The sequence below is a fragment of the Passer montanus genome, unplaced genomic scaffold (assembly GCF_014805655.1).
Source record: "Passer montanus isolate IOZ18808 unplaced genomic scaffold, ASM1480565v1 scaffold5, whole genome shotgun sequence".
Classification (NCBI taxonomy): Eukaryota; Metazoa; Chordata; class Aves; order Passeriformes; family Passeridae; genus Passer; species Passer montanus.
Genome location: NW_024369929.1, coordinates 17,256,396 through 17,324,919, shown reverse-complemented (window position 1 = coordinate 17,324,919; position 68,524 = coordinate 17,256,396). Strand labels below are relative to the sequence as shown.

Below are 68,524 nucleotides of genomic sequence, written 5' to 3'. Positions count from 1 at the left end.
ACTCCGCTCTCTGAGCGAGGCCCCGCAGCCAAAGAAGCCAGGCTAATAAAAGTAATAACAAGGAATTAAACGGGAGGGGGGAAAAAAAAAAAAAAGGAGAGAAAAAAAAGAGGCAGAAAGCGCTGAAATCAGATTTAACTTTCCCTTTTGCTCCCCGGCGGTTTGGGGTGGGTAAGGCTGTGCCAGGGAGGGCGGGCGGGTTTCGGGCGCCCTTTGGGAGGGCAGGGGTGAGTCAGGGCGCCGGCTGCTCCCTGCTGCTCCTTCCTTCCCCAGCCCTGGGTGCAGACGCGGATTTACAAACCCCGTTTCATCTCCGCAGAGCCCCGAGGGCGGCAGCCGCAGCCGCAGCCTTCGCCACCATCGCCTCCTCCTCCTCCTTCCCCAAGCTCCGGGCTCGTCTGGCACGTCGGGGCGGCACCCGCAGCCAGAACAGGTTTGGGTTGATGGTTTCCAGCTGCTCATTACCGCTCCTTGGCTGCATTTGGGGTTTTTTCCATGCGTGCCAGCTCGTCCTGTGCGGTGCTTGCAGAGCCCTGGCAGGGCCTGAGGGGCTCCGGGAGAGCTGGAGAGGGGCTGGGGACAAGGGATGGAGGGACAGGACACAGGGAATGGCCTCAGACTGGCACAGGGAATGTTGGGAAGGAGTTCCTGTGAGGGTGGGCAGCTCTGGCACAGGTGCCAGAGCAGCTGTGGCTGCCCCTGGATCCCTGCAGTGCCCAAGGCCAGGCTGGACAAGGCTTGGAACACCTGGGACAGTGGCAGTGTCCCTGCCATGGGATGTTCTCTAAGGTCCCTGCCATCCTGAGCAGGCCAAGCTGCTGCAATCCCGGGATCAGCCCATCCTGCTCGGCTCTGGCTCCTCTGGGTCCCCAGCAGGGACACTGGGGCAGAATGGGGGTGGAGAAGGGGCTGGGGGCTCCGGGGCCGCTCCCGACCCTTCACGGGCTCCTGCCATGCCCCGGATCTGATCAGTGATTCACCAGATCGGTGATTCACACTGCTCCCTGCACAGCTCCCGGGGCGGGCCATTCCCTGGAGAAACAGGAATTCCAGTGGGGATGGAGCACACTGGGGTTTCCAGTAACTCCCAGTACTGGGGTCCCAGTAACTCCCAGTACTGGGGTCCCAGTAACTCCCAGTAACTCCCAGTTACACCAGCGCTGCTGGCGCTGCAGGGATGGAGGAGGCTGAGCACTGGGAAGAAGCTGAAGATGTCCCATGCCCTGACCCCATCCTTCCCATCCTTTCCCATCCCTCCCCTCCCTCCCGTCTCTCCCCCAGCCACACCGGGCACAGCGCTCCCACTGCAGGGCAGGGAGCATCCATGAGAACCCATCAGGAACTCGGGTTAGCGTGGCTGTGCCGGGTCACGAGCACACGCTGTTCCTGGAATTCTCTGAATCAGGGAGTGGCTGAACAGGTCTGGGTAGAGCCCGGGCTAAAATCCCTCTGGATCTGGGCACAGGCCCGGGCTAAAATCCCTCTGGATCTGGGCACAGGCCCGGGCTAAAATCCCTCTGGATCTGGGCACAGGCCTGGGCTAAAATCTCTCTGGATTTGGGCACAGGCCCGGGCTAAAATCCCTCTGGATTTGGGCACAGGCCCGGGCTAACATCCCTCTGGATTTAGGCCCGGGCTAACATCTCTCTGGATTTGGGCACAGGTTGGGCACCATCCCGGCTCCCTCCCCCACCACCCCCACTCCCCCACAGCCAGACCCAAGCGAAACGCTGTAATTTTTCTATTTTTTACCTTTCCTTCCCCAGCAAAGCCCAGAACTCGCTGTGGATGGGTTGGGGGCCCGGCAGTTTGGACGGGTCCCGTTTGCCGGCTGCTCCTGCCCGGTGTCCATGGCTGGAGCTTCCATCATCCCATTACACAGCTGCCACAGGCTGCAGGAGCAAATTATCCCGTAAATCAGCTCCTGCCAGGACAGGGACAGAGCCATGGGGCTGCTCCGAGAGGGATGGCACGGGAGGGATGGAGACGGGATGGGGAGGGACGGGCTGCACACGGAGCTGTGCGCTGGGCCAGGATAGCCCATGGGTTGGGTTGGGATAGCCCAAGGATTGGGTTGGGATAGAGCATGGGTTGTGTTGGGATAGCCCATTGCCCGGGCTGGGATAGCCCATGGACTGGGCTGGGATAGGCCATGGATTGGGCTGGGATAGAGCATGGATTGGGTTGGGATAGCCCATGGACTGGGCTGGGATAGCCCATGGATTGGGCTGGGATAGAGCATGGATTGGGCTGGGATAGCCCATGGACTGGGCTGGGATAGGCCATGGATTGGGCTGGGATAGAGGATGGATTGGGTTGGGATAGCCCATGGATTGGGCTGGGATAGCCCATGGACTGGGCTGGGATAGCCCATGGATTGGGTTGGGATAGCCCATGGATTGGGCTGGGATAGCCCATGGATTGGGTTGGGATAGCCCATGGACTGGGCTGGGATAGCCCATGGACTGGGCTGGGATAGGCCATAGACTGGGCTGGGATAGTCCATCGATTGGGCTGGGATAGGCCATGGATTGGGCTGGGATAGCCCAAGGATCGGGTTGGGATAGGGCATGGATTGGGTTGGGAAAGAGCATGGATTGGGTTGGGATAGGCCATGGGTTGGGCTGGGATAGCCCATGGACTGGGCTGGGATAGCCCATGGATTGTGCCTGGATGTTCCTTGGGCCAACTTTGCCTGGACACTCCATCACTTTGCATGGACGTTCCATGGATTGTGCCTGCACACTCCATGGCTGTGCCTGGATATTCCATGTGTTCTCCACCATCTCCATAACTGATCCCACCAGAAGCTCCGTGGATCAATCCCTGGGCACTGGGCTGGGAGGAACTCGACGGAGTTGGGGTTTTTCCTCCTCTCCCTTTCCCTGAACCTTCCCCGTGAGCTCTCCTGGCTTCCCCGAGGAATTCCGAGGGTTCAGGGCTGAGCCTGCTCCAAACCCTCAGCTCCTTGCGGCCGTCCCTGCCCGGCCCTGATCTCATTGTGGGATTATAATTAGCGACTACAATGCCGTAATTACGCACCACTTAACTCCTTGGCTTTAATATCTGCGGGAGGCAGCAGGAAAGCCGGGGAGCAGATCCCGGCGCTCGGGGTGGGGGATTGGAGAGGGAGGAAGGCCTTTCCAAGGGGTGTCATCCTGGCCTGAGGCTCCTCCTGGCCTCTCCCGGAGCCGTTCCCATTGTTCCCGCTGGGAAGGAGCGAGCCCCGGCCCGGGGCCCATGGGCAGAGGAACAAAAGGGGGCTGCAGGAAGGAAATGCTTCCCAGTCTTCTGAAGGCTCCTCTCGGCGGCAGAAAAGCTTTTGATTTTTATCACTTTTGTTCTTTGAAATAACCTCCCCTTCACCTCCTGGTGTTTCCCTTGCTGGGACGGTGAGATAGGGCTGGGAATTCTGGGCTCAGGGGGCTGCTGGAAAAGCCTTGGATCTCTTTCTGACATCCCCAGCCTTGTGGCCCATCCGTGTCCTCACCTAGAGCAGGAATATCCAAACATTCCGAGGATTTGCCTGGGATCCTGCAGGGCTGGGACCATCCCAAGAGCCCCCCGTGGTCCCCTGTCCTTCCCAGCCTCTGGAATAACCCGGTTTGTGGGCTTCTCCTCTGAGTCCACCCCAGCCTGCACCCCCTGTGTCACTTAACTCACGGAGAGCTGCCCCGCCGCTCGTTAGCCTGGATGAATTAAATTGTTTGTAATTGATAAATTATGCACGAGCGCCTGCCAGCTCGGAGCTGATACCAACCCACCCGGGGGGACTGGCTCTGGTTTTATCTGAGCCCTGCATTGTGCTGGGCCTGCCTGACGTGTGTTGTATTGATTTAACAAGGCTCCTGGGAATGGGGCTGATTTGCTAATTTTATCCCTGGGTGAGATGAATCAGATTTCCTCACAATGAGGGCATTGTGCACCGGGGGCAGCCGTGACCCTGGCCTGGGGGGGCTGCGGTCACCAAGGGGATCTCAGGGGTCCCAGCCCACCCCGGGGTCATCCCCGTCCCTTTCCCAAGGCTCAGCCCCACCCGGTGTCCCCCGAGCTGCTGTCCCTGCGCTGTCACCGCTCCGGCAGGAGATGCTCCCAGGGCTTTTCCTGCCCACATCCCTCAGCCCGCTCCGAGCAGGAAATGGCAGGTTTGGCCTCAAAATAGAATCAGAGAGTCCTGGAATGGTTCCTCCCCATGGCAGGGACACCTCCCGCTGTCCCAGGCTGCTCCAAGCCCCGTCCAACCTGGCCTTGGGGGCTGGCAGGGATCCAGGGCAGCCACAGCTGCTCTGGGCACCCTCAGGGCCTCACCTCCTCCACAGGGAGGAATTCATTCCCAAATCCCACCTAAATCCACCTTGCTGTGGTTTGAACAGGCCTGGTTTGGTACCAGGGAGCGCTGCTGGGACGGCACTGGCGGGAGCAGCAATGTCAGGATGGGGAGGAAGCTCAGGAGGGGATTTAAAAATCTATGTTCTTTCCATTCTTGTTCAATTCCACACGGAAATAGTCCAGAGAGGGGATAATGGAAGAACCTGAGCTGTGGATCTGGTTCATCTTTGCAGTCTCTGCCTCAGAAATTCTCATTGTGGTGAATCCAGGGGTGTTCCTGATTCCCTGGAGCCTGCTGGGTCTCATCTCCCCTGGGAAGAATTCCCAAAATCATCAGCTGATGCCGGGCACAGCCGTGCCCTGCCAAGAATTCCCTGTCCTGCCCTTTCCCCCCTCACTTATCAGATAACCGGGACAATTAGGAGCTCATGACCATAAATAATGGAGATTATGCAAGGAAAAGCAGGGTTGGGATCACACATCCCCATGTGCTGGATCCGAGAGGCTGGGAGACACCTTTGGCTTCTGGAAGAGGCTCAAACCCACGGGTTTGGAGGCTGAAGCACCAGCTGGGGCTCCGCTTTATCCCTGGTTTCCTGCTGTGGTTGTGGTTGGATCTCTCCAGGGCCGGATTTTTGTGGGTATTTACCAGAATTGGTGGAAAATCACGGGATTTCTGGGTGTGGGGTTTCCATCTGTGCTGGGCCCGGCATCCCCCTGGTGTGGGACCATTCCCTGAATGTGGGACCATTCCCAGACATTCCCCGGTGTGGGACCATTCCCACACATCCCCCTGGGTGTGGGACCATTCCCAGACATTCCCTGGTGTGGGACCATTCCCAGACATCCCCCTGGATATGGGACCATCCCTCTGGGTGTGGGACCATTCCCACACATCCCCCTGGGTGTGGGACCATTCCCAGACATTCCCCTGGTGTGGGACCATTCCCAGACATTCCCTGGGTGTGGGACCATTCCCCTGGTGTGGGACCATTCCCAGACATCCCCCTGGATATGGGACCATCCCTCTGGGTGTGGGACCATTCCCAGACATCCCCTGGGTGCAGCCTGGAACCCCTCTGGAATTCCTGGCTGGGAGCTGCCATCCAAGAGGAGCACTGGGAACCACAGAGCCCAGGACTGGCCTGGGTTGGAGGGGACATTCCAAGGACATGGCAGGGACATTTTCCACCAGCCCAGGCTGCTCCAAGCGCTGTCCAGCCTGGCCTGGAGGATTTCCAGGGATGTGGCACCTGCCAGTGCAGGAGTGTCCGGAATTCCCAGTCAGGAGCACCAGGAGGGAAGGGCCTGGCATGGGGACCTGACCCAGGGGCCAGCAGGGCTCTGCTCCCTCCCTGTCACCTCTGGGAGCGGTGACCCTGCAGGGAGGGGAGAGCCCTGCAGATTGTTCTGGATGAGATGATAAACCCAGCGGAGCCAGCCAGCCCATTTCCATGCAGGAATTCTGCATAACTTGTCTGTGCATATGTTCCAGAGGCCCCCAGGCAGCCAAAAGAAAATTAAAATTTATATATATATATATAATATTTTTTTAGCTCCTGTTTGAAATGAATGCGCCTGCTTTGCTTACAGCCCTTCCCCCTCCTGCCCTCCACACCTTCAGGGCTTGGAGCTGGCCTGGTGCTCACGATGGATTTCCAGAATATGGGAATATGTTAAAGCCAAATGCATATTTGGGAGCTGATTTGCCTGTTGGGAAAGGGGCTGGCAGTGGGAGGAAAACGGGTTTGATGCCTGGGTGGGGAGGTCTCTGCTGGAGCTGCTGCTGGAGCTCGGGAGGGTTTGATCCAGAGGGAATCCTGGCTCCCCTTCCCCGTGGCAATGTTTGCTGAGTGAGGGGCTGGTCCCTGGGATCTGGAGAGGGCTCGGGGCTCCGTGTGCCCTGGGATTCCCAAAATTGTACTGGGATCCCTTCACCCCCAGCTCTGGATCCCTTCTCCCCCATTTCTGGGGCCCTTCCTTCTCCCAGTTCTGGAGCCTCTCACCCCCAGTTTTGGGGTCCTTTCTTGGTTCTGAATCCCTTCTCCCCCACTTTTGGGTGCCTTCTCCCCCCAGTTGTGGAGTCCCTCTCCCCCCAGTTCTGGATCCTTTCTCACCAATTTCTGGGGGTCTTTGTTCCCCCATTTCTGGGGCCCTTCCTTCCCCCAGTTATGGAGCTCCTCACCCCCAGTTTTGGGGTCCTTCCTCCTCCTGGTTCTGGATCCCTTCTCCCCCAGTTCTGGAGCCCCTCTCCCCCAGTTTTGGGTCCCCTCTCCCTGCCCCTGCAGGACCAGGGATGCACCAGGGGATGCTCTTCCCTCCCCCAGTCCATTCCCCAATTCCCACCACGGAGCTCATTGGGAAAACAAAAGTGCTTTTCCCACTCGCTGGCTGCCCTTTTATTTTTGGAAGCCACACATGCAATCAGAGGCACACGGCCTCAGCAATTAGGGAGAAAAGCACTTTTCTTCTGCAGGCCCAATTACCCATCCTCTAATTGACATAATTATTATCTTGCGCTTTTCTAATAATATTTATTGAACGCCACAAATCCTCGTTGGCAGCGGGGCCGCGCTGGGAGCTCAGCAATTTTCCCTCCTAACAGGAAGGGGGGATCAATACGATGAGAAACAGGGAAGGAATTCCTCCCCGTGGAGGCGGGGAGGTCCTGGCACAGGTTTTCCATGGAATTGGCTGCCCTTGGATTCCTTGGACGGGGCTGGAAGGAACCTGGGGTGGGGAAAGGTGTCCCTGCCACGGCAGCGGTGGAGCTGGGTGGGCTTTAAGCTCCTTTCCCACCCAGGCACACCTGGCTCCATGGGCTGGGCAGGATGCTCCCAGTGATCCCAGCTCAGGGTGGGGAAAGGTGTCCCTGGCACGGCAGAGGTGGAGCTGGGTGGACCTTAAGCTCCTTTCCCACCCAGGCATGCCCTGGCTCCATGGGCTGGGCAGGATGCTCCAAGTGATCCCAGCTCCCGGTGATGCTCATTCCCGGTGATCCCTCTCCCGGTGATGCTCATTCCCGGTGATCCCTCTCCCGGTGATGCTCATTCCCGGTGATCCCTCTCCCGGTGATGCTCATTCCCGGTGATCCCGCTCCCGGTGATCCCGGCGGTGCCAGCCGGGGTGGCCCCTGGCTGTCCCCCGGCGCTGCGGGGCTTTGCTTTCGCCGGGCGGTGATGAAAGCGCTGCGATCCCGCCCGGAGGAGCCCGGCGCTGGGGAGGGAAGGGGGGGAGCGCTGCTGATTTATTCGCTCCCCGCCGGGCGCCGGAGCCGCCGCTGGGGCTCGGGTTGAACCCGAGCGCTCCGAGCCCTCCCGGAGCCCCGCGGGCCTGGAGCTCAGCCCGGCTCCACGGCCAGGACTCCATCCTGCTGGGAGCCGAGAGCGGGGAGGGCTGGCTCTGGGGGCTCTGCTGACCCCCGGGTGCCGCTCGGGTTTTCCCCGAGGGATGGAGGCACCGGGAGGAGCTGGGAGTGCTCAGCCCGGGGGCTGGGGATCCCTCCCGAGGGCTGGGGACCCTTCCCGAGGGCTGGGGATCCCTCCCGAGGGCTGCCAGCTGCCCCCGAGCAGGGGGCGAGGGAGATGTCGCCCATCCAGGGTGTCCCGGACCTCCAGGATGTGGATTCAGGGTACCCCAGACCTCCAGAATGAGGATTCAGGGTGTCCCAGACCTCGGGGATGTGGATCCAGGGTACCCCGACCTCCAGGGTGTGGATTCGGGGTGCCCAGACCTCCAGGATGTGGATCCGGGGTGCCCAGACCTCGAGGACACCCCGCTATCCTCCCTGGGAGCTCTCAGGCCTGCTGAGCCCCCCCGGGCTGCCAGCTGCCCCGAGCAGGGGGTGGCAGAGGTGCCCCGGGCTGAGGGAGCCCCGGAGCTGGGGACACCTCCCGAACCCCCCGGGATCTCCCCATCCCGGCTGCCTTCCCGCATCCCCGGGGCTGCCCAGGGGGCACAGGCAGGCTCGGGGGCTGCAGGGGTGGCCCCGAGGGCACGGCGTGCCCCGAGGTGCCCGGCCCGGCCGCCCTCCTGGCAGGAGCCATCCCCGGGAGCGGCTCCCGGGACGTGCCCGGCTCCGTCCCTCCCGCGGCTCCCAAGAGCCCGGCTGCCGCCCAGCCCATCTGTTTGCTGCACAAGGCGAGGTTTATTTTCTTCCCCCTGAACTATAAATAGACATTTCAGCGCCGCTCCTGCTGCCAGCTCTCCGTCTGCACATCCCCATTTCCATAATTACCGCCGCGAATCCCTAATCCCGGCAGGAGCTCGCGCAGGTTCGAGCAGCGGAGCCGGCTCCTAAACGGGCGTAATTTGGGTCTTTAGCGAAGTGACAAATCTGCAGGCGAATCGCAGCCGGGAACCTCCCGGAATTCTCACCCCGATGGCTGCGGAGCGCGGCGGTGACAAGCGAGGTGGGAAGGATGAATTATCCCCGGGGAGGGGCTGCCGGGGGGCCGGCCATCAATCCTTCATCCTGCCTGCTTTGTTTGCAAATGGCCCTGGAGGACGGCGCTGGAGCCGGGCCAGGACTGGCACTGCGGCTTTTCCGGAGCCTTTTCCAGCTGAGCACTTTCCGAGGAGCTGCTTCGGAGCGTGGCACGTCCTGGAGGCGATGCCCGGCCCGCTCGTGGCCCCAGGACGCGCCGAGGAGGGCTTGGCACGGCTCGGCACGGCTCGGCCTGTCCCCGTGTCACCCTCCTTGGGCAGGAGGTGCCAGGGCACAGAGAGCTGCACCTCTGCCCTGCCAGCCACGGATCCATGGAATGCCGGGGCTGGAAAAGCCCTCGGAAGGTCCCTGAGCCCGGCACTGCCGTGGTCACCCCAGACCGTGTCCCCAAGCGCCACATCCCCGCGCTTCTGGGAATGTGGCACTTCCCGGAGATCCAGGTCCCCTTTCCCAGGGATGGGATGTGCTGGGGGCTGGCAGGGGCTGCCAAGGGGGAATTGCCCCCGTGATGCCCCCGGGGCAGGGAGAACCTCGGGGCAGGAGAATCCTGCTGGTTCTGCTGGGCTGGATCCCAGCATCCCTGTCACTGCATGGGGACAGGAGTGTCCCTGTCACACTGTGCCTGGGGACAGGAGCTCCCAGCAGGATCCCAGCATCCCTGTCACACTGTGCATGGGGACAGGAGTGTCCCTGTCACACTGTGCCTGGGGACAGGAGCTCCTGAGTGTCCCTGTCACACACCCATGGGGACAGGAGCTCCTGAGTGTCCCTGTACACACCCATGGGGACAGGAGCTCCTGAGTGTCCCTGTCCCCCCTGGGGGTCACTCACACCCTCAGCTCCAGTGGCCCCAGGTCCCACAGCCCCTTCCCCCTGCGTTCCAGCTGTATCCCGGTGCTGGGACGTGCCCCCCAGCTGTGCTGCCCGTGCTCCCTCTGCCCGTGGGGCTGGCAGGAGCAGCAGGGGCCTCATCTCCTGTCCCCAGCCCCCCAGTCCCGGTGGGAGGGAGCTGGAGCCGCGTTTCCCTCACCTTTCCCAGCGCTGGGGGGGATGCCTGGGAGAAACCTGCTCACATCATCGTCACTTTGATTCCCGACAAAAGAAAGGAGCCGGCTGAGTTAAATGCCTTCCCTCTGATGTGCTGTTTAGTTATTTTGCTTTCAAGAAAAATAAATCCCCCCTCGGCGTGTTTACAGAGCTGATTTGGTGCTGCAAACACATTGGAGGCCAAGGCATCGGCAGGAAAACAGGAGGACAACCCTGGAGCAGGGTCTGGGTGCTGGAACGGCCCTGCCGGGGCAGGAGGGGCCCGGGGGGCTGCTCCGGGGGGGAGGAAACCCAGCTGGGCTTGGAGAGCTTCTCCCAGCCCCGCTCCCTGCCCTGCTGGGGGATTCCTGAACCGTGACCCCGTGTGATTCCCTTTTCCATCCTGCACCCAGCTCCTTTCCTGCTGCCTGGGCTGTGGGGCTGGGGACCCCCCCTTCGTCCCCTGTGTCCCCCCTGTGCCCCCTGTGTCCTCCTGTGTCCCCTGTGTCCCCCTGTGTCCCCCTTTTACAGAGCTGGGGGTGTTCATCAGGCTCCAGGGAGAGCCCAGAGCCCTGGCAGGGCCTGAGGGGCTCCAGGAGAGCTGGAGAGGACAAGGGACAAGGCCTGGAGGGACAGGACACAGGGAATGGCCTCAGGCTGACACACGGAATGTTGGGAAGGAATTCCTGGCTGGGAGGGTGGGCAGCCCTGGCACAGGGTGCCCCTGGATCCCTGCAGTGCCCAAGGCCAGGCCGGAACACCCTGGGACAGTGGGAGGTGTCCCTGCCATGGCAGGGGTGGCACTGGGTGGGCTTTAGTGTCCCTTCCAAGCAGAGCATTCCATGATTCTGTGAATTCCCAACCCTGGGCCCATTCCGTGGGCAGGGAGCTGGGATGTGGGGCAGGGATGGGGCAGGGATGGGGATGGGATGGAGCAGGGATGGGGCAGGGATGGAGCAGGGCCCCTGTGTCCCCCTTTTACAGAGCTGGGGGTGTTCATCAGGCTCCAGGGAGAGCCCAGAGCCCTGGCAGGGCCTGAGGGGCTCCAGGAGAGCTGGAGAGGACAAGGGACAAGGCCTGGAGGGACAGGACACAGGGGATGGCCTCAGGCTGACACAGGGAATTTTGGGAAGGAATTCCTGGCTGGGAGGGTGGGCAGCCCTGGCACAGGGTGCCCCTGGATCCCTGCAGTGCCCAAGGCCAGGCCGGAACACCATGGGACAGTGGGAGGTGTCCCTGCCATGGCAGAGGTGGCACTGGGTGGGCTTTAGTGTCCCTTCCAAGCAGAGCATTCCATGATTCTGTGAATTCCCAACCCTGGGCCCATTCCCTGGGCAGGGAGCTGGGCTGTGGGGCAGGGATGGAGCAGGGATGGGGCAGGGATGGGGCAGGGATGGAGCAGGGATGGGGCAGGGATGGAGCAGGGATGGGGCAGGGATGGAGCAGGGCTGACAATCACTCCCGGAGGAGCACTCCGGGCTGTGAGAGTTGTTTTTCCTTCCCCAGGGCCCCCGTGGCTGCTCCGGCAGCTCTGGCAGCGAAACCTCCCGCCTGGTGTCATCACCACGGGAAGGAGCTGTAAATCTTCCCTCGGAGCTCCGGGATGCTTCGGGAGCCGCCGGCGCTGGGGAGCGGGGGAGAACACCGGGACTGACAGGCTGCCAGCCCTCATTTCGGGAAGGGGCTGCCTGGGCCGGGGCTGCTGCTCCCCGCGGCCCCCGGCCCCGCACCGTCACCTCCTGTGAGGCAGCGGGACAAGGAGCCGGCCAGGCCGGGATGCTGTTCCCGGGAAAAGGCGCTCTTTGGGGATTTTCTCACCCGCAGACGCCTTTGCTGGCCGCAGCTCGCAGACCTGTCCCCTTCCCACCCCGTTCAATCCTGCTCGGGGGGAGCGCCCCTCGCCCTCCTCCGGCAGCCCTTTCATCTCGGCCAGGGGGGGACCCTTCCTTTCCCTCCGACATCCCTGCCTCTCCTGTGACATGCAAATTAATTAGATTCTAATTGCTCGCCGCGCGCTGGAGCTGTTTCCCTCCCGTGTTGGGTTTAGCGGAACATCTTTGCTGTCAGCTGCGCCTTGCGGGTACCGAGCCTGAGAAAGCCGAGCCTGAGAAAGCCGAGCCTGTGAAAGCCCAGCCTGAGAAAGCCCAGCCTGAGAAAGCCGAGCCTGTGAAAGCCCAGCCTCGCAAGGCACAGCGAGGAGCGCTCCCCTCCCGCTGCCAGCCCGGCCCGGCAGCCCGGCCGAGGAAAACCCCGCTGCTACCGCTCGCTTCTCCTCCTGGTGCTGGAAAACATCGAGGGAACACGGAGGGAACCCGGCCGTCTGTGGGGCCCGTGGGCTCCTGGGCACAGGGAAAGCTCAGGGAGCCCAAACTGAGACGGGGAGGTCCTGCCTGTGGACAGGGACCCCTACCAGGGCCTGGGACCCTGTCCAGGAACAGGGACCCCTGACAGGGAATCTTGTTCGGGCCTGGGACCCCTGCCTGGGACCTGGGACCCCAGTCCAGAACCTGGGATCCCTGACAGGGAACACTACTCAGGACCCGGGACTCCTGCCTGGGACCTGGAATCCCTCTCCAGAACCTGGAATTCCTGCCCAGAACCTGGGATCTCTGACAGGAACCCCTATCCAGGACCCAGGAGCCCTGACAGGGATCCCTATTCAGGATTTGGGACCCCAGTCCAGAATCTGGGATCTCTGACAGGGAACACTACTTAGGACCTGGGACTCCTGCCTGGGACCTGGGATCCCTGTCCAGGACCTGGAATCTGTACCTGGGATCCTGTCCAGGACCTGGCACCTCTCCATGTCCCCCATCCCGTGCCCGGCCCCCTGAGGGTGTGGGGGAGAGGAGGGGAATGGCACGGGGAAGGGGAGCAGGGGGAGAGCTCCAGGGACAGCCCAGAGCCGTGTCCCTGCTGCCGCCCCATCCCGGCCTCACACCCTGCCAGGAGCGCTGCTGTGGGGAGTGAGGCTGGAGTTGAGGAACAGTCTCAGGTTTTGGGGGTGGTGCTGGTGTTTAGGAATAATCTCAGTGTTTAGGGGTGATGCTGCTGTTTGGGGTGATGCTGGTATTAGGGATGACGCTGATATTCCAGGGTGTTGGTGGTTTTGGAGGATGTTGCAGATATTTCGGGATGATGACAGTGTTTGAGGGGGATGATGCTGATGTTCATGGATGATGCTGATATTTAGGCATGATGCTGATATTTGGGGGTGATGCTGATATTTGGAAGTGATGCTGATGTTTGGGGATTGTGCTGGTATTTGGGAATGATGCTGATATTTAGGGATGATGGTGGTGTTCAGGGGTGATGCAGGTGTTTGGGAATGATGCTGACATTTGGGAATGATGCTGATATTTGGGAGTGATGCTGATTTTGGGGGTGATGCTGATATTTGGGTGTGATGCTGATGTTTGGGGATGATACAGACGTTTGGGAATGATGCTGACGTTTGGGGATGATGCTGATATTTGGGGATTATGCTGATATTTGGTAATAATGCTGACATTTGGGGTGATGCTGACATTTGGGGGTGATGCTGACTTTTAGGGGCGATGCAGATGTCTGGGGGTGATGCAGATGTCTGGGGGTGACATGGCTGAGGCCACAGCTCCCTGGCAGTGCCCATGGCATCCACCATCCACGGGGGAATTTGGGAACCATGCCAGTCAGTGAGACCTCTGTGGGAAGCTGGGGTTTGGGGATGATGCTGATGTTTGGGAATGATGCTGATATTTGGGGATTATGCTGATATTTGGTAATAATGCTGATATTTGGGAGTGATGCTGACTTTTGGGGGTGATGCTGATGTCTGGGGGTGACACGGCTGAGGCCACAGCTCCCTGGCAGTGCCCATGGCATCCACCATCCACGGGGGAATTTGGGAACCATCCCAGTCAGTGAGACCTCTGTGGGAAGCTGGGATGGGCACCCAGGCCCGGGATCTGTCCCCAATCCTGGGATCCCTCCGGGGAGGCTGGGGACACAGAAGTGCCTCCTGCCCGTGCCTGGCAGCCCGTACCCCGCTGTTCCCACGGCTCTGGGCTCCTTCCTTCCCCTGGGACGTGGTGTGGGGCAGGGAGCGCTCCGGTTCCGCAGCTCCTCCCTGCCCGCCGCGGTGGGAAGCAGCCCCGGCATTTGCATGGGGCCGTCATGAGGCTGCGAGTCTCATTTAAGGCAATAAAGGTGCTTAATTTCACAGGGAAATCCTAATGGGGCCCTCGGTTCCCAGGCGCTGCTTCCCCGACATTTCACAGCCTTTGGAGTTGTCGCGTAATGACGGCCACAGTCCCCAATCCCTCCTTCTCCTGACCCTCAGGAAACAAAATAAAGCTGCTTGGAGAGAAAAAAAAACTACCCAACAACAACAAGCAACGGAGCAGGTGCTGTGGAAAAGTCGGGAGATGCAAATCCTGGCTGTCATTAATGATTGCATTTATTGCACGGTTCCACCTGTCCGGGTGACGTCTCTGCCTCCCGGAGCCTTCTCACAGCAGATTAAAGTGCACTTTTATCACCATCCTGAAAGGCATTTCAGGAGGGAACATTAGTTCTCCTACATTATTCCCGCATGTTAGAAAAAGTGTCTTTTTAAAATATTAGACAGCAATCGAGGTTAATTTAAACCACATCAAACACGCTCGGCTGCTCTGCCGGAATCCTCCCCCACCGCCGGCAGCTCCGGGATGCTCCGGCCCCAGGCAGGGCTTGGGAGCCCTCCCAGCACGGGGGAGAGGCAGGACAGGGCTGGGGGAACCCGAAATCCGCACGGGGGGGCACGGAGAGGTCCTGGGGCATCGGGGAAAATCCATCGAGTGCAAAATCCATCGAGTGCAGAGCACATGGAGTGCAAAATCCATCGGGGCTGCAGCGCCTTGGTGGGTCATCCAGGCATTCCCTTAGCCAGGCATTTCCTCATCCAGGTGTCCTCTCATCCAGGTGTCCCCTCAGCCAGGCATTCCCTCATCCAGGTGTGCCCTCATCCAGGTGTGCCCTCATCCAGGCATTCCCCCATCCAGGCGTGCCCTCATCCAGGGAGCAGGCATGGATGGGATATTGGGACATCCAGGTGTCCTCTCATCCAGGTTTCCTCTCATCCAGGTGTGCCCTCATCCAGGCGTGCCCTCATCCAGGCATTCCCCCATCCAGGTGTGCCCTCATCCAGGTGTCCCCTCATCCAGGTTTCCTCTCATCCAGGTGTCCCCTCATCCAGGTTTCCTCTCATCCAGGTTTCCTCTCATCCAGGTGTGCCCTCATCCAGGCGTGCCCTCATCCAGGGAGCAGGCATGGATGGGATATTGGGAAGGAGTTCCTGGCTGGCAGGGTGGGCAGGGCTGGACTGGAATTCCCAGAGCAGCCGTGGCAGCCCCTGGATCCCGGGCAGTCCCAGGCCAGGCTGGAGCAGCCCGGGACAGTGGGAGGTGTCCTTTCCATGGAACAGGACAAGATTTGATGTCCCATTCCAGCAGAGGCACGGCCCACCTCTCCCATCCCATCCACGAGGATGCGAAGCTGCTCCGCCACCGAAGTTTTCAGGGCAGCACTTTCATCTGGTAAATAATTCCTGATGTCCCATTCCAGCAGAATGGCCCACCTCTCCCATCCCATCCACGAGGATGCGAAGCTGCTCCGCCACCGAAGCTTTCAGGGCAGCCCTTTCATCTGGTAAATAATTCATTGGGGATTTGCATGGGGGTTGAACTCCTGCGCTGGGCCTGCTTCAAAGGGCTGTGCCCAGCAGACTCCGGAGTGGGAACTGTGCATCCTTGGAGCAGCCCGTAACCAGTCTGCCCTGTTTGGGAATGCCAGCAGTATCCCAGCTGCTTATTTAAAGCTTTAAAAAGCACCCGACTTCCTTGAAGTCATTAAAGCCTAACCTTTAAACTCCAGGAGTCTAATGGTTCAAGCCAAGCATAATGTTGAGGCACATCTGTGATAAATCTGCTTTTAATCTGCACAAAGTGCTTTCCGTGGATTCCGAGGTGAACGTATGAGGTGTTGCCTGAGCACACTGAGTGCCAGTAAAACCCCCCCGATCGTAATCTATTACCTTTTACACAAAGCAGCGTTTAGTTTTATTAACTACTGAAATATACTGAAAACTGTTAAGAAAGCAGCGTGTAAATCTCGGAGATTCATGCTGCTTGATTTTATGGAGGCCTAATTCCTCGCCAAAGCAGCAGCCAAGCGCTCGGGCCAATGACTTAATCGTTTGTAACTGATTAACAGCAACTCCCGCCTCATTCCGGGGAAACGCTGCCCGAGGAGGGGTGGAGGGGGCTCTGTGAGACCCCCGGCACCCCAAAATTCCCCCTGCAGGGCCTCAGGTGGGGCTTGGAGCTGGGGAGTCTCCGGCTGCAGGTGAGGGATCACGGAGTGCTGGGATGGTCGGGGTGGGAAGGGACCTGAAGACACCCAGTGCCACCCCTGCCATGGCAGGGACAGCCCGCAGTGTCCCGGGCTGCTCCCAGCCCGTCCAGCCCGAGCCAGGCTGCTCCCAGTGCTGAACTGGGGCTGAACCGGGAGGGAGGCTTGGGGCTGGGCTGTGGAGCTGAGCTCCATCTCCTGGGGCTGGGCTGTGGAGCTGAGCTCCATCTCCTGGGGCTGGGCTGTGGAGCTGAGCTCCATCTCCTGGGGCTGGGCTGTGGAGCTGAGCTCCATCTCCTGGGGCTGGGCTGTGGAGCTGAGCTCCATCTCCTGGGGCTGGGCTGTGGAGCTGAGCTCCATCTCCTGGGGCTGGGCTGTGGAGCTGAGCTCCATCTCCTGGGGCTGGGCTGTGGAGCTGAGCTCCATCTCCTGGGGCTGGGCTGTGGAGCTGAGCTCCATCTCCTGGGGCTGGGCTGTGGAGCTGAGCTCCATCTCCTGGGGCTGGGCTGTGGAGCTGAGCTCCATCTCCTGGGGCTGGGCTGTGGAGCTGAGCTCCATCTCCTGGGGCTGGGCTGTGGAGCTGAGCTCCATCTCCTGGGGCTGGGCTGTGGAGCTGAGCTCCATCTCCTGGGGCTGGGCTGTGGAGCTGAGCTCCATCTCCTGGGGCTGGGCTGTGGAGCTGAGCTCCATCTCCTGGGGCTGGGCTGTGGAGCTGAGCTCCATCTCCTGGGGCTGGGCTGTGGAGCTGAGCTCCATCTCCTGGGGCTGGGCTGTGGAGCTGAGCTCCATCTCCTGGGGCTGGGCTGTGGAGCTGAGCTCCATCTCCTGGGGCTGGGCTGTGGAGCTGAGCTCCATCTCCTGGGGCTGGGCTGTGGAGCTGAGCTCCATCTCCTGGGGCTGGGCTGTGGAGCTGAGCTCCATCTCCTGGGGCTGGGCTGTGGAGCTGAGCTCCATCTCCTGGGGCTGGGCTGTGGAGCTGAGCTCCATCTCCTGGGGCTGGGCTGTGGAGCTGAGCTCCATCTCCTGGGGCTGGGCTGTGGAGCTGAGCTCCATCTCCTGGGGCTGGGCTGTGGAGCTGAGCTCCATCTCCTGGGGCTGGGCTGTGGAGCTGAGCTCCATCTCCTGGGGCTGGGCTGTGGAGCTGAGCTCCATCTCCTGGGGCTGGGCTGTGGAGCTGAGCTCCATCTCCTGGGGCTGGGCTGTGGAGCTGAGCTCCATCTCCTGGGGCTGGGCTGTGGAGCTGAGCTCCATCTCCTGGGGCTGGGCTGTGGAGCTGAGCTCCATCTCCTGGGGCTGGGCTGTGGAGCTGAGCTCCATCTCCTGGGGCTGGGCTGTGGAGCTGAGCTCCATCTCCTGGGGCTGGGCTGTGGAGCTGAGCTCCATCTCCTGGGGCTGGGCTGTGGAGCTGAGCTCCATCTCCTGGGGCTGGGCTGTGGAGCTGAGCTCCATCTCCTGGGGCTGGGCTGTGGAGCTGAGCTCCATCTCCTGGGGCTGGGCTGTGGAGCTGAGCTCCATCTCCTGGGGCTGGGCTGTGGAGCTGAGCTCCATCTCCTGGGGCTGGGCTGTGGAGCTGAGCTCCATCTCCTGGGGCTGGGCTGTGGAGCTGAGCTCCATCTCCTGGGGCTGGGCTGTGGAGCTGAGCTCCATCTCCTGGGGCTGGGCTGTGGAGCTGAGCTCCATCTCCTGGGGCTGGGCTGTGGAGCTGAGCTCCATCTCCTGGGGCTGGGCTGTGGAGCTGAGCTCCATCTCCTGGGGCTGGGCTGTGGAGCTGAGCTCCATCTCCTGGGGCTGGGCTGTGGAGCTGAGCTCCATCTCCTGGGGCTGGGCTGTGGAGCTGAGCTCCATGCCCTGGGTTTTTTGGGCTCCCATAGGAAAACAGCCATTGCAGGGGAAAATCCCTGTAAGCCCAGCAAACCGTAAACATGGGAATAATTAAAAGCCAGAGTGGGCCCGAAAGTCAGCTCTGGGGTGGGTGATTCAGAGCCGTGCTGGGGCTCCCCGGCCGGGCTGGCCAGGCCTCAGGAGCAGGGAATGTTGGTCGGGGTGCCAGCAGCACGAGCAGGAGCTGCAGCCGGGCACGGCGTGGCAGGAGGCAGCTCTGCCAGGGCACGGCTTGATTTTAATAAAAAGCTAAATTGGAAAAGGTTGTTGGAAAAGCTGCTCCAGATCTAGAGGGAAATAACTCCAGCTCAGGGCTGAGGAAGCCAAAATGTGTTTTGGTTCTTTCCACTTTTGGAAGAACTGTCGAGTGTTGTTGGGTTTGGGTTTGTTTTTTTTTTCTTCTCTCTCCCCGCTCCTCCCCCTCCTGTGATTATTCAATTTGCCATGAAAGCTGGGACCAAACCAAACCCTCGGTGCCAAAACCTCCGCACTTGGAGAACATTTGGGCCCGGAGCTGGAGCTTAAATTACATCTTGCACATGGCCCCAGCCGCACCGGATTCCAGTCCAAGACTCACACGAGGTCCTGGTTGTTGGAACCCGGCTCTGGAGGAGCCGCTCTCCGCCCGGGGGGGTCTCTGCCTTCCCAAAGCCGGGGGAAAAACCATCCCGGTGCCCTGGATCGGCTCCTCCCGGCGGGGCTGCGGGCCGGGGCCGCCCCCTGGGGCATTCCCAGGTTTGTGTCCCGGGGGGATTTGGGGTCCCTGCTCGCTGGGTTGGGCCGCCTGTGGCTCCCCTTTTCGGCAGGAAACACCAGCGAGCAGCTCCTGCCGGGACCGCAGAGCCGCGGGGCAGCGACAGCGGCGGGACGAGGTGACAACGGGCTGGGCACAGCCCTGGCCGCGGGAGGAGCCTCCGGGCCACCCCCGGGACATTCCCAACGGGATCGGCCTTTCCCAGGGGCCGGCTGAGCCTCTCCAGCCTCCAGCTCCCGCTCCATCGGGGGTCTCCTGCCCACGGGGTCACCGCAGCCACGGCCAGCAGAGCTGTCCCTGTTCCTGTCCCACCCATGGCACCCCCTGGGATCCCAGCCATGGCAGCAGAGCCTGTCCCCCTGCCCTCTCCTTTCCCATTTCTCTGGTTTCCCTTTCCCCCCGCACTCCCACACCCCTCCCCACGCCTGCACCCTCCACAGCCCCAAACAAGGCACATCCTCCTCTCCCGGAGCCCGTTCCCGGGGCTGCCCGGGGCGCTCCGGGGCCGATCCCCCCGCAGTGCTGCGGGTTCGCGGTGCACAGCTCCTTCCAGCAGCGTTTGCCTCTTGCCGTGCCCAGCAGAGCCTTTCATCCCCGCACCCGGCGTGTCCGAGGGCTGCGGGGCTCGGGCCATCAGCGACCCCCGGGCCGGGCCGGGGGCTGGGCTGGCCCGGAGGGACCGGGCGGTGTCACTGTCACTCTCCTTTGGAGGCGCTCGTCCCCATTATCCCCAACTCCCGGCGGAGCCAGACAGCTTTGAACCTGCGGGAGGATTTGTGCCGGTTCCAGGTGGGAGCAGCCGCAGCCACATGAAAAAAAGAAAAAAAAAAAAAAAGGTATTTCTGGAGCTGATAAAGAAGTGCCTTTTAATGGGTTAATTAAATAACAGCGCGGGAGCGAGGCCTCTCTGATGGCCAGGCCGGATTCCTCCCGAGCATCGTCCAGAAGGATTTTCCAGGCAGCCTGGGATGGCCCTGGTGGAGGAGCTGAAAGGGACCCGGGGGGCTCCTCACAGTCACTCAGAGCCCACCCAGAAGGACGAGGTGAGGGAGCACCCCAAGGTGGAACAGCAGGGCTTGAATCCCATTTATTTTGGGATTTATTTGGGGCTGTCTGGTGCCCCTTTGCAGGCACCCCTGATGAATACTGGGCAGCTTTCACTGCTCTCTTAAAGCGAGAAATGGGAACATTCATCATCCAAGCAGGAATTTCTCGTGCTCCAGAGGCATCATTTGATGTTTTATGCTTTGCCTCGGGTTTGGGGGCTGTGCAGGCTGGGTTCCAAACCCCCTCAATGAGATGGAACCCAGGATACAGAGCTCATGGAGGGGCTGATGGTGCCACAGCACCAGGGCGTGGGGCCAAAAGGGAGACCCCAAAGAGCCCGGCAGCTCCAGTGAGCCCGGAGCCCTCGGAGCAGCCACCTTGCACCAGGGAGGAGCAGGGCTCCCCTGGAATCCCAAATCCCGGGTGGTTTGGGTTGGAAGGGACCTTCAGAGGCCTTCAGTGCACCCAGAGACCCCTTCCACCAGCCCGGGCTGTGACTGCCCAGCCCTGGCAATGTCCCAGCCGGGCTGCTGGGGGCTGGAGCAGCCTGGGATGCTGGAAGGGGTCCCTGCCACGGCAGGGGTGGGATGGGATCAGTTCAAGGTCTGCTTGCGTTCCAAACCAGGCTGGGATCGCACGAAGCACAGCTGGATCCTGGTCCTGTGCACAGCACGAGGCCGGGCAGCCAGAGGTGCCCAAAGCACAGGGAGCCCCAGGGAGCCGTTCCCGTGCTCCAGGGCAGGGCAGCAGCTGGCATGGGGCGTGTCCCAGCCCGTGCCCGCCGTGGGCGAGCGCTGCCCAGGCCAGGGCTTGGCTTTGGCTCCTGGCTCAGCCCCGGGCTCCTCGCACAGGCACACAGAGCTGGCAGTGCAGAGCAGCCACAGGGAGCCGGGTTTGCCCTGGCTGCCCGGGAGTGCCCGCACAGCTCCCTCAGCCATCCCAGAGTGGGGCAGCCACCGAGCAGAGGGCACCCCTGGGTGCTGGCTGGTGCCTCCCACAGCCACATTCCAGGCCTGGAGCCGGGCTGAGGGGCAGCAGGAGCTGTGGGAGCACAGCCCAGGCACGTGAGGTGGGGTATTGGGAATGAGGAATTGTTCCTGGCAGGGTGGGCAGGCCCTGGCACAGGTGCCCAGAGCAGCTGGGGCTGCCCCTGGATCCCTGGCAGTGCCCAGGGCCAGGCTGGACACTGGGAGCAGCCTGGGACGGTGGGATGGGACACCCTTTCATGTCCCTTTCCACCCAAACCATTCGGAATTCCGTGATCCTGTGAGCTGGCACAGACTGGAAAGCCCTGACCCCTCCCTGCTCCCAAGCAGCGCAGGGAAAGGCAGCTGCTGCCCTTCCAGAGCTGGGGATGGCCCCCGTGCCCGGGATGACTCACTGGGAGCTGGGCTGGGCTCCGCTCCTGCTGCAGCATCACCCGCGGCCCTGGCAGCTCCCGGCCCTGCCCTCCCAGGCTGACTGCAGAGCAGGGCTGTTCCCTGGGAATTCCGTCCGCGCTGGGCTGGGCTGTGCCCCTCAGGCAGCAGAGAGGGAAGGGCCTGTGCCAGAGCCCCACGGAAAGCTCCTGGCGCTGGGCTCCTGGCGCTGGGCTCCTGGCACTGGGCTGGCACGGCGGCCCCAGGCTCCCCAGGGATGCCACAGGGATTGCTGGGCTCCTCCCAGACCCGCTCCCAGCAGTGCCCTGGCTGTCTCTGGAGTGTGAAGCCCTTCCCAAACTTCCCGGCTGGCTGACAGAGCTCTCTGGGATGTGGTGTGGAGGATTTGCTGGATCCTCCCAGAACAGCCCCGCGTGTCACTGCAGAGAGGGGACAGGGGGGACAGGGGGAGGACAGAGGGCAGAGCTGGCTGCTCCCTCCCGCAGGAACAGAGCTGAGTGCCAGCCCTGCTGCCAAATCCCCAGCCTGGCATTCCCCGCAGTGTTGGTCACACACTGAAATCCATTCATTTGTCCAAAAACAAACCCGCAGGGCTCTCCATGGGGACAAAGCCGCTCCCTGTCCGTTCCCGTCGCCCTCCCCGCGGTGGCAGCGGGCACAGCCCCCTGCCAGCCCCACGGAGGGCACCGGGGCTGGCACAGCCCCCGGGGGCTGCTCGGTGGGGTTGGAGCAGGAGCTGTGGCACGGCAGAGCTCGGGAAGGATTTGGGGCGGGCAGCGAGGCTGAGGCTGGGGGGCTGTGGGGCTGAGATTGTGGGGCTGTGGGGCTGAGATTGTGGGGCTGGGGGCTGAGATTGTGGGCCTGGGGGCTGAGATTGTGGGGCTGGGGGCTGTGGGGCCATGGCCGAGCTCTGGTCCCCTCCGTGCCCCTGCTGCAGAGCCAGCTCAGAGCTGGGGGCACTGCTTTGGCCCCAGGGCACCCGGTCAGGGTCAGGCTACAAACCATGGCTGAGAGCCAAGGAATGGGACACACGGATGGGAATGCTGAGCTGCTCAACAGGGAGGGGGGATGGATGGATGGATGGATGGATGGATGATGGATGGATGATGGATGGATGGATGGATGGATGGATGGATGGATGGAGGGATGGAGGGATGGGTGGATGGAACCATGGATGGATGGATGGATGGATGGATGGATGGATGGATGGATGGATGGATCCAGGGATCCAAGGATGGATGGAACCGTGGATGTATGGATGGATATATGGACAGAAGAAGCCCCAATCCCAACCGTGCTGGCTTTGGATGAGCCATGGGATCAGTGCCACCAGCTCCACAGTGACAATCCCCCAGGAGAGAGACCCCGAGGAGCCCAGCAGCCCCCGGGAGCAGCAGAGGGACCCCGAGGAGCCCAGCAGCCCCCGGGGGCAGCAGAGAGACCCCGAGGAGCCCAGCAGCCCCCGGGGCGGCCCTGAGCCCGGCCGCTCCCGCTGCCGGCACTCTCGTGTCCCGGCCGTGAATGTCTTCCTGCTTAAAAGCTCTCCAAATCACAGGGCCAGCTTGTTTTGACATTTGATTAGCCACAGAGAACAAGTTGAGAGCGCTCGAGCGGCCGAGCAGGGAGGGAGGGAGCGGGGCCGGGGAGCGAGCGGCCCCGGCCGGGGCGGTGGGCGCCGCTCCAGCCGGGGATGAGTGGGCTGCCGGGAGAGGCGAAGGCGAGGAGAGGAAGTGGTGAGTGAAGTCAGCCGAAAACAGTTTCTCCTGCTCGCTCTGACTCATAAATTTCATTAATACCCGGGCAGCAGCGTCCCCCCAGCCGGAGCGGGGCCCAGGGCGGAAATCCCCCCACGCCGAGGGGACGAGCCCCCTGTCCCCGCTCCCGGCGGCCTCCGCAGGTCCGTGAGCGTGTCCACCGCCTGTCCACCTGGTGTCCATCTCCTGTCCACCTCCTGTCCACCTGGTGTCCACCTCCTGTCCGCCTCCTGTCCGGCCGCCGGCAGCGCCCCGCGGTGCGGGAGCCGCTCCCGGGCCGGGAGGGGTTTGGGATCATCGCCCCGCAGCCCTGAGCTCCCAGGGCTTTGTTTTCCCTCTCTGCCCAGCCCTACAAGGTTTGGGATCATCCCCCCGCAGCCCTGAGCTCCCAGGGCTTTGTTTTCCCTCTCTGCCCAGCCCTACAAGGTTTGGGATCATCCCCCCGCAGCCCTGAGCTCCCAGGGCTTTGTTTTCCCTCTCTGCCCAGACCCACAACAAGTCGTGTCAGGCCGGCGGTGACACTGCAGGGCTGTTTTGCTTTCCCTCGCTATCATCGCTATCAAGTAGGAGTTAACAGCTCTTGTTTATACAATGCCTATCTGGCCAGGGGCTGATTTAATACCTCCCACTTCTTTTAAGTGCAAATAGACTCTAATGTGTGTATTAGGCTACTTGAGCGGCTGTTCTGCTGAAATACTCGCTTTCCAAATAACTTATCTGCAGTTAACGCCGGCCAGAGGAGAAGAGCAAACTCCTTAAGAATTTAGCAATAAGAAAAAGAAAACAATCCCTTTAATATTCCCGGGGCTAAGCCCGTGGCCACACGGAGCTCGCTGGGATCTCTCAGGCGGGATCCCGGGATGGTTCAGGGGTCACAGCCCGGATCCGGCTCCTCCAGAGCATCCCAAACCCGCGCCCGAGCCTCGGGAGCCGCCGCGGTCCCGCAGCCCCCCGGCCCCTCGGTGGCCACCGGCGGGGGGGCAGCGGTAGCCACGGCGCTCCGGCAGCGTCTGCAGCCGCGCTTGGCAGCGGAGACAAAGAGAAACCTCATCCCTGAGCGAAACTGCGGAGTTTCTGCTGAGTCACAGCCATCGGGGAGCGGGGAGAGCAATTACAGCCGAAAACTGGGAAGGCATCCCAAACAAATTGGTTATAATTAACAAGTAGAAGAATAACACCAGTAATGCCATTAGCAGGCCCAAAAGCCGTTCGCAATATAATATCTATAATTAGACAGCGCTCAGCAAAAGCCGGGGCTGAGCTGTTTGCCCCGGGAGGGGAGGGCAGCTGAGCCCGCGGGCCGGGATCGGGGCGGCGGGCACGGGACAGCGCCCGGGAGCGGCCAGGAACATTCGGGAGCATCCAGGAACATCCAGGAGCATCCAGGAGCAGCCAGGAACATTCAGGAGCAGCCAGGAGCAGCCAGGAGGATCCAGGAGGATCCAGGAGCACCCAGGCGGATTCAGGAGGATCTAGGAGCATCCAGGAACATCCAGGAGCACCCAGGAGCAGCCAGGAATATTCAGGAGCACCAGGATCACCCAGAAACATCCAGAAGCATTCAGAAGCTCGCAGGAACACCCAGGATCACCCACAAGGATCCAGGAGCACCCAAGAATATCCAGGAGCACCCAAGAATATCCAGGACCATCCAGACGCATCCAGGAACATCGAGGATCATCCAGAAGCATCCAGGAACATCCAAGAGCATTCAGGATCACCCAGGAGCTCCCAGGATCTCCCAGAATCATCCAGAATCACCCAGGAGCTCCCAGGAGCATCCAGGAGCTCCCAGGAGCATCCAGGATAACCCAGGAGCATCCACGAGGATCCCAGAGTGCGCTGGCTCCAGCCGGGGGCACGGGGGATGTGCAGGGCACAGCCGGGCCCGCCTTCCTCCCCCACACCCTCGGCAGGATTTGACACCCTTGGGCATTCCCAGGCCGGGAATGTCCCAGGCCAGGCTGGCCGGGGCTCGCAGCGCCCTGGGACAGGGGGAGGCGTCCCTGCCACGGCAGGGTGGCACTGGCTGGGCTTTAAGGCCCCTCCCAACCCGAACTGGAGCTGGCCACAGCGGCAACCGCCCGGAGATGTCACCGGCCACCGGAGGGTCCGGGGAAGGGTCCCCAGGGGCTCAGGCAGCCCCTGCCGCCAGCAGGGACACCGCCCGCACAGCGAGCTGCTCCTGCCCCGGCCCGGTGCCCCCGGAGCCCCCGGAGCCCCCCGGTTCTCGTGGCACCAGCACCGAGCCCGGGGCAGGGGGGAGCAGGGCTGAGCCCTCTCCTGCCGGGGGCGCTGGCAAACCCGGTGCCGAGAGCGGAGAGAGCCCAGCTCCCCGCAAAGCCAAATACCCAAACATCCAAATACCCAAACATCCAAATACCCAAACATCCAAATATCCAAATATCCAAACATCCCAATATCCCAACATCCCAATATTCCAATATCCAAACATCCAAATATCCAAACATCCAAACATCCCAATATCCAAACATCTAAATATTCAAATATCCAAATATCCAAACATCCCAATATCCAAATATCCAAATGTCCAAACATCCAAATAAATATTCAAACATCCAAATATCCAAATAAATGTCCAAATATCCAAATATCCAAACATCCCAACATCCAAACATCCCAACATCCAAACATCCCAACATCCAAACATCCCAATATCCCAACATCCAAACATCCCAATATCCCAACATCCCAATATCCAAACATCCCAATATCCCAATATTCCAATATCCAAACATCCAAATATCCAAACATCCAAACATCCCAATATCCAAATATCCAAATGTCCAAACATCCAAATAAATATTCAAACATCCAAATATCCAAATAAATGTCCAAATATCCAAATATCCAAATAAATGTCCAAACATACAAATAAATATCCAAACACCCAAATAAATATCCAAATATCTAAATATCCAAATAAATATCCAAATACCCGGGCTCGCTGCGCTCCGCTGCCTCCCCGCTCCGAAATCCTTGTTTAGACAAACGTTCAGGCCGGGGGGAGTGTGGCAGGCCGGGTCCTGCCCCGCGCGGAGGGCAGATAATGTCACCTGCAGTGTCAACACGCAGCGGTGACCGGGCTGGCACCGCCCTGCCCGCCATAAAGTCACCTCTGGGGCGGCGCCCGGCACGCCGGGCAGGGAGCAGGGGACACGGGGACACGGGGGACACACGGGACACGGGGGACACACGGGACACGGGGACACACGTGTGCGCGGGGTCTGTGCAGCAAACCCGCGTGGGCTGGAGCTGCAGCCCCTGCCAGGGCACAGGGACACTTTGGGGACACTGCGGCACAGGGACATTTCAGGAGTCCTGTGGGGACATTGCAGGGGTCCTGTCGGGACATTGTGGGGGTCCTGTGGGGACATTTCAGGGTTCCTGCGGCACAGGGACATTCACGGGGACATTTCGGGGCCCTGTCCTGACCCGTGTCCCGCAGGAGGTGCAGCCCCTGCCAGGGCACGGGAACACTGCGGGGTCCTGCGGGGACATTTCAGGGTCCTGTGACACAGGGACATTCACGGGGACATTTCGGGGTCCTGCAGGGACATTTCAGGAGTCCTGTGGCACAGGGACATTTCGGGGGTCCTGTGGGGACATTTCAGGGCTCCTGCGGCACAGGGACATTCACGGGGACATTTCGGGGCCCTGTCCTGACCCGTGTCCCGCAGGAGGCCGGGGGTGGCTGTGCGGGTGGTCAGACCCTTCCAGAAGTCCCTGCCCTCATCCTGAGGGATTGTCCCTCCCTTGTGCCCCTCCCGGGGGTCTGGGGGGGCTGTGGACACCCCCGGGGGTGGCAGTGGCAGGGAGGGCCAGCGGGAGGATGGAAGGGAAGGGAAGGGGAAGGGAAGGGGAAGGGAAGGGAAGGGAAGGGAACGGGAAGGGGAAGGGGAAGGGGAAGGGCAGCTGGGACGGTTTCCCCGAAAGGCCGCTGGGGACAGGATGGTGTCACCGAGTGTCACAACACCCCCGTGCCCAGAAGCTGAGGCCGAGGTTTCTCCCGGAACATCTCCAGCTTCCCTTCCCAGCTGTGCCACCTCACAGGGCACCGGGAAGGGGACAGAGCCACCCTGGGGCTGTGACACCCCCAGGGAGGGAGTGCCACAATGTCCCCAAACCCCAGCCCTCCGCGGGGACACACCCCTGGGGAGCTGCTCTTTGTGAGGTGACACTGAGCGCCACCAAATGTCCCCAAAGCCTTCATCCTCATCCTCATCCTCGTCCCCACGGCTGCCCACAGCCCGGCCAGCTGGGCCAGGAGGCAGCAGCTGCTCCTGAGATCCCTCAGAAACAGGAAAACCAACTCAGAAAAAGCAAAAGAAGTTCTGGGAAAAGATCACGGCTTTCTAATTGGGATGTGCAAATATCAATTTAAGCAGACCTTAAATCAATATGAACCAGAACGTTTCCTTTCACCCCTAATCGTTCTTTTGATTTTTTTTCCCCCCAACCAGGTGAGTTTTAATAAGCTAAAATAAAACATCTCCTCTTTCAGCGCAGCCCCAGCACGAGGAATATCAATTAACAGAGCCATCCTCGGCCCGTGGAGCTCACCACAGCAGCGCTGGAGCTGCGGCTCGATGGGAATGGGAGGAAAATTACAACCTTTTCAGGGAAACCATTAAGTAAAAATCAGAATTTGTCCATAAGTACCGCAGGGGGAGGGGCACAGCCCAGCTAATGGCTTCTATTTTGAGCAATGAAGTGAATTTTCAGTGCAAAATCGCCGCTTTCTGTTCCTCTCCCAGCGGCCTCGCGTCCCCCGAGTGTGGCCCCGGAAAGTCCCTGGGACAGAGTCGGGCTCAGCCCCACCACGGGATCACCCCCTTTTCCACATTCCCAGGGAGGGCTGGACAGAATCCCCAGCCCTGGAATGCTTTGGGAGGGACCTCACAGCCCATCCAGTGCCACCGTGCCACGGCAGGGACAGCTCCACTGTGCCAGCTTCAGCCTGGCCTCGGGCACTGCCAGGGACCAGGGGCAGCCCCAGCTGCTCTGGGAATCCCAGCCCAGCCCGGAATTCCCGGTTCCCAGTTTCCCATCCATCCCTACCCCTGGCAGTGGCAGCCATTCCCTGTGTCCTGTCCCTCCATCCCTGTCCCAGTCCCTCTCCAGCTCTCCTGGAGCCCTCCAGGGGCTCTGAGCTCTCCCTGATCCTTCTCCTCTCCAGGGGAACATTCCCAGCTCTGCCAGCCCGGCTCCAGAGGGGCTCCAGCCCTGGAGCTGCTCCACGGCCTCCTCTGGAATTCTGCAGCAGCTCCAGGTCCCTCTGGGGCTGGGATCCAGCGGGGTCTCACCTGGGGCAGAGCGGGCACAACCCCCCATTCCTGCTGGGAATTTCTGGGGAGAAGGGCAGAGTGCGAGGAGGGCAGCACGGGGTCCCATTCCCTGCCCGAGGGAGGATTCCCGGGGCTGTTCCCTGTGCTTTGGGATCTCCTGGGCAGCGTGTGACACCGGGAGCTCGGCCACGTCCCTCCGCCAAGCCCCTGGCACCGGCTTTGGGATCTCCTGGGAGCCGCGGCAGCGTGTGACACCGGGAGCTCGGCCACGTCCCTCCGCCAAGCCCCTGGCACCCTCCGGGAGAGCTTTGCAGGAGCAATAAGGAGCACAGAGGTCTCCAGGCCGTCGATTTTTGTTGTTTCTCCAGCACTGGTGGCTCCAGGGGCTGCTCCTGCTCCTGGAGGGTCTCAGGGAGCTGTGCTCCCACGTTATCCCAGCTCCAGGAGCTGCCTGCCGGGGGGGTTTGCTCCACCATGGGGGTCCCGATGGGTCACTCGAGGGACACCCCAGGGGGACCCCAATGGCCATCCTGATGGACACCCCAATGGACACCCCAATGGCCATCCCAATGGATATCAGAAGGGATGGACACCCCAATGTCCATCCTGATGGGTGTTCCTGTGGATACCCCAAGGGATGGACACCAAATGGGCACCCAATGTCCATCCTGATGAATATCCCAAGGGATGGACACCCCAATGGACACCCAAAGTCCATCCCAAAGGATGCCCCAAGGGATGCACATCCACAGGGATGGACATTCCAAGGGATGGACACCCCAATGTCCATCCCGATGGGTGCTCTAATGGACATCCCAAGAGATGGACACCCCAATGGACACCCAACACCCATCCCGACGGGTGCCCCTGCGGATACCCCAATGGATGCCCACCATCACGCCGACACACCCCGCGCCCCCAGGGATGGACACCCCAATGGACACCCAAAGTCCATCCCAATGGATGCCCCAAGGGATGGACATCCCCAGGGATGGACATCCCAAGGGATGGACACCCCAATGGACACCCAAAGTCCATCCCAATGGATGCCCCAAGGGATGGACATCCCAATGGACACCCAACATCCATCCCGACGGGTGCTCCTGCGGATACCCCAATGAATGCCCACCATCACGCCGACACACCCCGCGCAGCACAGGGGATTCACAAAGAGCTGCTGCCTGCACAGAGGCAAACCCCCCGAAAAGCCGAAAGGCGGCGAAAGGAGGGAATGGGGCAGAACCAGAACCGCGCCCCGCTCCGCTCTCTCCGCGCTCCGCTCCGCGTTTTGCGGCGCTCCGGCCGCGCCCCACGTGGGGCAGGGGCGTGGCCGGGCGGCGGCAGCCAATGGGCAGCGCGGGGCGCTGGCAGCGCTCGTCACGTCACCGAGCGGAACGCGCCCAATTAGCGGCGGGCGGGGGGGGCCGGGGCTGCCCCATCCCGCACCCGGGGGTCAGCGGGGCGCTGCGCCCCCGCGCCGGCGGCGAGGGCCGGGCGGCCTTTCGGGGCGCTGTGCCCGCTGTCGGTTAGTTGCGCGGCGGCGTTTCGCTCGAGCCGAGGCGCGGCGGTGCCGCAGCGATCGCGGCGGCCCGCCCGGCTCGGCGGTGACAGATTGTTTGAGCTGGAGGAAGCGCCGGCCCGGGCTAATTACGCCGCCATGGCGGGCGGGGGCTGCGCGGCGGCGGCCCCGCGTGGCTTTGATTGACAGCGCCGCTCCTCCGGGCCAATCGCGTCGGGGCGCTGCCCCGCTCCGCCGCGGAGGGCGCGGGGTCCCCCGCGGGGGCGCGGCGGGAGGCCCTGACGTTAACGCCATTACCCGTGTTCCTCGTTAAAGCCCCTCGGGCGTGAGGGGGAGCAGCGCGGCCCTCACCGCACATCAAAGGGGCCGCGCGGCCGGCGGGGGAGGCTGGGCGGCCTTGCCGGTGCGGGGGGCTCGCACCGGGCGCCTTGCCGGTGCGGCACGGAGGCGCTGCGGTGCCGAGGCGCCTGTGTTTGTTGTACAGCCGAACCGGGCCGGGGTCACGGCAGCGCCGGGCCCGAGTCACGGCCGGGCCGGGGGCGCGCGGCGGGGCGGGGCCTGCGCGGGGCGGGGCCCGCGGTGGGCGTGGCCAGCGGCCTCCCCTCCGTCAGACACAAGCTGCCATTGTGACGTTCCGCCAGCGCCGCCCAATCATCGCCCTCCTCTGCCGTCCCCACGTGGGCGCGGCGGGCTGTGATTGGCTGCGGGCGGCGAGGCCGCCCGGGTTTTGTCCCCCGCCCGCCGCCCCGCTCCGCCCGGGCGCTGTGGCGGCACCGCGTGCTCGGGCGCCGCTGCCCCGCTCCGCGCCCGCTCCGCGATGGCTCCCGGAGTTACGGCGATCCCGGCTGGACGCAGCTGAACGGCCGCCCGCGGGCGGGGGGACCCGCTCGCACCTCGCATGTCCGCGGCGCCCGGGAAGTCGGATGTGTACGGCCTTCCTCCCCCTCCTCCTCTCCTCCATGGCCGTCGTGCTCCGGCGTTAGTTCCTGGCTTTGCTTCCCCTTCTCCCGGCCGCAGGAATACCGCGGGACCCTCCTCCCGCCGCCGCGTTGTTGTTGTTGTCGCTGTGGCTTTTTGATCTATTTTTTTCTTCCTATTTTTTTTTCCGGGGTGGGGGGGGGTGATTGATTTTTTTCCGCACGGACTTTCCTCTCGTCCCTTTGTTCAGTTCTCGGCCTCTCCGGGAGCGCTCCGAGGCCGGCGGGCAGCAGCGGCAGCTCCGCACGTCGCGATCGCCGTAGCGAGGCTCGGCGCGGCTGCTCCCAGTGACCGCGCCCCAGCCCGGCCATGTACCCCCAGGGCCGGCACCCGGTGAGTCCCGGCACCCCCGCTGCGCCCCCCCGGTGCTGCCCGCCCCCCGCTCCTCCCGGTAACCCCCGCCGCCGCTCCCCGCAGGCTCCGCACCAGCCGGGCCAACCGGGCTTCAAATTCACCGTGGCCGAGTCCTGCGACCGGATCAAGGACGAGTTCCAGTTCCTGCAGGCCCAGTACCACAGGTGAGCCCGGGGGCAGCCCCGGCCGCCCCCCGCCCCGAGCCCCCCCGGTTCCGCGGGGTCTCACCGTGCGCTCTCCCCCCGCAGCCTCAAAGTGGAGTATGACAAGCTGGCGAACGAGAAGACCGAAATGCAGCGCCATTACGTTATGGTGAGAGACTTTAATCAGATTTCGGATCAGCCTGCAAATGTCATTAGCTGCGAACGAACGGGGGGGGGACCGGGGGACCCCCCCGGCACGGGCACCGGCTGCCCGGGGACCCCCGGGGCGGGGGGGCGGCCGTGCCCGGCGCTGCCAGCCCCCGGCGCTGGAAGCGCCATCCCAAGTTTCCTGTTAACCCCTTTGGAGCGCTCCTGCGGCCGCGGGGGGGTCGGGGGGGGGCGACCCCGAGCTCGGGGGGACCCCCGGTGCGGGTGGGGGTCCCCCCCTGGCCTGCCCCGAGGCCACCCGGGAGCCATCGCAGCTCCTCCCCCCGCCTCCCGTTCATCCCTCCCGAGGGAAACGGGCACTTTTGTTGCCACAAAACGCTCTTTTTGAAGCTGAACGAGCGCGGCGGGCCCCCGGGTGGGCTGGTGGGGGTTCCGGTGGGTTTGGCAGGAGCCTGCAGCCCCTCTCCCCGCGCTCCCGGCGGCTCCCCCGGGCCCTGGGGGGAGCGAACCCGCCCCCCCGGTGAGAAGCTGGGTTTTTGGCCAGACTCCGGGCTGTACCTGTTCTGCCAGGGCTGAGCAGACGCCTGTCACCCAGCTCTGCGCCTCTTTGTTTTTCTAAGTAGCTTAGGAGGAGAAAACAGGAGTCAAAAGGAGTGTCCCCTCGTTAAGTGCCTGCCAGTTAAACCCATAAACATCTGCTTATTATAAGGTGTAATTTCCTTGGCTACCCGTGCTTTAAGCCCAGTTTTGCCCAGGATGCTTTTTGGTAATGACCTTATGCAAATACCTTCTGTGAACTGAATTCAAATTCTCCTTGGCTCTGGTGTTTAATTGAATTTATTCCTATTTTTTTCCCTCTCCTTCCCCAGTACTACGAAATGTCGTACGGTTTGAATATTGAAATGCACAAACAGGTGAGTAATTTCGAGGGGGGAAGTTGTGATTGATTGATCTCCTGTTGCCCTTTTCCTCCACCTGAGGTAAAATGGGCCCTGATTGCACTAAATAGGGAATAAGTGCTGGAGGCAGGGATGTGGCTCCAGGTGGGATCCCGCGGCCCGGCTGTTCGCTTGGCAGCCGCAGGTTGATGGCGCTCGGCGGGGTTATTTTGTCGATATTCGCGAGGAATTTCGGTTTTAGGCGGCGTGTTTATGCAAAGAGGTGAGAACAGCCTCGCCTCCCGTGCAGGGAGGTCAGTACCTGGAATAGCGCGTTCCCGAGGCTCGGAAAACACCGGTGGGGCTGGCCGGCCCCCGCTCGTGTTGTGGGCACAGCAGGGCTCTCGGGAAGGTCAGCCCTGCTCCCGGCCCTGCCCGAGCGTGAGACCGGGCCGGGAATTATCTCCGGGCTCACCGTGTGTTGCTCAATGGCACGGAGCTGTCTTTGCATCTGGGAAGTGAAGCAATGTTTGGGGCTGGTTGGGCTTTTGGTTTTGTTGGCTTTTTTTTTTTTTTTAACCCTCCCTTCCAGTCTTCTCTAATGTGTAACTTGCCTGAAGGAAAAAATAGAGAAGGCCCCAGCAGAATGTGGTGTGCTACCTTGATAAGATTATCGGTAAAGAGCCTAAAGGCTGCGCACATGATGGTAAAACTTAAAGGAATAAAGTTATTATTGAGATTAGACCTGATTATTTGTGCTGCTGCTGCTTACTGGTTTTAGAAGGAGTTCTAATTAAGAACTTAGGGCAGATAGAAGTTGACATCAACTTTGCCGCTCGCAAATCAGCCCCATTCAACTCCAGAGTGGTTCGGCTCAATAGCGGCATCGCCCTCCTCCTCCTCCTCCTCCTCGGAGGCTCGCAGGGCGCTGATGAGATGCAAAGCAGCGTCTCTGAATGCGCCTCTCTCTTCCTCCCCTCGCCTTTCTGCGCCGTAGTCACGGGGCAGCGAAAATAATTCCTGCTTAGTCTTCAGTTTTTTATAAATATCTCCTTCCACGCAGATCGTCCCGGCTCCAGCCCCGCTGTCCTTGCGCGGGGGCTGGGGAGCTCGGCTGGCTGTGTGCTGGGGTGCTGGGAACACCCCAAAATTCGGGATTCCGGGCTAGGCCCGGCCTCCTGCACGAGGGGATGGCGCTGGTGTGGCCAGAGGGACACGGAGCCCGCGGCCACCTCGGCAGCACCCGGGGTGACCTGGAGGGACGGAGTGACCCCAGGCCAGGCTCGGGGGGCACAGGGTCTCCTCTGCCCACCCTCCTCCTGCCTGGGTGCTGGATGGCTGTGCTTGGGGCTGGGAGATGCTGGAGTGATGGCCTGGGATGCTGGGCTGGTTCTGTCACTGGGGGATGCTGGAATGACACCCCAGGATGTTGAGTTGGTTCTGTGGTGGTTCTGTCACTGGGAGATGTCAGAATGACACCCCAGGGTCCTGGGTTGGTTCTGTCACTGGGAGATGCTGGAATGGTGACCTGGGATGTTGGGTTGGTTCTGTCACTGGGAGATGCTGGAATGGTGACCTGGGATGTTGGGTTGGTTCTGTCACTGGGATGTGCTGGAGTGACACCCCGGCTTGTTTCCCTCGCTGAAATGACACCCCGGTTGTTTCCCTGGCCGGGCAGTGCCGTTCCCAAGGCATTCCCGAGCGTTTCCCCCGGTCCCTGGGTGCATCCCGAGGTGCTGGGATGTGCTGGAGTGACACCCCGGTTGTTTCCCTCGCTGAGGGATGCTGGAATGACGCCCCGGTTGTTTCCCTGGCCGGGCAGTGCCGTTCCCAAGGCATTCCCGAGCGTTTCCCCCGGTCCCTGGGTGCATCCCGAGGTTTGGCAGCGCGGGATGAGCGGATGGAGCAGCCCCTGCTCCGTGTGCTGCGGGGGTCTCGGGGTGCCCGAGGAGCCTCAGGATTGCTCAGAATTCCCCTCTGGCTCATCCCCGCCCGTGCTGGTGGTGCCGGCAGCCCGGGGTGCCCGGCGAGGTCGCTGCTTTGCTGGGAGCTGTGCGGGCGATGCCAGCCGCATCCCGTGCCCGCCCGGGCTCTTCCCGCTGCCATCTGCGTGCCCTGCCCGCTGCCGGGACCTCGGGGAAGCTGGAGCTGCCTCCCTCTTTAGCTGACAGCACGGCAGCGAACAAAGCGGCTTCCAGGCGAAAATGGGGCGAGCGGGGAGCGCCCGGGGAGGGTTTTCCCCCCTCTCCGGGGCCGCAGCATCCCCCGAAAGGCATCCCTGGGCAGCATCCCCCGCCAGGCATCCCGCAAGGCATCCCGCTAATTGCGGCGTGGTCCTGCCGGCATCTGGCTGAGGGTGGCTGGTCCTGAACAAACAAGTTTATCAGCTGACCTGTTTAGCGGTTGACTTGTGTTTATCTGCACACAATCAAGTAGACTGAAGTGCTTGAATTATTCATGCAGTGTCCTGCCCTCCAGACTTGACTGCTTGTGATTACATCTGCTCCAGACAAACATTGATGGATACTTCATCTTTAAGCAAAAGGGGATTGTCTGTCTGTGGGCTTATATAACAGATTATCTCTTCCACGCTGAATATTAAGTGTGTGCATATGTGGCTGCGTGTGGGGTTGGGGTTTTTTTTTTTTGCCTTCCCCCCCCCCCTTTCTTCTGGTTTTGTTTCTCATTAGGGAAAAAATGGAGTTTCATAAACAACTCCATATGCAAGGAAATATTTAGGAAGTGATTCCCCAGTCGCTTGCAGTGAATTGCTCCTTACATCAGTCTTCCTGCTGAGCTCAACTCCTTCCCCGGGCTCAGCTTTCCTAAACCCGACTCCAATCAGGAGTTTTCTTTTGAAACCCCGACAAAACTTTTTTTTTTTTTCCCTTCGGTCGGGTTAATTGATTTTTCCAAAAGAAACTTCCCTTCCCCTGTCGGCCGTGCATTGTTTCTGTGCAGATCTCCGTGGATAATCGCCGAGGGCAATAACCATTCCAAAAGGAAAACTCATTTTGCGTGGGGAAACGGGACACCTCGGAGGACAGAACCTTTGTGCTGCCTTTGATTTCTTGTTATGGCTGAGAACGCTCCACAGAAGCACTTCTTGTTTTCCTGCCTGGTGCTTGGAACAAACCTAAACCCCCCAACACTTCCAGGGGAGGGAGGCAGCTTTTTGTCTGTGTGTTTCTAGAATATTCTAGGAACACAATATCCTTTCTGTCGTGCTCGTTAGCAAGGAGTGCCAGGTAATAATTTGCTAAATACTTCAGAAGCCGAGTAATTTGTGAGCTGTGCTCTCAGCACTCCCAAGGCAGGAGGGAATTCTGTCTTCCCTGGCTGGATTTTGGGGGGCTCCTGGCTGAGTTGGGGGGCTGCTGGCTGAGTTTTGGGGGTCTGTGCAAGCTTTACCCCATTGCTGGTGGTAATTCCCTAATGAGGGGCTGTGTCCTGCCCCTCCACACCCTCGCCCTGAATTTAATTCTCATCAGCCAGGCTCTCCACTTTGCTAATAACGATAGCAGCCACAAATAGCTTTCAACATGCCATTGACAGCCCGCTTGGAGAGAGCACTTGAAATAGTGGTAGACAGCTGAAAGTACCCATAATTGTGCGCCCGAGTGAGAACCACACTGCTCAAGGGCCTGATTTTCATGTGCTTAAAGAGACAATATCCTGGTTTCAACAAATGCTGCTGGTGCTTCACGCCTCGTGTGATTTGCTGGGTTTGGGGGGGTCCGCAGGGGGCTGCGGGGTGCACAGCCTTGGGGTTGGAGGGAGCTGTGCTTTGAGAGGAGCAGAGGGTTGGGGCGTGCTCCTGCAGGGCTCGAGGTGCCCTGCGGCTGTGTGGATGAATTAGTTCTTTCCCAGGGAATGGGGACATTCCCGAGGCTGCCGGAGCTCCAGGAGCGTTTGGACAACGCTCTGGGGCACAGGGTGGGGTTGGTGGGGTGTCTGAGCAGGGTTAACCCTGGTCTTCCACCTCTGGAGAGTCCTGGATTTGAGGGCGTAGGCAGGGATGTTTTGGGGTGTTTTGCAGTGTTCTGTGTTCAGCACCTTCTCCCCATCCTTGTCCTGCTGCATAAACCCAGCAGCAAGGGCAGGACTTGGGGCTGGTGTGGCCCCAAAATCTCTTCTGGGGCTCCACCTGCCATGGCCTGGTGGGATTCCCTTCCCCATGGGCAATATTTTCCGTCTGGGGGAGAGGTTGAGGGGTGTGTGATGTGTGCAGGGTGTTTTGGGGTTGTTTTGTGCAGGGTGTTTTGGGGTATTCTCTGCCAGTCTGGGGTTGCTGTTTGGGGTCTTTTGGGGGTGCTCTGTGCAGGGTTTTTTGGGGTGCTCTGTGCAGGGTTTTTGGGATGCTGAACAATGCCTGTGGGGCTGGTTCCTGCAGGCAGCTCCGTCCCCCAGGAGGGATCTGTGTCCTGTCCTGTGCCACGGGGGGATGCTGGGACCTGCCTGGGGGCTCACCCTGTGCCTGGGACATCCCTGCAGCTCCCGTTTGCCTCCTGGACATCCAAAGCTGAGACAACTTGGCACAAGGAGCATCCCCAGTGCCCAGAGCCCTGTCTGGGTGTCCCCCCCCAGCCTGGAGCTCTGCACTCCCAGCTTTTGGGTCAGTTCTAAGGCTGCTCTGCCTTTCCCATGGCTGACACCCGGGGTTTATTTTTAAATCCCCTCTGCCCCGTGCAGGTGTGGGGCTGGGAGTGCAGGGAGCTGCAGGGCCCAGCCAGCCCCAGCTCTTTCACACCGAGCTACCCTCTGTGAGCCCAGCTCCTGGCACTGCCAGCAGCAGCTCCCCGTGTCCCCAAGTGCTTCGGATGCTGCTGGTGGCCCTGGCCATTTTAAGAGCAGGTGACAGGAGCCTCAGCCGGGGCCAAGTGGTGCCGGTGTTGATTTATCACGGTGCAGATGTTCTCTCTGGTTTCGCTGAAACCCCACGCCGGGAGCTCTGGGCAGGGAGCAGGGCACATTCCTGGCAGGGCCACAGAGCGAGGGGGATTAGCTGGGATTTCAGCTTCTCCCGACTCCTTGCCCTTTGTGACAGCCAGGAGTGTCCCAGGGTGTTTGGGAGCCTCTGCCCGTGCCCCCCGCGGGTCTTTGATCCGCCCTGGTCCAGGGAGGATGCAGGGCAGCGGAAGGGGATGGGAGCTGGGATTGCCATGGCAACCCGTGCTGGGGATGGATGGAGCCTTTCCTTGGCAGGAGCAGCTCGAGGAGGGGCTCAAGGGCTCTGGGCAAGGTGATGGATGAGCCCTGTGAAGGGGAAGGTGTTGGGCATGGAGCCCTCCCCTGATCCTGGCATTCCAGAGAATCCCGTTCCCTCCTGGTTGAAGTTTTAATGGGGACAACTGGAGTTTAATGTGCCAGGGAATGGGAAAGGGGAAAGTGAGCAAATATTTAAAGACTGTTGAATCTCGTGTTCGCAGGAAACCTCACGGTTGTAAACATAATATTTTGGACATCCAATATCTCTGCTCGCTGGATCCCATGTGGGAATTCTCTTTCTGTGTGGAACGGGGAGTTTGGCTTCACATCTCACTTGGAAGCTTTGCATTTAAAGGTGGAATCATCACGTGTGCCGCTGGTCAGGGCTGTCAGGGGCAAACCCAGCTCCTTCCCTTCCTGCTCCATGGAATCAGCCTGGATGCTGTGTTTTCCAGGGTGCAGCCCAGGGGAGCTGGCTGCTGCTGTCCCCTGGAAGGTGGCTCAGATTTGTTCTGGAGCCCGGGAGCTGCCAGGGCAGAGCTGCCAGGGCAGAGCTCCTGGAGCAGCGACCGCGCTCGCTGCATCCCAATCCAACAGCCAGAGCTGGAGGAATAAATCTTTAATGGAGCTGCAGCTAAATGTAATCTGATCCAAGTGCCATGCCAAAAAGCCTGGAAGGAGCTGTTCCCGAGGCAGGGCACGGCGGTGGCACCACGGGGGCTGGTGGCACTCGTGGTGCCAGCCCGGCTGCTCGGCCACGGCGCCAGGGCTGGGCTTGGGTTTGGCACTTGGAGCTTCCAGCCTGGCTGCTGTGGGAGTGCTGGGTGCTGAAAACCCTGTGCTGGGGACAGAGGTCACCACAGCAAAGTGTCCCTGCAGTGGTGGGACACAGGGAGAGGCTTCCCACTGCAGGGACAGGCAGGATACTGGGAAGGGATCCTTCCCTGGAGGGGGGCTGGGACACTGATGCCTGTCACTGCCCCATTCCTGGAAGTGTCCAAAGCCAGGTTGGAGCAACCTGGGCTCCTAGAAGGTGCAGGGATTGGGACTGGATGAGCTTTGAAGTCCCTTCTGACCAGGATTCCGTGATCCCCGGCTGCCTGCTGGATCCGTGCAGCCTCACGCTCAGGGCCACGCTGATCCGGTGACTTGGTGGCTGTGGCCAGGGTACCTGAGTCCAAGCCGTGGTCACTTCCAGCCGTCCCTGCCTTGGCACGGTGTGCCAGCACGTTCCCTGCCTCTGGAATTGCTAAGAAAAGCATCAGGTGTAACCCAATCACCAGGAGTGCTTCGGGAGGAGAGGATGGCCAGGAGTGTTCCTGTGCCTTTGCAGCCATGGGGAGCTCTGTGTGTACCCCTCGAGCAGGACCCGGAGCTCTGGGCTCTGTGGGGCTGTTTCCTCCATGGGGGTGACTCCAGGCTGGGGCAGATCAGGATTTTCCCAGTATCTCCTTGCTTATGGTGCCACTGGGAATGTTGATGGTGCTTGTTGGGTTGCTGCTCTAGCAGGAGCAGCGTGTCCCACCATCCCCAGCAAGGGTTGGCTGTCCTTTGGGATTTCTCCCTCATATTAGGATATTTGGGGGATCTTCCTTGGGGTGCTTGGGAGCAGGTGGAGCTGAGGGCTCCTGTGCTTTGGCTGGGCTTAAAACCCAGAGGTGCTGCAGGAGCTGAGCTGTGGGATCAGCAGGGTGAGCCGCGGGGTGGATTTGGGGTGGTGTGGGGAGCACAGGGGTGGCTGTCCCGGGAAGGAGGCTCTCCTTGGCAGCAGGAGGCCGGAGCTCTCCCGGTTAATCACTCGTGCTGTTGATAAGGAGCTCTGGGGCTGGCGGGAGGAATTTCGGGGCGTTTGATTCCGTGCCAGCGCTCGGCTCCGGCCATTGTTGTGGCGCTGGATCCTCGCGGCCGCTCGGCGTGTTTGCCTTGGAGCTGGAGCTGTTTTCACAGCTGCCTCGGGCAGGAGCAGCCAGAGTTAACCCCTGGGAGCCAGGACACGGCCATCCTGCCAGGAGCATCCCTGGAGAGGGACATGGCCATCCCTGGAGAGGGACACGGCCATCCCTGGAGAGGGACACAGCTGTCCCACCAGGAGCATCCCTGGGCTGTGACATGCCCATCCCACCAGGAGCATCCCTGGGGTGAGACATGCCCATCCCACCAGGAGCATCCCTGGGGTGAGACACTGCCATCCCACCAGGAGCATCCCTGGGCTGTGACATGCCCATCCCACCAGGAGCATCCCTGGGGGGTGAGACACTGCCATCCCACCAGGAGCATCCCTGGGCTGGGACATGCCCATCCCACCAGGAGCATCCCTGGGGTGGGACATGGCCATCCCACCAGGAGCATCTCTGGAGAGGGACATGGCCATCCCACCAGGAGCATCCCTGGAAGCTCCCACAGAGCTAATTCCTAAGGAAAGCATCAGGTGTAACCCAGTCTCCAGGAGTGTTTCTGGAGGAGAGGATGGCCGGGAATGTTCCTGTGCCTTTGCAGCCCATGGGGACCCCTTGGAGCAGGACCCCGAGCTCTGGGCTCTGTTCCCTCCATGGGGGTGACTCCAGGCTGGGGCAGGTCAGGATTTTCCCAGTGTCCCCATTCCCTGGTGCCACTGGGAATGTTGATGGTGCTTGTTTGTGTAGCAGGAGCAGCGTGTCCCACCATCCCCAGCAAGGGCTGGGTGTCCTTTGGGGTTTCTCCTCCAGTAGAGCTCCCCAGGGAGGCGTTGGTGCATCCAGAGCAGGATGTGAGGCTGGCACAGAGAATCCCACCGTGGGCAGGGGGCAGAGCAGCCCCCCAGCCCTGGTGGGTGGCCTTGCCAAGGTGTGCTTTGGAGAAACCAAACCCCCAGTGCAGCCTCGGGAGCGGGAGGAGGTGGAGGGGCCCCCAGCCTGGCTTTCCTGGGATGCAGCAGCTCTCCAGGATGAGCCTGGCTGTTGTCTTGGAGCCAGGGCAGGCCAGGCTGTGTGACACTGCCAGGCTGCTCCAGGACACTCACCCGTGCTGGGAACGGGAGGGAAGGGTCCCAGGGAAGGGCTGGAGAGCTTGAGGGGACTCCCAGAGTCCCTGCCTCCATGGGCAGGGAGGGGAGTTTGGGAAGGGAGAGGGGACAGAGAGGGGATTTTGGGAAGGGTCAGGGAGGGGATCTATGGCAGGGGACAGAGAGGGGGTTTTGGGAAGGGTCAGAGGGGAGATCTGTGGCAGGGGTCAGGAAGGGGATTTTGGGAATGGGCAGGGAGAGGGGACAGAGAGGGGATTTTGGGAAGGGACAGGGAGGGGATCTGTGGCAGGGGTCAGGGAGGGCACCCAGCGCTGCTGCCAGGAAGCCTCGTGCCACCCGTGGGAGGCTGCTGCTGGGTGCTGACTGCTGCTTTTCCTTCTTCCCTTTTTTCAGACAGAAATTGCTAAAAGACTGAACACGATTTTAGCCCAGATCATGCCTTTTCTGTCACAAGAGGTAAGGACTTTTCCACACCCTCTTTGAGGACGTGTAACTTCTCCCAGGGGCTTCCCCTCCCTCGCAGGCAGTGCTGAGTCCCTGGCTGGGGGCTGGGTGGGAGAAATGGGATTTAAATCCTGCCTGAGCACTGGAGAACCCTTGGGATGGGCAGAGCTGGGCCCTGCAGGGGCTCTGCTCAGCGTGGGGGGCTGCACTGAGCCCAGAAGGCTGCGAGGGCCTTCCCCTTTCCCTGAGGAGCTGGGAGGTGCCCTGGGCTGCTGCGCCCAAAATAGGGTAGAAAAAAAAGGGAAAAATGGGAAAAATAGGGCCCAAAAGCAGGGAAACCATGGCTGGGGGTTCTGCACCAGGCTGTGGCTGACCCAGGCCCTGTGTCCCCGCAGCACCAACAGCAGGTGGCCCAGGCTGTTGAACGTGCCAAGCAAGTGACAATGACGGAGTTGAATGCTATCATCGGGGTACGTGGACTTCCCAATCTGCCTCTCACCGTGTGTATTCCCCTTTTATTCCTATCATTTACCATATCCAGAGGCAACCCTGCGCTCAGGAGGGCACACGGGGCGGCTCCCGGTCCCCAGCCATCCCAAAACCCCAAAACTGCCCCAGTCCCACAGCTCCTGGCTGTCCCCAAACCCCAAAACTGCCCCAGTCCCACAGCTCCTGGCTGTCCCAAAACCCCAAAACTGCCCCAGTCCCACAGCTCCTGGCTGTCCCAAACCCCAAAACTGCCCCAAATTGCCCCAATCTGGCCCCCAGCAGGACAGGGCTGGGAGCTGCTGCCTCCCTGGCAGCTCCAGGATTGCAGTGGGATGCTCCTGGGGAGATTTGGGATGGGAGCCTCCCCAGCCCCTGAGGCCAGGCTTGTCTCTGCCGGGCTGTTGCTGTGGAATGTGCTGTGCCCTCTGAGGAGTTGTTGTTCCATGCATTGACCCTTTCCCACACAGATTGAGGGGTTCTGATTGAAAATGAACAATTTTAATCGTTTCTGTAATTGCTGTCACTGCCTTGGTCCTGCAGCAAACCCCGGGACATCGGAATTCCCACCTGGGCAGGTGGCTCCAGAGCTCCTCTGGCTTTGTTTCCCAGAAAATACTAATTTATAATGATTTTTATTTTTAATAACTATTTACACTTCATAGGCTTCAAGGGTCTTTATAATTTTCTGTGTCTAACTTGCTCTTCCATCCATTTTCCTGCATTTTATGGGTGTCACCCACTGTGGAATCGTGCTCTGGGCTCCTGCAGTTTTTGGGAGTGAGGAAGCAGCTGGATTACTCGTGGTGGGGCTGGGATGTGCCCCAGGAATGGGAGCTGAGTTTTGGGGTGACCCTGCACTCCTCACCCATTTGGGGTGGGCTGGGCATGGAGCAGGAGCCGCTGAAGGGGCAGATATTGGAATTCAGGTGGATGGGGAGGCCCGTGACCCCCATTCCCTGGATAATTGCTTGCCTGGGTCACAGCCAGGCCCTGCTGTCATTAAGAGCCAGCCCAGCCCTTTAATTGGCTCCCTGAGGAGCTCCCAGCAGGAATCTCCCAGCAGGAGTCGGGGACACCTCCCCTGGGCTGGCCCGGCAGGGAGGGACACGCTGCTGCCCCGTGATCCCACAGCCTTCCATGGCTGCTGCAGGGACGTGGGGCTGCTTTGGGTGCTGGCTCCTGCTCCTGCACCTGCTCCAGAGCAGAAAATGCACAGGAATTTGGGATTTTGTCTTTTTCCCTCCCCTCTGTGCAGGAAGTGGTTGGTTACTGTGGGGTGGTGCTGGCAGGAGGTGCTGGTGACCCCATGGCTTAGAGATGGTTCCAGGCTCATCCCAGAGCGTGGGGCTGCTTGGGCTGGAGGATTTGTGCTCCTGCACCTGCTCTGCTGCCCACAGAGACACAAAATCCAAAGGATTTGGGTTTTTCTTCCTCCCCTCTGTGCATGGAGTGGTTTGTTAGTGTAGGGCTGTTGCTGGTAGGAGGGGATGGTGATTCCATGGTTTTTAGGGATGGTGATCCCATGGCCTCACGTGGGTTTTAGGGGTGGTGATCCCAGGGCCTCCCATGGTTTTTAGGGATGGTGATTCCATGGTTTTTAGGGATGGTGATCCCAGGGCCTTCCATGGTTTTAGGGATGGTGATTCCATGGTTTTTAGGGATGGTGAATCCATGGTTTTTAGGGATGGTGATCCTAGGGCCTCCCATGGTTTTTAGGGATGGTGGTCCCAGGGCCTCCCATGGTTTTTAGGGATGGTGATTCCATGGTTTTTAGGGATGGTGATCCCAGGGCCTCCCGTGGTTTTTAGGGATGGTGGTCCCAGGGCCTCCCATGGTTTTTAGGGATGGTTCCAGGCTCCTCCTGGAGCACGGGGCTGGTTTGGGTGGCAGCTCCAGCCCCTGAGCCCCCAAGCACAGAGGATTTGGTGTTTTGCCCTGCCCTCAGCAGGTTGTTTTTCTAACATTGCCCACATGGACACGTCCCTGGGTTGGTTTGCTCAGCACTGGGGTGTCCTGGTGTCCCTGGGCTCCAGCCCTTGGTGGCCCCACTGTCCCCAGCCTGCCCCAACGCCCCAGTGCAGCTCCTGCAGCACCCAAACCCCCCCAAACGATGCCAAGCTCTTTTTTTGCCCCTTTTGAGGTCAAGAACTGTTAATTTTATGCATCTGGGCCATTGTCTGCAGCTCCTGCGCTCGGGGCTGGGCTGAAATGGAGCCTTGATTTGGTTGTAGCCCTGGAAATGATTGCCCTGGAAATGATTAAACTCCTCACTAAATTTAACGCCGGCGCTGAACTGAAGTGCTGAACCATTAAATCAGCAACAAAGGCATGGAGCGTGATGGACATAATCCAATTAAAGCCACTCCACCAGCAGACACTCCTTGCCAGCCTTCCTCCCAAATTTGGAGCCTCTTTCTGTGTCCCCAGGTCTGTGTGGCACCGCTGAGGGACCGGGGAGCTCCGTGGGTGTGCAGGGATCCTTGTGTGGGGTTGTTATCCCTCCCCAGCCTCCTGGGACACTGGGGACATCGCTCCCTGCCAGGCTCCTGCCAGCACAGGAGGAGCCCACGCTGGTGCTGGAATTCCCTTGGAGCCCCAGTGCAGCATCCTGAGATGTGGATGGGCTCAGTCACTCCACGGTCCTGGAATGCTGCTTGTCCTGTGTGTGTGTCACTGAGCAGGACCTCGCTCCCTGGGCAGGGGGATTTGGGCTTCCCAAAGTTCCCAAAGAGCCTCCCCGTGCCTGGAATGCTGCAGCAGGCCCTCAGCCTGTGGAGCTGCTGGAGCACAGCATCTCCAGGGCTGGGATGAGGGATGGGATGGGCCTTCCAGCAGGGGACACTCTGTGCCACCGAGTGCCAGGGGGGGTTTGTGCCCCTCCTCGGAGCCTCCAGGACCTCGTTCCCAAGGATGGTGCCCTGGGAAGCTGGGAATGCTGCAGCACCACCCCGGGATGAGCCCCAGGCCCCTTGGCTCACCCTGCTCTCCTGCCTCGGGAAGGACCTGCCTGGGACACGGATGGAGCTCCAGCCCTGCCCTGGCTCCTCCAGGACATCCCACACGGATTCTGCTCTCCCCTGCCAGAAGGGAGACACCAAGCCCAGCTGGAGGTGTTGCTGTGGCCACCAGGGATGCCGTGTGCTGACCTTGTTCCACGTCCTGAGAGGGGCTGTGCTGTGTCACCCAGCCCCTGCATGGATTTATCTGTTGGCAGCCTGAAATCCTGTTAAATCCCAGTTTTTTCTGGTCTGCTGGAGCAGCTCCAGGTGCTGATTGTTGTCCCCGTGGTGCTGCTGCCCTGCTCGTGGTGGGGCTGTGCTGTCCCCTGGGCTGTGCAGGGCTGGGATTGCCATCCACGCCCTGGGAGTTGGAGTGCTGCTGTTCCACGTCCCCTCTGTGGGTGGGAAGCTGCTGGGATGAGTTACAGCGTGCAGATCTTTCTGGAAGCTGGAGATTGCTGAGGACAAACCACTGGATCTTGGTGTATTCCTGGGATGGAATATGGAAATACCAATGCAGAGCTCCCAGGAGAGCAATGTGGGAATGCTTGGAGGTGCTGGGAAACCACCCAGGGCTGTTCTCTGCTACAATGGCCAGCCCTGCCTCTGGAAATCCTGTGAAATGGGGGTTGGGAAGAGCCCCACGGATCTGTTCCCTTTGTTCTGGTGCCAGAGGATTGATGCTGCCACTGAGGAGCTGCTGAGGGACCAACCTGGTGCCCCTCACCCCCAGCTCTGCTCCGTGCTTTGGGGCCACTCTGGAATGTCCATCCTGAGGATGCTTCCCATCCTGCTGGCAGAGCCAGCTCCTGCTTTTGGAGGGCTCAGGGATTTATGGATGTCCTGCAGCAGAGGCCTGTGGCCTTCTCCGTGTGGCTCCTGCTGCAGCTGGGATGTCAGAGCTGCTTCCATGGATCTCCTGTGCCTGGGGCTGTGGCTTCTGCCCCCAGCTCCCACCTGGAATCTTCTTCTGGAATGGGATTTCCCTCTCCATCCCTCAGGGATGAGAAAGCAGCTTTGGAAGGGCCTGCTCCATCCTGCTGTGTCCATGGAGTGGGACAGGACATCACCTTCTGCTTCCCAAAATGGATTCTTCCATCAGGAATGGGCCAGGGCTGCTCCCCCAAAACCTGGACTTGGTGTGGGGAAACTTCCCATGGAATCATGGAATGCTTTGGGTTGGAAGGACCTTAAATCCACCCAGTGCCACCCCAGCCATGGCAGGGACACTGCCACTGTCCCAGGCTGCTCCAGCCTGGCCTTGGGCACTGCCAGGGATCCAGGGGCACCTGGGAGCACCTTCTGCAGCTCTGGCCAAGAGGGGCTGGAAATGTCCGTGGTGGAACTGCTGGGAACATGAGTGGAGCCCTCCATCCCTGGGGGCACTGTTTTGGGGAGCCCTCCATCCCTGGGGGCACTGTTTTGGGGAGCCCTCCATCCCCAGGAGTGTTTTTGGTGTGTTCCTGGGGGTGTCCATTGGGCTGGCCCTTGTGCCAGCAGGTCCTGCTGTCCATCTCTGCCCCTTGGAGTGCCCTGGGACAAATCCTGATCCAGGCTGCATGTGGGGGCCTGGAGTGGGCTGGGGGGCTGTGCTGCAGCTCAGGTGTCCCCTCGTTCCGGGTGTCCCCAGCCCGTGATTCCCGTTGTGCTCAGATGCCCAGCTGTGGTTTCCCTGCTGGGGGGCTGTGGGTGCAGGCAGGAGGGTCCCAGGCAGCAGCAGCAGCTCCAAGACCCTCCTGGCTGCACAGGGCAGGCCCGGGGGCTCACGGAAGTGGCTCCTGGGATTTCAGCTGGTTTTCTTCCAAGGTTGTTTGAAGCAGGGAGTGTGTCTGGTTTTCCCTTCTCTCCCCAGAGCTGCAGTTCAGCTTTTTCCAGCTCAGCTGGAGCGGGCAGTGACTCTCCATGGCTGGAGGAGTGCTGGGATGGGATGGGATGGGATTCAATCCCAAAAAACCCTGGGAGCAGCTGGGGCCCTGTGCTATCCTGGCTGGGCTGCAGCTCCAGGGAACGTGGGGGGTTATGTCCAGCCCCATGGTGGGAATGGAGAATCCCTGCAGCATTTATCCAGTGTCTAAAGGGGCTGGGAGCAGCAGGGTCTGATGGGACCAGGCCATTGTGTGGATTTTTCCTCCCCCCATGCAGCACCTGGGAGCTGCTCCTGAGCAGATGAGCAGAGCTGCGCTGTGCTGAGCTGGCTGGGAGCCTCCTGGGTGCTGCAGCTTTCTCCCTCTGCCGGGTTTAGCTGCTGCCCTCCAGCCACGGAATCTCTGCCTCCTGGGTGGGATTCCTGAGGGTTTTTTTTCCCTTTTACTGCTGGAAAACCCGAACTAACCATATCCTCAGGGATGAGCGCTCTGGGAATGCAGGATTGTCCTGGGGAGCAGCCGTGTGTGTGCTGTGCCAGGGGCTGTGGGGACACCCCTGGGGACACCCCTGGGGACATCCTGGGCACATCCCTGGGGATATCCCGGGCCCCTCTGTCCTGCTAACGGGGCTTCTCCTTGCAGGCATGCAGCGGGGTCTCTCCCGGCGCCGCCGGGCCGTCCCTGCCCGGGCGGTCCCCTGCTGTCCCCGTCCCTGTCCCCCGCGGCTCACTGGCGCTCTCGTTGCAGCAGCAGCAGCTCCAGGCCCAGCACCTGTCGCACGCTGCCCACGGCCCCCCGGTGCAGCTGCCTCCGCACCCCTCGGGGCTGCAGCCCCCCGGCATCCCGCCCGTCAGCGGCAGCAGCTCGGGGCTGCTGGCCCTCGGCGCCCTGGGCAGCCAGGCTCACCTGGCCGTCAAGGACGAGAAGAACCACCACGACCTGGACCACAGAGGTGAGAGGGGCGGCTGCCCCCATGGCCACGGTCCCAGGCTGCCTTGGGGGAAGGGAGGGGAAGGTTAAAAATGACACCCGGGGGGCTCCGGGCTGGATTTGGGCACTTGCAGGGATCCAGCTCTGGGCACCCTGTGCCGCCTTCACAGGGAACATTGGATTTGGGCACTTGCAGGGATCCAGCTGCTCTGGGCACCCTGTGCCGCCTTCACAGGGAACAATTCCTTCCCAATATCCCACCCAAATTCCACTTTTCCACATGAAGCCATTCCCTGTCTCCTGTCCCTTGTCCCAGTCCCTCTCCAGCTCTCCTGGAGCCTCTTTAGGGGGCTCTGAGCTCTCCCTGGAGCCTTCGCTTCTCCAGGGGAACATTCCCAGCCTGGCTCCAGTCCCTGGAGCAGCTCTGTGGCCTCCTCAGGAGTTGCTCCAGGTCCCTCAGATGTTGGGGGAGCTCCCTGGTCCTGTCATGGCTCATTTCCCACCCCTCAGGTCGGCTGCATCCAGGTCATGGGATTACCCTTTTAGGGATGCAGAATTCCCTAAAATGATGCGCAGCCTTTGGTGGAGCCTGGCTGCACTTCCTGTGCTGGGCCTTAATGGGAAAGCAGCCTTCACCCTCCCCTTCCTCCTCCTCTCCATCACCACCAGGGCCTTCCCGTGGTCAGGGACCCAGCTCTGTGCAGCAGCAGCTTGGTGCTTTTCCCCATTATTTGGGATCTGACCATTTGTTAGCAGATGGAAGGGTCTGTGGATCCAGCTGCAAACCAGCAGTGTTCAGGATTGTCCTGGCAGGTCCCCCAGCACAGGAGGATCTGGGATATTTCCCCTCTCCTGCTAGCAGGGCAGGTTCCCACAGCCTCCCTGAGCTGTTGGGCTCTGCTGGGGGATTTGGGGTGGGAAAAAAAGCAGTGAGACAAAACTATTGGTAGCCATGCTCCTGTTCCATTCCTTTTTCTGCATGGATTGCCAGAGATTCCAGGGAAAATGCACAATGTGGGTGCAGAGGAAGGGCTGAGCCAGCTCCTGGTGTGGAGCTGAGCCCCCAGGGCTGTGGGGTGACTCCAGGGACAGACCTGGGGCTGCTGCCATTCCCTTTGCATCCAGGGCATGTCCAGATCAATCACATGGACAAAGGGGCAGGAATTGGATGGGAGAGAGAGATGGATGGAGGGAGATTCTAAAGCTGGAGAGAGCCCAGACAGGGCTGGAGTTTAAGGGTTTGACTTAAGAGCACGAGGAGGTTCTGGGTTTATTTTTTGGTTTAAGACTTATCCTAACTTGCTTTATTTTCCTGTCTCTGTTTTGGTCGTGCCCTCCCCTCTGCCCTGGCACCTCCTGAAGAGCGAGACTCAAGTGCAGTAAGTCCCATTCCTTCCTTTTGCTCCCACTTTCTGGTGGCTGCACGGCTGAGTTTGATTTATCCCTTAAAAACCCACCTGGTGCCTGAGAGCTGCAGGGCTGCCTTTGGCACAGGTCTTATTGAGCAATAAACCAGGCAATAAAATCCCTCATCCTGCCTGGAAGAGCTGTGCTGGGATGAGCAGAGTCACCTTCTCCGTGGTGGTGCTTTGGAAATGGGATTGAAATCCCTGTGCTTTGCTTGTGGCAGCACATCAGGAAATTCCATTTCCATCATTTTGGCTGAGTGAGCGTGGTCAGAGCCAGAGCCCCTGGGTGCTCGGGGAGGCTGGTTCCTTCCTGATCACCCTCCCATTTCCTGGGCCACCTTATCTGGGATGGGCTTGGTTATTTCTCTGTGTTATGCAGGGCTTGGAAGCTCGAGCAGCTCCTGACCGGGGAAATCCCTGGATTTTGGAGACACCTCAGAGGCTGCCCTTGGGATGGATTCCCTGGGAGCTGGGATGGGAGGATGTGGAGGGTGGCAGGAGCCAGGTGGGGCTCATGGAATGGGGCTGGGGCAGCACCTCCCACCCTGTTCAGGGAAGATGGGACATCAGGAGGAATTCCTCCATGGACAGGGCGGTGAACCATCGGAAGGGGCAGCGCAGGGAGGCCCTGCAGCTGCCCAAGCAGGGCCTGGCCGTGTCCCCGAGCTCCCCGTGCTGGTGACAGGCTGGGGCTGGGTCCAGGTCGGGCTGGGTGATGCCGGAGCTCGTTCCCCAGCCCAGCATTCCGTGTGAAAAGCTGCCAGGACAAAGCGCGGCTGAGCTGCGGCTTGGCAGCGATTTCCTGCCAGCCCCGAGCCCACAAACGGCCCTTTGGAGAGCAGGGAAGGGAAGTGCTCTGAGGGGGGAGCAGAGGGGAATTGGGCATCATTAACCCGCTCCTGGGGCGGGCAGGGGGCCGTCGGAGCCGGGCAGCTTCCCAATCCATAAACTGCGAGCCAGGGTATTCCCCGTGGAGGTTTAATGTGTGCGATAATCAGCGTTAGTCATTCATATTTTCCCCAGCCTTTGCCTGTGCAATAAAAAATATTTAGTTCCTTGGCGGCGGGCCAGGAGCGGGGCTGAATGGATCGATGCCTCTAAATGCCTGACATGATTCTCTGGGAGCTGCGAGGGTTTTCAGCATGACTGCCTGGGAAGAAAGAGCTCCGTGTTATCCAAAGCTGCTTAGTGGGGACCGAGGAGAAACATGAACTGCTTTGGTTCTCCCTTTCAGCCGGGGAAGAAAGGCGGGCACGGCTCGGGAACGCGGGGCTGGCAGGCTGGGGGAGAGAGCGGGGCTGGAGCCTGCTGATCCCAGGGACTGGGGAGAGGGAATGTGCAGGGAGAGAGCAGGGATGGATCCTGCTGCTCCCAGGGACTGAGGGGGAGAATGTGCAGGGAGAGAACAGGGATGGATCCTGCTGCTCCCAGGGACTGAACGGGGGAATGTGCAGGGAGAGAACTGGGATAGATCCTGCTGCTCCTAGGCACTGAGGGGAGGGAGCAGGGATGGATCCTGCTGCTCCCAGGGACTGAGGGGGGATTGTGCAGGGAGAGAATGGGAATGGATCCTGCTGCTCCCAGGGACTGGGGAGGGAATGCAGGATCAGGGCCAGGCGTCCTCCTCTTGTGCTGCCGTGTTTGCCTCCAGCCTTCCCTGGGAATGCCAGCATCTCCTGGGTTTTGCTGCTTGGAGCAAGGGCAGAATTCCCCCGTGCCATGGCACTCCTGGTCGCGTGGGTTTTCCAGGACGTTTTGTGGATGTCCTTTGGTACTGGGGCTGGGATGCAGCTGTTGCTTTGCTCCTCCTGGCTGAGGCTCCCAGCTCTGCCAGAGGGAGAGCTCCTGGGCTCTGGAGCTTTCCTGGGAATGCCAGCATGTCCTGGGCTTTGCTGCCTGAGACAAGGACAGAATTCCCAATGAGCAGAGCTGTGCAATTCCAGAGCTGTGCCCTGCTGTTCCTGGCCATGTGGCTTTTCCCAGATGATTTTATAAACAACCTCCTCCTGCTTTTTCCTGCTATTGCAGCAAAGCAGCTCAGGTGTCCATGGGCATCCTCACGGCATTCCCAGTGCTCCCAGCGAGGCTGATGTTGATCTGTCCCCTGGATCCTGTGGCATGGGGGGGACGAGGGGGGGGTCTCATCCCTGTCCCCTGGGACCTGCTGCTCGTGGAGCCCCGTTTCCTTCTGCCCCACCTTCAAGGCTTCTGCCATCCCCACAGAATAATTCCGTGTCCCCCTCGGAGAGCCTGCGGGCCAGCGAGAAGCACCGGAGCTCCACGGACTACAGCATCGACTCCAAGAAGAGGAAAGCGGAGGAGAAGGACAGCATGAGCCGATATGTGAGTGGCAGTGACAGCCCTGGAGGCCACGGGGACCCCTGGGGCAGCACCTGGGGGCAGAAAGCGGGGTTGGGGTGGTGCTTTGTAGGTTTGATGTGGGTCAGAGAACCTTGAGATCGTCCAGGCTGGAAAAGGCCTTGGAGGCCATGGGGTCCAAGCATCCCCCAGCACTGCCAAGGCCACCATAATCTGTGTCCCCAAGTGCCACATGCACTCCCCTGGCTGGCTGCACTCCTGCCCTGGCAGCCCCTTCCAACACCCGACCACCTTTTCCACGAAAAAAATAACCCCATATCTCCATCCCGGGTGTCCTGCTGCTGTTGGGGTGGTTTGGCTCCTCGGGGGGCTGATCCCCCCAGTTTTTGGAGCTCTCTGCGGGGTGTGACACATTTTGTGTTCCAGGACAGCGATGGTGACAAGAGCGATGACCTGGTGGTCGATGTCTCCAACGAGGTGAGCTCTGCCTTTGGGATGTGGGAGCCGATTCCTCGGGGGCCTCCCAACACCAGCAGGAGGGAGCCCCTCCTTCCCACTGTGGGAATTGCAAGGCTTTTCCCCCCTGGCAGGACCCCGCCACCCCCCGGGTGAGCCCGGCCCACTCCCCCCCGGAGAACGGCCTGGACAAAGCCCGCGGGCTGAAGAAGGGGGACGCTCCCAACAGCCCGGCCTCCGTGGCCTCCTCCAGCAGCACTCCCTCCTCCAAGACCAAGGACCTGGGCCACGTACGTCCCCCTGGGGCTCCCTGGGGCTGTGGCTCCCAGCAGCTGGAGCTCACCGCTCCTTCTCAATCCCTTCTTCCCACAGAATGACAAATCCTCCACGCCCGGCCTCAAGTCCAACACTCCGACGCCCAGGAACGACGCTCCCACCCCGGGCACCAGCAGCACCCCGGGGCTGCGGCCCATGCCCGGCAAGCCCAGCGGCATGGACCCCCTGGGTGGGTACAGGTGTCACCACGGTGTCACCGTTGTCCCCAGCGCAGCTTCGGCTTGGCCCTGACAACGGGGAACAGCAGCTCTGGGGGGGATTGCGTTTGTGGGGGATGAGGTTTATGGGGGACCTCATCTGGGTCTGGACGGCTGATGGGGTGAGGAGGGAGGGCTGATTGTGGAGTGAGCGGGGTTGGGATGAGGGGTCAGCCTCAAGCTGTGCCAGAGGAAGTTCAGGTTGGGCATCAAGAGGAATTTCTTTGTGAAAAGGGTGCCCAGGGAGAGGTGGTGGAGAGCCCCATCCCAGGGACGTGGCACTCAGTGCTCCGGGCTGGGAGGAAGGTGGGGTTGGACTCCGTGGTGTTGGGTTTTTCTGTGGCCGTGCTCTGCTCCGCTCCCTGCCCGTGTGTCCCCCCACTCCCTGCCCGTGTCCCAGCCGTGTCCCCAGCCGTGCCCGTGTCCCGAGCTCCCTGCCTGTGTGTCCCCCAGCTCCCTGCCCATGTCCCAGCCGTGTCCATGTCCCACTCCCTGCCCGTGTCCCCTCCCTGCCCGTGTCCTTGCCCATGTCCCCAGCTCCCTGTCCGTGTCCCAGCCATGTCCCCTCCCTGCCCGTGCCCCCTGCCTGACCGTGCCCCCTCCCGCAGCCTCGGCCCTGCGGACGCCCATCTCCATCGCGGGCTCCTACGCGGCGCCCTTTGCCATGATGGGGCACCACGAGATGAACGGGTCTCTGACGAGCCCCGGCGCCTACGCGGGGCTGCACAACCTCCCCCCGCAGATGAGCGCAGCCGCTGCCGCCGCCGCCGCCTACGGCCGGTCACCAATGGTGAGCTTTGGAGCTGTACGTAGCACTTTTAGCTCCTTTCTGCCGGGGGGAGGGCTGGGGGGGCTCCTGGGGCTGGGAGGCAGGCTGGGGCTCCTTCGCAAAGCCAGCTGTGCTTGGCTTGAAGGGGTGGGGATGGAGGTGCTTCGTGGTGGGGTGACGTGCATGTGCCACTGGGTTGGGGTTTTTCCTTCCTGGTCCTTGGCCCCTTACTTGTTCCTTGGCCCCTTATCCCATTCCTCAACCCCCTTCCCATTCCTCTCACTAAACTCCTGTTTTAAGGCAGAACAAGGAGTCAAACATTGCCACTAAAGCAGATATTGGGGTGTCTGCCACTAAAGGAGAGGTTGGGGTCTCTGCCACTAAAGCACGGACTGGGGTTTCTGCCCTCGGGGTGCTGTGCACAGCGTGGCTGAATCCGTCCCTTGGGGCTTGGGAACAACAGTGGGAGAGAGAGCATGTCCCCCCTGGTTCTCGCAGACCCAGAACCTTTGGCTGGTTGCCCTTCCTGCCAGGGGGAAATGCCAGTTAGCTTTGAGCAGCAGGGGAACAGCGGGAGCTGCCCAGTGTCCCCAGGGGTCATGGATGGGAAGCCGTGTGCCATTCCTGGCCTCACCGTGTCCGTGCATCTCTTGGCAGGTCGGGTTTGACCCTCACCCACCCATGCGAGCCCCGGGCCTGCCCTCCAGCCTGGCGTCCATCCCTGGAGGGAAACCGTAAGCGCCGCTTGGATTTTTGTGGGATCGGAGGGGACAAGGAGGGACACGAGGGAGGCCTTCACTGGGGGCTGGTGCTTCACTCAGCCTGGAGCTGAGCCCTCTCCCCCCGCAGGGCGTACTCGTTCCACGTGAGCGCGGACGGGCAGATGCAGCCGGTGCCGTTCCCGCACGACGCGCTGGCGGGGCCCGGCATCCCGCGGCACGCGCGGCAGATCAACACGCTGAGCCACGGCGAGGTGGTGTGCGCCGTCACCATCAGCAACCCCACCCGCCACGTCTACACCGGCGGCAAGGGCTGCGTCAAGATCTGGGACATCAGCCAGCCCGGCAGCAAGAGCCCCATCTCCCAGCTGGACTGCCTGGTGAGGCTGGCACGGCTGGAGTCCCCGTGGTGGGGCTGCTGCTGTCCCCAGGGCTTGTCCCCTGCCTGCACCCGCCTCCGATGTTGTTAATCATCTTCTCCCCGTTAACATCAGCCTCTCTACCCTACGTTGCCATTTGTGTTTCCTCTTTCCCCTGCTGCCCTCCCTTTCCTCTTCCCCCCTTAACATCCTGTTGCTCTTCTCCATTACCACCTCTTTGTCTCCTGTTACTGTCTTATTCCTCTTCCTGTTATCTGTCTTTCCCCATCAACATCCCTTTTCCTCTTCTCCCCATCAATGTCCCTTTGTGTCTTTCACCATCAACGTCCCCTTTCCCATCAACGTCCCTTTTCCCTTTTCCCCATCAACGTCCCCTTCCCCATCAACGTCCCCTTTCCCCATCAACATCCCCTTTCCCCTTCCCCATCAACGTCCCTTTTCCCCTTCCCCATCAACATCCCTTTTCCCCTTTCACCCTCAACGTCCCTGTTCCTCTTTTCCCACCCAGTTGCACTCCCTTCCTCTTGCCCCTCCACATCCCTTTTCCTCTCCCCCCCGTCCCTTCCATCACCATCTCGCGGTCCCCAGGCCGTCGCTGACGGTCCCGTGTGTCCCCAGAACAGGGATAACTACATCCGCTCCTGCAAGCTGCTGCCGGACGGGCGCACGCTGATCGTGGGGGGCGAGGCCAGCACTCTGACCATCTGGGACCTGGCGTCGCCCACGCCGCGCATCAAGGCCGAGCTGACGTCGTCGGCGCCCGCGTGCTACGCGCTGGCCATCAGCCCCGACGCCAAGGTGTGCTTCTCGTGCTGCAGCGACGGCAACATCGCCGTCTGGGACCTGCACAACCAGACCCTCGTCAGGTGAGCGCCCGCCGGCTGCTGCTGCTCGGGGAGCCTGCGCTGGGCTGGGCTGGGAAGGGCCTTAAAGGTGTTTGCATCCCATCGCCTTCATTTAGTCTTCTCTGTCTGTGTTCCTTTTCCTCTTCCCCCACAACAGCCCTTTTCCTCTTCCTTTTGTCAGCATTCCTTTTCATTTTGTCAGTGTCCTTTTTGCTCTTCTTTGTCAATGTCCCACTTCCTCTTCCTTCCATCAATGTCTCTTTTCTTCTGTCAGTATCCCTTTTCCTCTTCCTTTTGTCAGTGTCCCTCTTCCTCTTCTTTTGTCAATATTCCTTTCCTCTTCCTTCCATCAATCTCTATTTTCCTCTTTCCCCACCCCGTTGCTGTTTCTTTCCTCTTCTGCCCATCATGGTCCCTTTTCCTCTTCTCCCCATCGATGTCCCTTTTCCTCTTCTCCCCATCATGGTCTCTTCCCTCCCATCAACGTCCCTTTCCTCTTTTCCATGGGCAAAACCACCTTGCACTATCCCAGGTTGCTCCAAGCCCTGTCCATCCTGGCCTCAAACATTCCAGGGATGGGGGATGGGGAGTGCCCCATCCCCTCGGGGCTGGAGCCTGGAACACCCTCTGGTGATGCTGCACCATCTCCTGGTGCTCATCCCTAAGCCAGCCCCATCCTTGGCCAGGCTGCTGCTCCTCAGCCCGGGATGCTCCTGGATGGATTTCCAGGGATATTTGGTGTGGACGAGGCACACAAACCTCATCTCAGCGCCTCGAACGCGGCTCCGTGCTGTTCCTAGCGCTCCCCTTGCAGACCTCCATGGTTTTTTCTGCTCCCCAGGCAGTTCCAAGGGCACACGGACGGGGCCAGCTGCATAGACATCTCCCACGACGGTACGAAGCTGTGGACGGGGGGCCTGGACAACACGGTGCGCTCCTGGGACCTGCGGGAAGGGCGGCAGCTGCAGCAGCACGACTTCACCTCCCAGGTAGGGCCAGGGAGCAGGGGGCAGCCTCAGGGATCCATCCCCACGGAAAGCAGGGGTTCCTGCTCGCCCCTGGCTCCCTGGAGGGGCTTTTCCTGCTGGGAAAACCCCCTGGGAGCTCCGAGCATGGCTGTTCCCGCTGGTTTTGGGATGCCCCAGGAATGCTGGAGCCATGGGGCTCCCTGGATCTTGTGTCAGCTCTCCTTTTCCATCCTTGCAGGATGAGGCTGCTGTTGAGGAAGCAGTTCTTTTCATGGGCTGCCTGTGGATGTAACTGGGATCTCTGGATGTCCTGGGGTGGGATGAGAGCAGGGGTCAGGGATCAGGATCCTGCCTCCTCCAGCAGAGCCTCCCAGAGCCCTGATCCAGAGGGGCAGAGCTGGGACCTTGTGTCCCATTGGCAAGGGACACACAGGGATGGAGCCCTCCCAACGCAGGGATCTGCCTCTCCCCACCTGCTCCATCCATCTGGGGCTGGCCAGCAGCTCCAGCAGTGCCACAGATCCCAGAACAGTTGGGTTGGGAGAGTCACCTTGATGATCCCTCATCCCACCCTTCCGTGGGGGGCCGGGAATTCCCGCTGATCTCCCCTTACCCCACTTCTACCCACAGATCTTCTCTCTGGGGTACTGCCCGACGGGCGAGTGGCTGGCGGTGGGCATGGAGAGCAGCAACGTGGAGGTGCTGCACCACACCAAGCCCGACAAGTACCAGCTGCACCTGCACGAGAGCTGCGTGCTCTCCCTCAAATTCGCCTACTGCGGTGAGCGCGGCAGGGATGGCATCCTGGAGCCCTGGGGTGGATGGCTGGGGAGGGACCTGCAGCTGGGACACCTCCCTCTGTGCCAGGCTGCTCCAAGCCCCATCCAGCCTGGCCATGGGCACTGCCAGGGGTTGGGAAAGCGGGATGTCCGTGAACTGCAGGAGGGGACGGTGCTCAGCGCAGCGAGGGGGGATGAGCAGGGATGTTTCCAGCAGGATCCATCCCATGGATGCTGCACTTGGGGTTTATTCCCATAAACCCATCCCGGCTGTAGTGAGGTTTATCCCCATAAAACCATCCTGGCTGTGGCTGTGGTTATCCCCATAAACCCATCCTGGTTTTGGCAGGGTTCATTCCCTGGGTTGTTCCCATAATCCCATCGTGGCTGTGGTGGGGGTTATTCCCATAAACCCATCCTGGTTCTGGCAGGGTTTATTCCCTGGGTTATCCCATAAACCCATCCTGGTTGTGGTGGGGGTTACTCCATAAACCCATCCTGGCTCTGGTGGCTGTTATTCCCATAAACCCATCCTGGTTTTCACAGGGTTTATTCCCATAACCCCATCCTGGTTTTCACAGGGTTTATTCCCATAAACCCATCCTGGTTTTCACAGGGTTTATTCCCATAAACCCATCCTGGTTTTCACAGGGTTTATTCCCATAAACCCATCCTGGTTTTCACAGGGTTTATTCCCATAAACCCATCCTGGTTTTCACAGGGTTTATTCCCATAAACCCATCCTGGTTTTCACAGGGTTTATTCCCATAAACCCATCCTGGTTCTGGCAGGGTTCATTCCCTGGGTTATCCCCATAAACCCATCCTGGTTCTGGCAGGGTTCATTCCTATAACCCCATCCCAGCTGTGGCTGCAAACAGCCATGGAGCACCACTGGAGGTGGGAAGCAGCGCTGGGATTGTCCCAGAAGAGCAGGGCTGGGCAGGGCTCCCAGGGAACCCCCAGGTTTTCCCATTTCTCCCAAATCTCTGGGCTCAGACAGACTGTGGGGACAGGGAAGGGGTGGGGAGGTGGCACCAGCAGGGTTCAGCTGCTGATCCCAAACTCCCAACGCAGGGAAGTGGTTTGTGAGCACTGGGAAGGACAACCTGCTCAACGCCTGGAGGACGCCCTACGGAGCCAGCATCTTCCAGGTGGGAGAGCTTGGGAAGGCCCCGGGGTGGGGGCTGCTCCCAGATCCCATTCCCAATTACCCTGGAGAGAGGGGAGATCCTTTGGGGCGGCCGGGTGGGTGTCAGGTGTGGGATGTGGTGCTGCTCCCAGCATGGATGCTGCTGGGAGATCCTGGAATCCCACCCTGCTGGGAGATCCTGGAATCCTACCCTGCTGGGTTCCCTCTCTCCCTCCCACCCTGCTGGGTTCCCTCTCTCCCTCCCACCCTGCTGGGTTCCCTCTCTCCCTCCCCCCATAAACCCATCCTGGTTTTCACAGGGTTTATTCCCATAAACCCATCCTGGTTTTCACAGGGTTTATTCCCATAAACCCATCCTGGTTCTGGCAGGGTTCATTCCTATAACCCCATCCCAGCTGTGGCTGCAAACAGCCATGGAGCACCACTGGAGGTGGGAGGCAGCACTGGGATTGTCCCAGAAGAGCAGGGCTGGGCAGGGCTCCCAGGGAACCCCCAGGTTTTCCCATTTCTCCCAAATCTCTGGGCTCAGACAGACTGTGGGGACAGGGAAGGGGTGGGGAGGTGGCACCAGCAGGGTTCAGCTGCTGATCCCAAACTCCCAACGCAGGGAAGTGGTTTGTGAGCACTGGGAAGGACAACCTGCTCAACGCCTGGAGGACGCCCTACGGAGCCAGCATCTTCCAGGTGGGAGAGCTTGGGAAGGCCCCGGGGTGGGGGCTGCTCCCAGATCCCATTCCCAATTACCCTGGAGAGAGGGGAGATCCTTTGGGGCGGCCGGGTGGGTGTCAGGTGTGGGATGTGGTGCTGCTCCCAGCATGGATGCTGCTGGGAGATCCTGGAATCCCACCCTGCTGGGAGATCCTGGAATCCCACCCTGCTGGGAGATCCTGGAATCCTACCCTGCTGGGTTCCCTCTCTCCCTCCCACCCTGCTGGGTTCCCTCTCTCCCTCCCACCCTGCTGGGTTCTCCCTCTTTCCCTGCTGGGTTCTCTGTCTCTTTCCCACCCTGCTGGGTTCTCTCTCTTTCCCTGCTGGGTTCTCTGTCTCTTTCCCACCCTGCTGGGTTCCCTCTCTCTCTCCCACCCTGCTGGGTTCCCTCTCTCTCTCTCTCTCTTTCCCACCCCTCTGGTTTCTGTCTCTCCCACCCTGACGTGTTCTCTCCCCTCCCGCTGTCCCCAGTCCAAGGAATCCTCGTCCGTGCTGAGCTGTGACATCTCTGCGGATGACAAGTACATCGTCACGGGCTCTGGGGACAAGAAGGCCACGGTCTACGAGGTCATCTACTGAGCCTGGGATTTGCAGCACCGGGAATGCTCCGGGAATGCCGAGGGGAGGCCCCGGGCCCGGCCCCGCCGCACTCGGATTTATTTGGAGATCTGCAACTCTGGCACACATGGAAGCCCTAAACGGATTTTTATTTGGTTTTAAGGTTTTGGGGTTCCTTTTGATTTTTTTTTTGTTTTGTTTTCTGGTTCTTTCCGTCTGGCTTTGGTGGCACTATAAAGGACTCCTTTTTTTATTGGGACTTTTTTTTTGTGCATCCCGCATAAGACTTGTGAAAAATGTAAATACTGGACTAGGAAATAGCGTGGGAAGGGGGGACCCTCCCAGTACACTTAGTTGTGTATTTTTGTCTGCTGTAATTGTATTCCACTGATGGTTTTGGTGGTGGCAATTTTATTCTGGGGGTTTTTTTGGTTGGTTTTTTTTTTTTTGGTTTTTGTTTTTTGGGGGTTTTTTCCCCCTTTTCCTTCCCCCCTCCGGAAGTGTCCGTGGGGACTTTGCCATCCAGGCTGAGCAGAGATGTCCACTGGTGAAAAGTTGTTCCTCCTGTCGTGCGTCGTGTGTTAGTGATGGTGGGGAATCGCTCGGATCCTCAGCTACTGACGGGACATCAACACAATCACCTTGGGGTTTGTTTTTTATAGATGGATTTATGGATTTATCCTTATTTTTTTTTCCGTGCTTGGATGTTTGAAGAAAAGGGGAAGCCCACGCAAGCCCTTCTTGGTCTTCGGACAGAAGCAAATGAGGAGTGATTTCAAAGAAAGCTTAGAAAATTCAGCTCAGGGAGCCACGAAAGATAATAGCAAACTTATGTGTTTTGTATTCAAATGAAAGTAAAGAATTAGAATTGATAACCTTGAAAAAAAAAAGACAAAAAAAAAATACAGTTTTTTTTAAAAGCGAAAAGTTTACTAACAAGTAGGGTTTGTGTGTGGTGGGGGGCTGTTTGTGGTCCTTGTGGGCTTTATGGTCTTGTGTCTTCTGGTTTTATGGAGCAACTCCCTCCCCCCACAGGCCTTTTGTACTAAAGGGTTCCAAAAAGGACAAAAAAAAAAGACAAAAAAAAAAAAAACAAACGAAGACCTAACGGGAAAATAAAAGTATTTGTGTAGCAGAAGTGCTCACCTGTATCGTGGCACACGGCAGAGGATTTTTATACCGCATTTTTATGGATTATTTTTGGCGAGTTGGATCTGGTCCAAAAGGAGAAAAAAAAATGTTTAGGGTTGAGGGGAGAACGGTTTGGAGAGGGGGGAGAGGAGGATGGAGAGGCGGGACCTGGAATTGCAGCCCTGCCAGGAGCCCCCATCCCGTCCCGTCCCAGAGGGGCTGGGAGGGAGGAGAGCTCTCCTGGCCAAGCCTGGTGTTCCCAGCGAAATGAGGGTTCAGAGCTGAGCTGGGGGAATGTTCCAGGCCGGGGGGGCTCCGTGGGAGGGTGGGATCAGCCTGGAGCACTGATGATCCAAGGAAGGAAAAGTTCTCTAAAGCTGCTTTTGGGGAAAGGCGTTTTAGGGTGGTTTGGCTCAGATTAACGACTGGCCCTGGGGCCGGCAGAGCCTTGGAGGGCTCCAGGGCTGTCCTGGGAGTGTTTTGGGGTCGGTTTTGGGATCTGTGGGGGCAGCTCTGCCCCTTTGTGCCCCCTGACCCGGGCACAGCATTCCCAGCTCCGTGGGCTCCGGAGCGCGCTCTGCTCGGATGGGGCTGGGCTGGGCAGGGCCGGGGGCTCTGCGCTGTCCCTAGGGCCCCCCTGGCACTGGGGACACCCCCAGCTCGTGTCCCCCAGGCTCCCGGGGGGCTGCAGCTCCGCTGCTTGGTTTTTCTCCCCGGAATGCAGGAATTGCAGGAATTGCGTGTTCCGGAGCCGCCCGGAGCCAGGCTCTCAACTTCACACCAAAGTATGTAGCAGAATCTGTACAGCTGTTAATAACTACCACTGGTTTTTGTAAAAAAGGGCCAAAAAGAGAAAAAAAAAGAATAAAAAGTCAATGTACTGAAGCTCGACCGCAAGCAAAGTGTTTCTAAACCCTCGGATCCCTGGAATTTCACGGAGTGGGGGGAAAGGCAGGACAGGGGAGGGTTGGGGGGCACAGGCCAGCCCTGACAGGGACCCCCGAGTTTGGGGGTGGTGCTGGAGGTGGGATGGAGCCCAGGATCGGTGGGAGAAATCCCCAGCCCTCAGCATCTCCCCCGTCCCGTGGGATGTGCTGCCGGGGGCTGGGCTCCTCCCGGCGCATCCCAAACCCCATCCCTCCCTTCCCGCACCCTGGCACCTCTGCTCCTGCCGGGATTTGGGGTGGGAGCAGGGAATCCTGCCCCGGCAATCCCAGTGCCCGGGATTCCCAGCGGCATTCCCGAGCTGATGGAGACAAAGCCCTGCCCTGAGCTGGGCCAGCCGGAGCGTCCCGTGATGGATCGGAGGTGACAGGACCTGCTGGGAGGGAGGGATGGAGGGCAGGGGAGTGCTCGGGAGCGCATTTCCATCCCCTTGGAGGCTGGATGCGCCAGGGGCTGACACGGCGACCATCAAAAGGTGGGAAGGGCAAGGAATCCTTTGTTGGGAGATGGGGAGAGCCCGGGCAGGGGAGGGGAAGGGCCCCGAGTGGCTCCGGCTGCGCTTCCAGCCCTGCCCAGCAAAGGGAAGGGGCTCCCCTCCCTCCCTCCCCAGCTGCCCTCGGCACTCCGTGGGGTGCACTCGGCTTTTCCCAGGAGCTGCTGGGCTCTCCCAGTCCCGTTTGTGCTGTCAGCTCCCAGATTTTATAATTCGGTTATTCCCACGCCCCCTGCCACTCTGGAATTTTCAGTTATAAATCCATGGGGGGTTTTTAAAGGTGCTCTGAGGTCAGGCTTGGCCCACGCTGGCAGGAAAGGCAGAGCTGGAAATGGCCAGGAGCCCACGAGGGAATGGATTCCCCGGGATCCTGAGCACGTGAAGGTGGCACCTGGCATTTTTGGGTGGCATTGCCGTCTTGCTGGTTGTGGTTTCCTTGTGTGAGCGTGGAATCCCTGCACAGAAGGGCTCCCGAGGAGGCGGCCAGGGGTTTGGTCCTGGAGGATCAAAACTGCTTTGCCAGGCTGGGGCTGTGTCCCTGCAGGGCAGCACTGGGAAAGGGCCAGGGGCAGCAGGGCCGTGCTGGGCCAGGCCGTGTCCCATGCCATGTTCTGTGTCCCATGCCGTGTTCTGTGTCCCATGCCGTGTTCTGTGTCCCAACCTGTGCCATGTTCTGTGTCTCATGCCACATTCCGTGTCCTGTGTCATGTTCTGTGTCCCAGCCCACGTTCTGTGTCCTGTGCCATGTTCTGTGTCCCATCCCGTGCCATGTTCTGTGTCCCATGCCACATTCCGTGTCCTGTGTCATGTTCTGTGTCCCAGCCCACGTTCTGTGTCCTGTGCCATGTTCTGTGTCCCATACCATGTTTTGTGTTCCATGTCCTACGCCATGTTCTGTGTCCCAGGCCATGTTCTGTGTCCCGTGCCACGTTCCGTGTCCTGTGTCATGTTGTGTGTCCTATGCCCTGCTGTGTCCCCCATGCCATGTTCTGTGCTCCATTCCAAGCTCTGTGTCCTGTGCCATGTCCCATGCCACGTTCCAAGTCTTGTGCCATATTTTGTGTCCCATTCCACGTTCTGTGCCCTGTGCCATTCCATGTTCTGTGTCCCATCCCATGTTCTGTGCCCCATGCCACACTCCATGTCCCGTGCCACGTTTTGTGTCTTGTGCCATGTTCTGTGTCCCATCCCACCCCGGGATCCTGAGCACGTGAAGGTGGCACCTGGCATTTTTGGGTGGCATTGCCGTCTTGCTGGTTGTGGTTTCCTTGTGTGAGCGTGGAATCCCTGCACAGAAGGGCTCCCGAGGAGGCGGCCAGGGGTTTGGTCCTGGAGGATCAAAACTGCTTTGCCAGGCTGGGGCTGTGTCCCTGCAGGGCAGCACTGGGAAAGGGCCAGGGGCAGCAGGGCCGTGCTGGGCCAGGCCGTGCCCCATGCCATGTTTTGTGTCCCATGCCGTGTTTTGTGTCCCATGCCATGTTTTGTGTCCCATGCCGTGTTTTGTGCCCCATGCCGTGTCCTGTGTCATGTTCTGTGTCCCAGCCCACGTTCTGTGTCCTGTGCCATGTTCTGTGTCCCATGCCATGTTTTGTGTTCCATGTCCTATGCCATGTTCTGTGTCCCAGGCCATGTTCTGTGTCCCGTGCCACGTTCCATGTCCTGTGTCATGTTGTGTGTCCTATGCCCTGCTGTGTCCCCCATGCCATGTTCTGTGCTCCATTCCAAGCTCTGTGTCCTGTGCCATGTCCCATGCCACGTTCCAAGTCTTGTGCCATATTTTGTGTCCCATTCCACGTTCTGTGCCCTGTGCCATTCCATGTTCTGTGTCCCATCCCATGTTCTGTGCCCCATGCCACACTCCATGTCCCGTGCCACGTTTTGTGTCTTGTGCCATGTTCTGTGTCCCATCCCACGTTCTGTGTCCCGTGCCACGCTGAGCCGTGCCCACCCCAGCAACAAAGCAGAGCACACATCCAGCTCTGCCCAGGCACACCCACAGCATCTGCCCACCGGGGAACCCGGGATAACGGGATCTCCCTTCCCTTCCCTTCCCTCCCCACCCATTCGCATCCCCTTCCCATCCTTTTCCATCCCTCCCCATCCCTTCCCAGCCCTTTCCCCTCCCTCCCAGCCCTGCTGCCCTGGTGCCACCCCCGGCTTGGGGACAGATGGCGGCGGCGCTCGGGGCCACCCTCAGCTGTCGCTGCCGCTGCCGAGCGAGGGTTGCGCTGGCACCGCTCCCTTCGGCGGCCCTGCCTCTGCCGCTTTAATTACAGTAATTGAGTTATAATGAGCGATGGGGCGGGGGCGGCCCTGGGATGCTCGTCCTGCTCCTCTTCCCGGGGTCCCGCTGCAGCACGGCAGGAGCGGTCCTGAGCTTCACCCACCCCGGGAAAATAAAAATAAAAAATAATAAAAATAAAAATATCAGCAAGCAAGGAAGGAAAACAGCCCAGCAGGAAAAATCCCAGCGCTGCTGGGAAAATCCGTCCTGGGGCTGGCACAGCGTGCCCGTGGCTGGGGACACTGGGGACAGGACACGGGGAATGGCTTCCCGCCCCGGAGGGAAGGGAGGGATGGGATTTTGGGAAGGGATCGTCCCCTGGGAGGGCTGGGATGGAATTCCCAGAACAGCTGGGAGCTTCCCCTGGATCCCTGGCAGTGCCCAAGGCCCGGCTGGAGCAGCCTGCGTCAGTGGGAGGTGTCCCAGGATGTCCTTCCGTGTCCCTTCCAACCCAAAGCATTCCAGGGTTCCGTCATCCCCCCACCAAAAACCCCCTTTTCCCTGGATTCCTGTCCCCGGCACTGCCACTCCTGTCCCCAGGGCTGTCCCCTGACATTCCAGGCTCTTGTCCCCCTGCTGAGCCCGGAGCATCCCTGCTCTCTGCCTGGCATTGCATCCCGGATTTGGGAACGCTGGGACTGGGGGCAGCTCTGGGAGAGCCCCAAGTGCAGCCCCGTCCTCACCCCCCGGGGGAATTTGGGATTTTTGGCTTTTCTGGGCAACAATAAAAACTTTCATTGGAGCAGAAGCTGGGCTGGCCAAAAGGAGCCTCGTTAATTCCAGGGGATTGTTTCATCTCAGCTCAACAGGAATAATGAATCTTTTTTTTTTTACTATTATTATTTTTTTTTTTTACAAGATGAGTTGGTGAACAGCCAACTTCCTCCGGGGGAATTCCTGGGGAGTGTTGATCCCAGCTGGAATTTACCTTGGGGAGGGGGAAAAAAATATTTTTAAAAATGAGGAAAAAAAATAAAAAGAGAAGAAAAAAAAAAGCTTAGGTTTTAAAGGCTCAAATGCTGCTATTCATAACAACGTGTGATTGAGCTCAGCCTTTTCCTGACAGCTCCCAGATGGAGCCAGGGCTTTTCCACAACACCCTCACACAACACTTCCCTCCGGAGCCAGCTCCAGCCCCGGACAAAAACCGGGAGCACACAGAGGGTTTGTGATCCCCGGAAAAGGAGGGAGCCCCCGGGGCTGCAGGGACCCCCTGGGATGGGAAACGCAGCACACAGAGGGTTTGTGATCCCTGAGAAAGCCACGGAGCCCCCGGGGCTGCAGGGACCCCCTGGGATGGGAAACGCAGCCCAGGGCTGGGGGTACCTGGGTCCCCCCATGGGGTCACCCCCAGGGTTTTGGGGTGGTCCCAAGGCTGGGTCACCCCCAGTGTCACCCCCAGGGTTTACCCCAGTGCTGTGTGTGGCTGTGTCACCCCATGGGGTCACCCCCAGTGTCACCCCCAGGGTTTTGGGGAGGCCCCAGGGGTGCAGGGCTGGCTTGGTCCCAGGGCTGAGCACTTTGATATTAATCAGAAAATATAAAAATGGCATTAAAGCGCTGCTGGGGCTGCTGGGTCTCGATGAGATCTGGGAGATTTTTATGATTTAATAAAAACTCTGCATTTCCAGGCTGGGAGAGCACCCAGAGGGCTCCTGGTGGCAGGGCTGGTGGCACTTGGCTGGCACCGCGTGCCCTCTGCTTCCCCTGCGATTTGCAGGGATGGACACGGAATATTCCAGGCTGGCAGCAAAGGGTCAGGACCGAGGGGAGAGCTGCCTGCACCCCGGGATCAGCGGATCCGTGGGTTTGGGGAGGCTGGGAATGCCGGCTGGAAGGACAGAGCTTCCCTCGGGAGCTGGCAGGGCCGGGAGGGAGCGGAGAATCCCAGCCCTGCATCCCAGTCCCTCTCCAGCTCTCCTGGAGCCCTTCAGGGGCTCTGAGCTCTCCCTGGACCCTTCTCCTCTCCAGGGGAACAGAGAATCCCAGCCCTGCATCCCTGTCCCCATCCCAGTCCCTCTGCAGCTCTCCTGGAGCCCCTTTAGGCCCTGGAAGGGCTCTGAGCTCTCCCTGGACCCTTCTCCTCTCCAGGGGAACATTCCCAGCTCTCCCAGGCCGGCTCCAGAGGAATTCCAGCCCTGGAGCTGCTCCGTGTTCTCCTTTTCACCATTCCAGGACATCCCAAAGCACAGCCCTGACTGTAAAACCAGCCCCAAATCCAGGCTGTCCCGACTGCTGGGCTTGGATTGGGAATTCTGGTGCGGGTGCCCAAGCCCGGCGGAGCCGCAGGAAAACTGCGGGGCTCAAGGCAAAAGGCGACACCTGGGGACATTACACCGCTCAGGGACAGTCAGGGACTCCTCAGAGCGGCTGCGAAGCGTGTGTGGCCGAGCCGGGAAACGCCGGGCACAGGCTCCTCCCGGCCCGGGAAAAAGAGTGGAGCGGAGAGAAAAAAAAATTTAAAAATTAATTAAAAACCCAAATTATATTTTGATTTGGGGAAATGAAGGGCAGAGCTCGGCACCCCGGCCTGCCTGCCTGCCAAGCCCAGCCCGTGCTCCAGGAGCCGGGGATCCTGCTTTTCCAGCAGCAGCTGGGGCGGGACGGGAGCGCTCGGTGCCCGGATTTCCAGTGACCGGGCTGGGGAGCAGGGACAGCGCCGGGGGAGGCTGGGCTGCCTGGGGGGATGCCAGCACTGCCAAGGAAGCGCCAGGGCTGCCGGGGAAGTGCCAGAGGCGTTGGGAGGACGCTGGAGCAGCTGGGGAAGATGCTGCATACCTGGAAAGGACGGCGGGGTACCCAGGGAGTGCCCGGGGACAACGCCGGGGTACCCGGGGCAGGGCTGGGGCTCCAGGGCAGCACGCCAGGCCTGGAGAGGATGCCGGGGGACGATGCCAGGAGGGTGCTGGGCTGCCTGGAGGAGATGCTGGGGCTGCTGAAGGAGATTTGGAGCACCCGGGGAAGGCGCTGGCACCGCTGGGGTGGATGCTGGGGTACCCAGGGGAGAGCAGGGGCTGCTGGAGGAGATGTTGGGGTACCCAGGGAAGATTTTGAGCTGCTGGAGGAGATTTTGGAGTACCTAGGGGAGACCTGGTGCTGCTGGGGTACCCAGGGAAGATGCGGGGAGGATGCTGAGGCAGCCAGGCAGAGCCGGGGCCGGTGCCAGGGTTTTTTTGGGGCTGCCGGGGCTCCAGGAGCGCTGCCAGCTCCGGCGGGGAGGATGCCGGGGCTGCGGCTCGGAGCCATCCATTGTGGCTGCCGAAATGTTTCGGAATCAGCCGTTTAATGAGAACAAAAGGAATTAATTGGTGGTTTAGGCCTAATGAGACCGCTGTGCAAATTAAACAGCCCTCATCAGCAGAAACAAACAGACTCCTTGAACGAAGCGCGGCCCGGCCGGGGCGGGGGGCTCGGCGGCACCATCTGCGCGACCCCTCCCGGGGCGGGGGAGCCCCCCGAGCCCCCGAGCCCCCCGAGCCCCCGGCCCGGCCCTTTCAGGCGGGCGCAGCTTGGCAGCCGCAGCTCGCAGCGGATAAAGGCGAACCCCGCATTTGCATGTGAAAGGGGCGAGGCGCGGCCCCGCTCGGGGGGCTCGGGGGGCGTTTAGCCCCCATTGAGGCCGCACAAAGGAGCCCCCCCGGGCCGGCTGCCGCGGCCCCTCACACAGCCCGTTTGTTCCCGCTGTTTACTTAAGACGTTCCTCAATTCCCAGCGAGGATTTGGATTTCGGGGCTTGGTTTACTTTCTGCTAGCAGGAAAAAAAAAAAAAAAAAAAAAAGGGGGGGGGGGGGGAAAAAAAAATCTGTCTGATCTTTAATAATCAAAGTAATTAGAATAATCCTTTCAGGGCTGAATGGGGGATTATTTCTTCGTGTCATTTTAGTTTCATCCTCGTTTTGGGCTCCTAAAACGTGGAAAAAAGCGCTTCCAAAGGCGCACGGCGGCGGCGGGCCCTCTCCAGGCTCCTGGGCATTCCCAGCCCGGCGCCGTTCCCAGGGCACAGCCCCTCTTCGGCTGCAGCCCATTTATTTATTTCGGGCCCGGCCAAATAAACAGCGCGGCCGGCGAGATTTGGGGCTCGTTTGTTGTTCGGCTGTCTCGGGCAGATAAGGAAGCCTTTGATGGAGAGCAGGGACTTTGTGTGTCTAATCTGGGCCCGGCAGCGCCGCCGGAACGCGGCCGAGCCTGCGGGGAGCAGTAATTACATCGGGGGATTAAAAGGTCCGAAACCTCACCTATATTTCACTTTTGTAAACCAGCGAGGAACAAAGAATCCTCGGCTCGCCCCGAGGAAAGAATAATTGACACAATTCGCAGGCCCGGGATGATTATAATGTAAATAAACGCGAGGAGGAGGAGGAGGACGGGGCTCGTTCAGCCCTGAAAGTTTTCAGCTGGGTTTTAACGAGGGGATAAACACGGCTTCAAAAACAGCGCCAGAAAATCCCCCCAGTCCCTGGTTTTCCCCATTTCCCGCTCGGGGTGCAGCTCTGCAGGACTGGGGGGAGAATCCTGCGGGGAGCATCGCCCCCGGCTCTGGCCGGGAATTGTGACAGGCGGCGAGCAGCAGGTACCTGGCGCTGTAAAAATGGGTAAAATCGTGGAATTCGGGAATTATTCCTCTGGGAAAGCCCTCTGAGAGCCTTGATTCCAGCCGTTCCCGCAGCACTGTCAAGGCACGTCCCCAGGGGCCACATCCCCACGGCTGCTGCTGGAATTGGACAGGAACGGGGCCTGGAAAGGCCCTAAAAAAGAAAAAATAATTATATTTAATTTTTTTTGTTTGTTTTTGGGCCAGCTTGACT

At 60.3% G+C, this 68,524-nt stretch overlaps 1 protein-coding gene across 9 annotated transcripts; it reads left to right on the top strand.

Annotated features, from left to right (window-relative positions):
* Positions 1–30,562: 30,562 nt before the first annotated feature.
* TLE3 (TLE family member 3, transcriptional corepressor) lies at positions 30,563–60,043 on the top strand. Of its 9 annotated transcripts, none has more exons than XM_039722955.1 (21): positions 30,563–30,792; positions 30,983–31,125; positions 31,210–31,310; positions 31,395–31,458; positions 32,327–32,371; positions 40,938–41,000; positions 41,384–41,488; positions 46,984–47,293; positions 48,634–48,650; positions 50,904–51,023; positions 51,426–51,476; positions 51,590–51,745; positions 51,828–51,960; positions 52,597–52,793; positions 53,415–53,491; positions 53,607–53,856; positions 54,475–54,722; positions 55,543–55,690; positions 56,300–56,450; positions 58,208–58,284; positions 58,780–60,043. In XM_039722955.1, the coding sequence occupies exons 2-21, from the start codon at positions 31,102–31,104 to the stop codon at positions 58,885–58,887; spliced, it is 2,445 nt and encodes an 814-aa protein (XP_039578889.1). In that variant the 5' UTR covers positions 30,563–30,792; positions 30,983–31,101; the 3' UTR covers positions 58,888–60,043. The 9 variants fall into 9 exon arrangements, with proteins under 9 accessions (XP_039578889.1, XP_039578888.1, XP_039578890.1 ...); XM_039722954.1 differs by lacking the exon at positions 58,208–58,284 and adding an exon at positions 57,525–57,601; XM_039722956.1 differs by lacking the exon at positions 58,208–58,284 and adding an exon at positions 57,525–57,601 and having other exon boundaries at positions 52,597–52,778; positions 58,780–58,887.
* Positions 60,044–68,524: the final 8,481 nt, after the last annotated feature.

Excerpts from the sequence above, each read along its gene's own strand:
- TLE3 (XM_039722955.1), top strand. The coding sequence starts at position 31,102 with ATGTACCCCCAGGGCCGGCACCCG. Across the intron at positions 41,489-46,983 it reads TTCCCAATCTGCCTCTCACC|GCATGCAGCGGGGTCTCTCC; the intron begins GTGTGTATTCCC and ends TTCTCCTTGCAG. Across the intron at positions 55,691-56,299 it reads AGCACGACTTCACCTCCCAG|ATCTTCTCTCTGGGGTACTG; the intron begins GTAGGGCCAGGG and ends TTCTACCCACAG.